Genomic DNA, 71,758 nt, shown 5'->3' on the forward strand with positions numbered 1-71,758 from the left:
ACATACTTAACAGGTTTTTTGAGTAATCATTTTTACTCAAAGAAGACAGGACCCAGATTAACCTATAGTAACCAAGTAATATTTTCAAGTTTTCTAGACCAAGGAAGCCATAAATCCAAATATCTCTTCAAATAGTTTGTCAGAATGTTTGGTAGTTGTGGGCTTCATTTATACATTTCCTTCCTGGTCCTTTTGCATCCTGGCATTACCATTCTTAACATAGATATTGTTCTCATGGGTTCAAGATCCTGAAGCTACCTTTTTAATCTACTATATCAAAAAGAAACAGATAGCCCTGGCTGGTGTAGCTCAGTGGATTGAGCACGGGCCTGCAAACCACACGATCGCGGTTCGATTCCCAGTCAGGGCACATGCCTGGGTTGCAGGCCAGTTCCCAGCAGGGGACTCACGAGAGGCAACCATACATTGATATTTCTCTCCTTCTCTCCTTCCCTTCCCCTCTAAAGATAAATAAAGAAAAATCTTTTAAAAAAAGAAAGAAACAGATAAAGCCACTTGGTTCAGAATGCTATGGAGAATCTGGTATTAAAGAACATTTGGAAAGCACTTGGGCCATTTTTAAATCATAAAACACAAGCTTGTTATATCTCAAAGTTTTGTTTTCTAAAATTCTAGGTATTTCTGACTTCAGGTCTGCTGGACAAAAGGTTTACATTTTAAATAATAGTTGTCACTTTCATTTATCTCAATTTAAAAATAATATATTTTTACAATTTTGTTCCATAAAACAGTAATAAATTTGATTGATTGGACCTAAATTCGGCAACAATGCCCAAGGACTGAGAGTCTGGAACATAAATTAGAGACCATAAGGAATCACATGCATGTGGTCCTGAGATAGCCTACGTTGGAGGTCACTGGCCCACAGCATCTCAGAGCTGACATTGGAAACCCAAAGAAGACAGGACCGAGGAGGAGGGAGGGCAAACGGTGCAGTTGGAAAGTGGTCTCTGGCACCATCCTCAGCACCAGTGCTGGCCTGGACTCTGGAAGTGGTGGGAGAACACAGTGGAGGCCCCAATCCAGAGACAGTAGTGGGAGTCCAGGGTTCCCTGGGGAAGTCACCCTGCCTCTCTGACCGTAAACCAGAAGGAACAGCAGCATCCAATAAAGAAACACTGACTTCCTCATTAAACTCGTGAGCTATGACTCTTGGCAGATAGCAAGTTTGTAAGATATGTTTAAATTACTTTTTCATTTACCAATGGTTACTAGTAAACAACTCAGAAGGGAGATCATAAATATTGAGATATCCCTTCAAACTTTATTCAGATGACACTTCATTCAAATCTTCTTGCTTCCTCCTGCAAGCACTGGATCTTATTCCAAAATATTAAGTGATATGATTTACCTTCTCTTTCTACACATGGTAAGTAGGAGGCACATCGTTATGAAAAACACTGGGACTGGTACCAAGGTATGATGGGAAGGGGGCAAATACCTGTGCCAGGGTACACTACAATGTCTGGGAAGTTCTGCCACACTTTGTATATGCCTTCCCATGATGGCATTTTTGCTTCAGTTATACCAACAGTCCCTTCAGTACAGGCATCCTGTTGTCTTTCTATAGCATTTTGAGTCTGTTGCATTAGGCATTCATCAAGTGTTTGTTCACTCATGATCTATGCAGACTTAAAAGAAAAAAATTAAAATATCCTATGATGCATCCATTTTCAAGATTGCAAATAGTATGACATGTTGTCACAAAGGCTTAGTAGCAAAGCTGTAGTGTACTTACGTGTTTGGCTAACCTGGGAGCTGTAAACAAGAAGAAAATTACAATGTAACAAAATGTTCTCAACATGTACTTGCTTAGAAGAAATTACCATTTGGAAGGTATCAATAGTGCCTGCTAAATCATCTGTTATTAAATGTACTGTCAAGAGAATAAATCCTTTTGTTGTATATTATAAGAATACAGCTTTATACAAGATTCCAATAGAAAATAAAAGGGAAAGAACATTTGGTAAAATATTCTTTGTCTAAGAAGCAGTTCCCATTTCCCCTTTATTTTTATAGCTGTTAGAGATGATGACAACAAAAACTAATAGTCTCTAAATATTTCAAATTATATACATATACTATACATAAAATTATACATTGTCTATACAATAATACAACAATAATCTAGCAATTATTTTTACAATAGCTATATGAGATAATTCTCAGAACTGTCTCAAAGGGATCTCTAAATGCTATAGTAAAAACTTAGAAAATAATTGAATTCCTTCACAGGAGTGTTTCCAATAAGTCAATTATGATGAACTAAGATATTAATGAGACTTAGTGTGGTCATTTCTTAATATACACAAATATCACATTATGTTGCATGCCTGAAATTAATATGTTATAAATCAATTATATCTCAATTTAAAGAGAGAAAGAAAACTCAATCAAGCTAATACAATGCAGGAGCAGAGAAAATTAGGTATCGAAAAGACTAGGTAAATGGAAAGCATACAATAAGATAGAAATAAATATATCAGTAACAAAAATAACTATAGTCCAGTCCTGGCTGGTATAGCTCAGTGGATTGAGTGCGAGCCTGTGAATCACACGATCGCGGTTCGATTCCCAGTCAGGGCACGACTGGGTTGCAGGCCAGGTCCCAGCAGGGGACTCACAAGAAGCAACCATACATTGATATTTCTCTCCTTCCCTTCCCCTCTAAAGATAAATAAATAAAATCTTTAAAAAAAAATAACTATAGTCCAAATGTACTAGTTAAAAGTCATAGATTGTCAGATTTGACTTAAAAAAACCAACCACCAATAAATCTAGCTGTACACTTTAATAAGAGACATATCTAAACCAAAAGGACAGATGCAGTTTGAAAATTAAAAATGGAAAAATATAAATCAGACAACTACTAATCAAAAATGGCAATATAGCTATAGTACTATAAAAGAATGATTAAGGATATAATCACTATGATATGATAAAAAGATTTAAAAAATTCACCAGCAGGATTTACTAAATCATTCATTTTCTTTAGTAACATAATATCAAAATATGGAATGAAAATTTGGTATAATTACATATTGATAAATCTATTATCAAAGGAGAAGACCTCAACATACCTCTCAGTAATTGATAGATTAAAAAGACAAAATTTTAGTAAGAACGTGGAAGATGTAAATAATATAATTAAGAAAATACCATTTTGGTTACATCTTCAACAGTCTAAAATCTTCCTCTGGCATCAAATCCTAAAAGTACTCCACATTTGGCACTGCCCTACCAGTCTAGCCAAGCTTATGTCATAACTCTCAATACAAATCACCTATCCTAAGCAAACCAAACCACTAATGGACCAGAGAGAGGAAGCTCTGTGGTATACCACTCATGTGCCTGTGTTGGTAGACTACAAAGGTTCAAATCCCTGTTCTACCACTTACTAACTTCACGACCCTAAGGTCATGAGTTACTTAACCCTCATGATCTTCAGTCTTCTCATTTACAAAATGAAGATTCTGGTAACATGGACTTGCTAGGCCTATTTTGAGGATTCACAAAAAAAATCAGTGCCTGATACATTGTATTTGTTCCATAAATACTGGCTACATGTCTTTATTCATATTGTTGCTATCCTGGAACACCTCTCTTCCTCCTCCCATCTACACAAACTCTATCCAAGCCCATTTTTCAGATGACATAATGATCTCTTGGGGAATTTCCCCTCGGGTAATCAGGCCAGAAATCACCAACACTCATTCTCAGAATGTTAATTACTAAACATACCAGAAACGTAACTATATTTCATCCTATTTTACCCTCTGTGTTTTGAAATTCTCTCATTAGTTTCCTCTGAAGGAACACCAAACTAGGGAAACACAAAACTTCCCCAATTTTATTATTTGAAGAAGTTAACTTTGAAGCTTTCTTTAATACTTTACTATAAATGTAATAATCGAAAAATCTCATCAGTTCTACATCTTGGGCCAAGAAAGACACAGATAAAGCCCATCCACAATTTTTCTTTCTCAGACCTAACCTTGTAAAATATAACTATTTTATAAATATTTCATAAATATCTTCTATCTTTTCCCCTGTAAAACATTTTTCCAGAACCACTAACAAATAGTAAAATGAACGATACCTTGCTCATTCTCTACCCTACCTTCCAATTCTCAAAGTGATTTAATGGTTCAGCAAAGAAAAAAGAAAAGCATCATGAACAACCCATAAAACACGATAATCAGCCTCCGTGTTTTGAAAACCGAATAGTACTGTGACTACACTGTGTACAGGGAGCTGTTTCACTATGCGGAGTCATACAGCCAGCCTCAGAAAGAGATAAATGACTCAGAAAGAGGGAGAGGTTTGTAAAATGAGATATAGCAGCCAAAAACTTTAATCAACAACCAGGAGTTCTGGCCAGGTAGTTAGCTCAGTTGGTTAGAAAGTCATCCCAATACACCAAGATTGTGGGTTTGATCCGCAGTCAGGGCACATACAAGAATAAACCAGTGAGTGTATCCATAAGTGGAACAACAAATCAATGTTTCTCTCTTTTCCCCTCTCTCTCAAATAAATAAATTTTTTTAAAAAACACAAAAGAAAGCACTTCACAAGAGAATAATATTGGAACACCTGAACAGCATAGATTTTTAACAAAAGGATCACAGGGACGAATCAAAAAGGCCACCTAGCTAAAACCTTTTATTTTCCAGATAATAAACTGAAGCCTGAGACCCAAACTATATCTCCTTTAAAATCCTCCTTTGAGTTCCCTTCTCTGGCTTTCCAGAGAAGGGAACTCAAGACCTACCGTAATTAAGTCAGCTTCCCCAACTGAAATTCAATACTATCTTAGATAATGAGGCAAGTGAAATAAATACTGGAAAATACCAGTATTTTAAAATACCAGCAACATTATTTATACATTCTAAATAGCAAGTTCTATTTAGGCCTTGCAGGAAAGTACACACTCCTCAAGCAACTGGATCTTGTTCATTACCAAGTGGCTCAGAGAGCTAGATGAGACTGTAGTGCACTCCTGGATGCTAACAAAGACACAATGACACACCTCCTTGCCACAAAGAGGCGCTTTTTTCTGCTGTCTTCCTTTGGCAAGTAAAATACCTAGAAAAAGAAAAGTGTTTCTGCTACAGAATTTACCAGATATGTAGTCATATTTTAGTATTTCTATTCATATTTTTCATAAATGTGTTCTAAACAATAATGGGTCAATAATGTTTAGACACAATTTTTGGTTAAGAGAGGCCAAGAATTAATGTTTATTTCGCATAGCAGTAACTTACTGTATATTATTAATATTGCTTATTTGAGAAATTTAGAAGAAAAACTTGATTAACATATATATTTATACATGGTCTATGATTGCAAAAACAAATTAGACAAATTAAAGGCTGTGTGACAGCAAAGTTGCTTTCCTGAGGGGAAAGGAATTTATTATGCTTCAGTTGCCTAATCTAGAGTAAATCAGTGAGTATTTGCCAAAATTGTTCATATTTTATTGACTAAGAATACACAAAATGATTTCTTATTCATTAGAGTTTTACTTTCAGAAACTAAAATATAATAGAAAAGGATAATTTTAAAAAGAGATCTACATTTTGTTACTGATTCTTTGAATGCAAATATCCCTTAAACTCTGAAACTTCAGTTTTCCTTTTTATATCAAGCCTTCATTCTCATATTGAATTCCTTATAGAAGTAAGATCTGAAGCCTAACATCAATCTCATTCCCTTAAGATCTGGTGATCAACTCTTATGAATGAAAACAATCAGCCAGAAGTGCTTACCACAAGTAGTGACAAAATTTTGGCACATAGAGAAAACTACCTTTGCCCTGGCCTCTGTGTCTCCGTAGGTTGAAGCCTTGTCCTGTAGACCAAAAGATTAGGGGTTTGATTCCCAGTCAGGGCATATGCCTGGGTTATAGGTTCAATCCCCAGTCGAGAGGCATACAAGAGGGCAACCAATCAATGTTTCTCTCTCACATAAATGTTTCTCTTTCTCTTCCCTCCTTCCCTCTGCCCCTTCCTCTTTTACTCTCTCCCTGAAAGCAATGGGGAAAAAAATGTCCTGAGGTAATGTTAAAAAAATAAAAACTAAAGAAAACTGCATTTGCCAGTTTTCAAAAAACAGAAATCATTGTGTATTTTACAGAGAGGAAAACAAATTAAGTATACTCCAAAATGTTACCATTATTTTTACTATGCTAAAATCTAAAGTACTTTGTAGGCAAATATAGGCTGTTTGGTAGGCTTTTTAAGTCTGCTTCTATACTAACTGCACAACAGAATTTTAATACTATAACCTTTTTGTTCTTTTTTATATTAAGGATGTTTTTGTACAGGTTTCTGACTAAAACTGAGACACATTAATACACAGATTTTGGTCTATAAGAAATGTTCCCTTCAAGTACTTCCAAATTAAAATTATAAATCAGCAAAAAATGAACTATGAGTAATGTAAGCATTTTAAGGACCTTTTCTACTATTTTATTAAATTACTGGCACATTGAATTTCCTACAAAAAAAAACCCCTTGAAATAACTATGTTCAAAGAATGGTTCAATGATCCTTAAAAATGTCCACTAACAAAAAGGAGCAGCTCAAAAAACGTTTAGACAGTAAATCTACATTAATACTGTATCAAAAGAGTGAAGACATTGCCTACAAAAATGTTTTACTGGCCAATGTAGCTATGTTTGAGGAAAGGTGAAAGGCATTACTTTTATGTCTTTAACCTTCTTGTCCCTGGTTGAAGGTAAGGGGGGGTAAAATCTCCCTATAGTTTACCTTAGTGAAAACCTTCTTAATAGTTGATACAAAAATGTAATTGTTGCTTCTTCTTTCCTGTATCTCATTACTTTTTGAGAACTGTTCTTAAGGTTGTAGAAAGATAGCTAAGATGACAGGGTCCAGAGGGGAGAGGGGAGAGAATCATAGGGGAAAAGGGGAAAGACTCACATGAACAAGTATAAAGGACACATAGACAATAACTAAGGGTGGGGGGTGGAAAGGGGAGGGAGGTGGGGAGCACTGGGGGAGCAGGGCTGGGAATATAAGACAGAAAACTGTACTTGAACAAGAATTAAATAAAAATAAAAAAAGAATGGGGAAGAAATATTTGGAAAATAATCATAAGGAGCACTATCATCCATCCATGTGAATAAAGAGTTGGTTGGGGCCTAATAATGAATTCTCAACACCAAAACAATCATATTTTATTGGGAAGAGAAAGGAAATTTTTAATACAGTGATTTCGCAAAATCTGTGGTACATGAATCTTCAGGACTGACCTGTACAGAGACCAGAGGCAGAAAACTGTAAGGATGCCTCTGGGATAGCTCTCTGGGTATCAGTCAAGGTCCTGGCAGGAAAGACATAATGGTCAAGCTGGATAATTCACAGAAAATTCACTAAGGGAATATTACAAAGATGTGGGCATAGTTTAAGGAAATTCAAAATAGAAGAGTCCTACAATGGCAAAAGCCATAACCATTCCCAAGGATACAGGGGCAGGGGGACAGTCACAGGAGCCAGGAGAGGGTGGCTGCATGGAGACAGATGCCTGATTGGAGCTATGGCCATTGAGAAGACCTGCCAAAACTTCTGGCCTAGATGATAGCATAGGTAAATGTGCTGCTTGCATCCTCCCACAACTACATCAAAATTACAACTAAACCACCATCATTCAGAACCATATGAAATCTGGCTGAATGGGAGCCCTACAATTATGCAACTAAAGAAGACACATTGAGATTAGTAGGAGGGGCAGAGATGTGGATAGTGCTGGTCCCATACCCACATGCGGTGGATAAAAATCCAGAGACATATATATCTCAATTGCAGAGGTCCAAGCCCCACACCAGGACCCCCAGCCCAGGGTTCCAGTGCCAGGAAGATAAGTCCACATAACTTCTGGCTGTAAAGACCAGCAGGGATTGAGGCTGCAGGGGATGAAATGTTTCTGGAATCCCAGGCAGCTCTTCTTAAAGTGCTGGCACAGGGACTTACTCAGACTTACTCCCTCTGAATTCCAGTGCAGAGACAGCAGCTTGAAAGGCACCAGAGGTATATGGGGAGGAAATGAATTGTCTGGCGGCAGGGTGAGGGCTGGGAGGTCAGCTTTCTCCCAGACAGAAGTACTGACAGGGGCCATTGCTCCTTTTCTGAGCCTTCCCCCCTCAGAACCTGCAGGCAGGTGCCATATCTGAGTCTCCATCAACCCGCCTCACACTGTTTGCCCCATGCTGTTGATTCCCTGAGGCCAACCCCACCCAAATTTGAGGCCCATGCAAGCTGTCTCCAGTGGCTTTTCTATACAAATGGCCTATTTTGGCTAATGTTTCAGACTCTCCTAAAATCTCTCAAACAAGCAGCATCTGGCTTCAGCAGGCCCCCCTCACCAAGTGGCCCCAGGCTGGGCATTAGTGGTAGCCAACTGTGATTCACAGCCTTGTCTCACCTGGGCACCTCTAAGCCCAGCACAAGTAGCAGCCATCTTCAGATTGCTTTGTAGCTCATGCTGGTGGTCTCACACAGGACACAGGTGGCAGCTGACCTAGGCCTGTACCTCCCCAGTGCACCCAGTGGACAGCTTCAGAATACATCTAGGCACTATCTCCACAAGCAGCACACTCAAGGGGTAGAATCAGCAGGCACCAGAACCCTGCCAAAGTAAGTCCTGATCTGTGGGGTTGGCCTCTGCACAGCTGATCTGCCACAGTGGTCAGAGGTCAGTGATTAGTGGTCACATCCAGTCCTTGCAGCTGATCCGCCTGGTGGTAAATCCCTCCCATGGATGTGCCAACAGCTATCAAGGCTCAACAAGAGGAGGGTATACACAGCCCACACAGGAGGCTCACCTCAAGCGCCCAGCTTGGGTGATTGGAGAGGCTGTGCCACTGGAACCTGCATACTAATGACTACATTAGGCCACTCATTCATGCCAGGGAGATGTAGCAGTTCTCCCTAATATACAGAAAAAAACACAGTGAGACTACCAAAATGAGAAGACAAAGAAACATGTACCAAATGAAAGAACAGACCAAAACTCCAGAAAAAGAATGAAACTTAACAGAGACAAGCAATCTGCTAGATGCAGAGCTCAAAACAATGGTTATAAGGATGCTCAATGAATGTAGGGAGAGAGTAGGTGAACTTAGTGAGAACTTCAACAAAGAGATATGAAATAAAAATGGAGATAGAAAATCATAAGTCAGAAGTGAAGAATACATTAATGGTAATGATGAATATATTATAAGGAATCAACAGTGCCATAGAGGAAGCTGAGGATCAAATCAGAGATTTGGAAGATAAGGAAGCGAAAACACCCAATCACAATGACAAAAAGAAAAAAAAATTTAAATGGGGATAGTGTTAGAAGCCTCAGGAACAACTTCAAGAATGCCAACATTTGCATCATGGGAGTATCAGGAGGAAGAGAGAGAGCAAGAAATTGAAAATCTATTTGCAAAAATAATGACATAAAACTCCCCTAACTTGGTGAAAGAAATACACATACAAGTCCAGGAAGCACAGAGAGCCCCAAACAAGATGAACCAAGACACATCATAATTAAAATGCCAAAGGTTAAAGACAACCTTAAAACAGCAAGAGAAAAGCAGTTAATTACCTACAAGGGAGCTCCCATAAGACTGTCAGCTGATATCTCAACAGAAACCTTGCAGGCCAGAAGGAGGGAGCAAGAAATATTCAAAGTAATGAAAAGCAAGGACCTACATCCAAGATTACTCTAGCCTGCAATGCTATGATTAAATATGGAAGGACAGATGAAGAGCTTCCCAGACAAGAAAAAGCTAAAGGAGTTCATCACCACCAAACCAGTATTACATGAAATGTTAAAGGGAAGAAGAAGGAGGAGGAGGAGGAGGAGGGAGATGAAAAGGGAAGGGGAGGGGAGGAGGTGGGGAGGAAGAGAAGAAGAACAAAAAGAAGAAGATCCCTGACTGGTGTGGTTAAGTGGGTTGGGCATGGTCCCACAAACTGAAAGGTCATTGGTTCAATTCCCAGTCAGGGCACATGCCTAGGGAGTGGCCATATCCTTGGTTGGGGCATGTGAGGAGCAACAGGTTGATGTTTCTCCAGCACATCAGTGTTTCTCTCCCTCTCTTCCTTCCTCCCTTCCCCTCCATCTAAAAATAAACAAATAAAATCTTTTTTTAAAAAAGATCAAAAATGGGTATAATAAAATGGCAATAAATACATTTCCATTAACAATTAAACCTAAAAAACAAATAAGCAAACAGAACAGAAACAGACTCATAGTTGCAGAGAACATTGATGTTTGCCAGATGGGAGGGGGTCTGAGAAGATGGTGAAGAAAGGTAAAGGGATTAAGAAGTACAAATTGGTTGTTACAGAATAGTCATGGGGATGTAAAGTATAGCATAGAGAATAAATAATACTTTAATAACTATGTATGGTATCACATGGGTATGAAGTTTATCAGTATGATCTCTTAGTAAGTAATGTAATGTCTAGTCTGGGGTGTACACCTGAGACTAATATAATAATGTATGTCAACTGTAATTGAAAAAAATTTTTTAATATTAAAAGTTTAAAAAAAAGAAGAGCCAGCCAACCCATAGCAATCTGCAGAGGACTAGAGGCACACATGCCTCCACCTTACTCCCTTCACACCCTCTGATCTTCTGTCACCACCACCTGCTGACTACACCCAGATGGATGCCAGGGACAGAGAGCAGAGTGGAGGCAGGATCTAGAGAAGCAAATAGAAGAGACCCTGTCTAGGAGAAAGGTCATGGCAGTGGGAATGGAAATGGTAAAACACAGACAAATTTAACAGGACTTTCTGCCTGAGTGCATTTAGAGATGGAAAGAGAAAAATCAAGGATGACATCATAGTTTCACGCCTAAGTTACCAGAAGAAAATGATAATAACATCAACCAAGCCTATTTTTACCAACCATTATATTCCCAATGCATAGTATTGTACCTTGGGCATAAAAAACCTTCTACAAACATTTGTTGGAGGAAAAAAAGTGGATGAATGGATAGATGATGGAAAAAGCAAATTTGAAAGAAAATTATGTGTTATGTAACCTTACACATACTAAGTTTAGAGTATGGTGAAAGAGCCCAGCAGGAGATTTGAGCCTAAAGCTCTGAAAAGGAAAGAAATAAAGATATACTCTAAGAACTATCTGCACAGTACATTAACACAATGAAATACTATGCAGCTGTAAAAAGAAAGGAACTCTTATCCTTTGTGACAGCATGGATAGACCTGGAGATAATTATGCTAAGAGAAATAAGCCAGTCAGAGAAACAGAAATACCATATGATCTCACTCATATGTGTAATCTAAAAACATAATAAAATGACAAACAAAATAAAACAAGAGGCATGGATACGTGGAACAGAATGACAGATCTCAGAGGGAAGGAGGTTGGGGGGACTGGAAGAGATTAGCCAAAGAATATATATGCATATATGCATAACCCATGGACACAGACAACAATGTGGTGAAGGCTGAAGGAGGGGATCTGGGTGGAAGTAGGCAAAGGTGAGGAAAATGGGGGATATCTATAATAGTTGTCAACAATTAAAAAAAGAACCATCTGCACAAATATCAGCTGACACCACGAGAGTGGATGAAATTCATAAAAAGCAGTTATAAAGAGAAAAGGAGGAAGGCCCAATGACTAAACTTGAGAGCTGTCTTATGAGACAGAGAGAGGAAGGGAAAACAACATAGAGAAAAGACAAAGGGAAAAACCAACAAAGGAAAAATATAATATATGCGATCATTTGTTGTACTGTTAAAATAATTTCACATACATCTGCACATCACTGGCAGGTTTTCTTTTTCTTGACACTGCAGCCTTGCCTAACATATGTCCAACACAAATGCAAGCTGGAGACCACCACTTACCTCCTTGCCTCAATCAGATGCTCTAATTCCCCATCTTCTCAGTTTTGCTCACTTAGAATCTAACTCAGCCAACATTAATCCTTTTATAATTAAGAAAAGTCTCAGGGCTTCCAGTAAAGATGGCAGCCTAGGTAAAAACAGCTTGCCTCCTCACAACAACATCAAATTACAACTAAAATACAGAATAACCATCACTCAGAACTGTCAGAAACCAAGTTGAATGGAAGTCTGACAACTACGGAATTAAAGAGATCACATCCATCCAGACTGGTAGGAGGGGCACAGACATGGAATGGTTTGGTCAATCATCCGTGTGTGGTGGATAAACATTTGGGAAGGACATCTCAGGAGCAAGGAGTCCCAGCCTCACACCAGGCACCCCAGCCCAGGGTTCCAGTGCCAGGAAGATAAGTCCCCAAAACTTCTGGCTGCAAAAACCAGTGGGGATTGAATTGGTGGAAGAAACTTCTGGAGTCTCAAGAAGTTCCTCTTAAAGAACCCATGACTCACTCCCTCTGAGTTCCAGCACTGGGTCTCTTCAAATCCATCTACACAGACTCTGGCTTGGGGTAGTAGCTTAAAAGGCACCAGGGGTGTACAGGGAGAAACTAAAGTGTCTGGCATTAAAGCAATTGCTGAGGGACAGAGGGGCAGGTAGAGGCCACTCTCCCTTTGCTGAGCCTTCCCCCTACAGAGCCACAGAGCTGGCAGGCTAGTGCTATACCTGAGTTTCCATCAACTTGGCTAACACTGTTTGCCCCACCCTGGAAATTCCCAAAGATCTCATCCTACCCACCTTATGGGCTTTTCCACATGAATGACTGCTCTTGTCTCATGCTTTACAACTTTGTAAATTCTCTCAAACAAGCAACTGCCAGCCTCAGTGAGCCCCTAGCCTCAATACCAAGCACTAGCAGCAACCAGCCTACATTCACAGCTTAGCTTCTCTTGGGAATGTCCAAGCCCACTACAAGTAGCAGCCATCTCAGAGTGCTTTATAGCTCAGGCAGAGTAGCCCTGGGGCAAAACACAGGTTGGGGCTGATCTTGGCCTGCACCACCTGGGAAACTCCAGAGTCTGTGTACCCAGTGGACAGCTACAGACCACATCAGTGCACCACCCTGCCCCTGCACAGGTGATCACCCACAACGGGCAGAGATTTGTGGTCAGTGGTCACAGCCAGTCCTTGTAGCTGACTGGCCTGGATAAATCCCTCCCATTAACCTGCCAACAGCAATCAAGTCTCAACTACAAGAGAAGAGTGTACTCAGCCTACATGAAGGGCACACCTCAACTACCAAGCTTGGGTGAGAGGGGAGGCTGTGCCACTGGACCCTACAGGACACCTACAGGACACCTACTACATTAGGCCACACTACCAAGCCAGAGAGATACAGCAGCTCTACCTAATACATAGAAAAAAAACCCACAGCAAGACTGTCAGAATGAGCACACAAAGAAACATGGCCCAAATGAAAGAACAAATCAAAATTCCTGAAAAAGGACTAAACAAAATGGAGACAAGCAATCTATCAGATGCAGAGTTCAAAACACTGGTTATAAGGATGCTCAAGGAACTTACTGAGGACCTCAACAGCATAAAAAAGATACAGACAGAAATAAAAAATACATTAATTAAAATAAAGAACAATTTATAAGGAAACAACAGTAGAGTGGATGAAGCTGATTTGAAACTTATATAAGGAAGCGAAAAGCAACCAATCAGAACAACAAAAAAGAAAAAAGAATCCAAAAAATTAGGATAGTGTAAACAGCCTCTGGGACAACTTCAAGAATTCCAACATTCTCATCATAGGGGTGCCAGAAGAAGAGAAAGAGCAATAAATTGGAAATCTATTTGAAAAAAATAACAAAATAAAACTTCTCTAATTTGATGAAGGAAATAGACATGTAAGTCCAGAAAACACAGAATTCCAAACAAGATGGATTTGAAGAGACCCATTCCAAGACATATCATAACTAAAATGCTAAATGTTAAAGATAATTGAGGGAATCTTAAAAGCAGCAAGAGAAAAGCAGTCAGTGACCTACAGGGGAATTCCCATAAGACTGTCAGCTGATTTCTCAAAACAAACTTTGCAGGATAGAAAAGCAGTCAGTGACCTACAGGGGAATTCCCATAAGACTGTCAGCTGATTTCTCAAAACAAACTTTGCAGGATAGAAGGGACTGGCAAGAAATATTCAAAGTCATGAAAAGCCAGAACCTACAGCCAAGATTGCTCTACCCAGCAAAGCTATCATTTAGAATCAAAGGGCAGATAAATAGCTTTTCAGACAAGAAAAAACTAATGGAGTTCATCATCACCAAATCATTATAATATGAAATGTTAAAGGGACTTATTTAAGAAAAAGAACATCAAAACTATGAACAATAAAATAGCATTAAATACATATCTATCAACAATTGAATCTAAAACATAAAGTAAGCAAACAGGAATAGAGACAACCATGGATATGAAGAGCATTTTAATGCTTGCCAGATGGGGGTGGGAAAAGGTGGTGAGGTAAGGGGATTAAGAAGTACAAATAGGTAGTTAGAAAATAGCCATGGGGATAGAAAGTACGGTATAGGAAATGGAGTAGCCAAAGAACTTATAACATGACCCATGGACATGAACAAAGGTGTAGGGATTCCCTGAGGGACTGGGGGGTGCTGGGTAGAGGGGCACCAAGGGGGAAAAACTGGGACAACTGTAATAGCATAATCAATAAAATATAATTAAAAAATAAAAACCTGTTTACTAGGCTTATTCTTTCAAACATCATGTATTTAATACCTATTTTGCATTCATCACTATGCTCAACAAAGTGGAAGTAAAAATAAGTCTCCAGTCATCATGGAAATTAAAATCCACCTGACCTAAAACACCATTGAGCACAAAATAACTAGAATTCAATTAAGAGTTGACTTGTATGATTCAAACCAAATACCATTTTCAACTAGTGAGAATGCATAATACTCAGCACCTGTTGACAACTGTTTCCCCACCCCACCCCAACTCAGGCTGATAGAGGAGATGAATCCTACATAGTTCTACTTCCTATTAAATGCCCAATCATGCCATATGGTAAATTTCTCTTTACCTTTCTTTCTTTGCTGTTCCATAAGGCCTCAATTATCTTTGCATCTATTGTCTAGCACACGGAAGGCATTCAAATGTTTGTTAAACGTATGTATGAATCAGAAGCTAAGCCAAGTCCGGAGCAGCTGCCAATGTCCTTAACTCTCTCCTACAGCAAATCCCCAAAGCTTTAAGGTTAAAAGCTATTACCAAATGTGGCCATTGACCAAGACTTGGTCCAGAGGATGACTGATTTTAAAGATCTGATGATGAGTGTTCAGGTGAGAAGGCACAGAAAAACCCTAGCAAATCCTAAAATGCTTTTAGAAAAGAGGTAGAAAGAAGATTCTAATACAATGCCTGAAGTATAAAATGTGTTCAGTAAATATTTTATGACTGAATGAACAAAAGATAGCTGAGGAAAGATAGTGAGCTCAGAAAGAGACCAAACTCAGGGGACGGGTGTGACAGATAGGGCTACATCTAAAGCTTTCTGTAGCAGAAACTTAACTGAGTCTATTTTCTAATGGCTATTATGTCCATTTCCATGTCAATTTTCCAGCGTAACCCTCTCTTATTACTCCCAAACTCCTTTTAAAGGAAAACAAAACTTCTTCACCCCACACGCAGCGGTGCATTCCCAACTTGACGGGACATACGCATCACCTAGAGATCTTGTTAAAACGAAGGTTCTGAATTATTACCTCTGGGGTGAGGCCAGAAATTTTGCATTTCTAACAAACTTCCAGCTGGGGCTATTGATTCTGGTCCAGAGGCCATACTTGTAAGGTATCAAGAACCTAGAAGACATTTTACAGAGAATACATAAGGAGTGGTAAAGCTGTAAGCTTCCTCCTGCTCCGGGATTTCCTAGTTCTGTAAAGTTCGACAAGTCACTTTACCTCTCTGAGCCTTCCTTTGGCATCAGAGTAATATGGTGAGTTACAACAGCTAAGACTTATTCAGCGCTTACCATGTACCATAAACCGTATCCTATTTATCACCTTATAAATAGGACTTACGTTAAACAAACTGTGCAGGGTAGGTACAGTACACCTGGATCTGTTTCTCACTCAAGAACCTGGTGTTTAATCATCGTTGAAGACTGCATCTTCAGCCTAGCTCCTGGAGCTTTTAACGAAGATTAACTAATACCTTGTATGTAACACAAGTTCCAGACTCTAGTCTAAACTCCCTTGGGGGCATTTTAGCTCATCTATCTTTATATCTTTAAACCTGGAAGGCTACAGGTTTTTAAACAGGCCCAAATAAGTTAAAGCTGAAGGTCAAACAGTGGCACAGTCAGGACTGGAATCCAGGCAGTCTAACTGCAGGACCCAGAGCTCTTTTGCAACAAGTCGAGAGAGGAGGCAGCCGGGACTTCGGGCTACGAGCGCTCGGCAAGCTGCGGTGGGCGCACGCCACTCAGGGCGGTTTGTAAGCCCTGCTGACGCCCAAAGCAAACCAAGTCTCTTAACACTTAGCTTCACCTTATCTGTGGAAAGAGTCTTTCTTGGCCCACACGCAGGAACCACCGCCACCGCCACCACGCACGGGTCAGTGTTCTGGTGAACTATAACTTGTCCAATCCCCAAAAGGGCTGACTGTCTAAACATCTTGCGAACACATTTTCACTTTGTGACAGAGTCTTTCCGGAACCCCGCAACACGTAGCCCCCAAAACTTGTGCCGCCCACCTGCGCCACCGCCTCCTGAGAGACGCAGTCCCATTCAGGCTCTGCAATTTGGACAAAGATCTCCCCGTGCTAGCTCTACCTCCAGCCCGGCTGGAGCCAAAGTGCCATTTCAAATACCATCTGCTCTCCAACACCGCCCTCTGCCGGCCTCTTTTCCAGTTGCCGGTTATGGGCCAGTTCCGGTTGCTCCGGAAGTGAAGCTTTCTTTTCCGGGGCGCGCCTGTGAACGTTCGCACGTGGTTGTGTTTCCACGGCTTGAATCGGTACTGGCGGAGAGGTAATTTAAACTGTCTTTCCGGAGCTAGTGAGCCGAGCCGGAGCCATGGAGGGCCAGAGCGTGGAGGAGCTGCTGGCAAAAGCGGAGCAGGACGAAGCCGAGAAGCTGCAGCGCATCACGGTCCACAAGGAGCTGGAACTGGAGTTCGACCTGGGTAACCTACTGGCTTCGGACCGGAACCCCCCCACGGGCCTGCGACGCGGTGGACCCCCTCCGGAGGCCGAGCTGAGGGCTTTGGCGCGGGACAACACGCAGCTGCTCATCAACCAGCTGTGGCAGCTGCCGACGGAGCGCGTGGAGGAGGCGGTGGTAGCGCAGCTGCCGGAACCCACCACTCGCCTGCCGCGCGAGAAGCCAGTTCCCCGGCCGCGGCCCCTGACCCGATGGCAGCAATTCGCGCGACTTAAGGGCATCCGTCCCAAGAAGAAAACCAATTTGGTATGGGACGAGGTGAGTGGCCAGTGGCGGCGCCGCTGGGGATACCAGCGCGCCCGCGACGACACCAAGGAGTGGTTGATCGAAGTGCCCGGCAATGCCGACCCCTTGGAAGACCAGTTCGCCAAGCGGATTCAGGCTAAAAAGGAACGGGTGGCCAAGAACGAGCTGAACCGGCTGCGCAACTTAGCCCGCGCGCACAAGATGCAGCTGCCCAGCTCGGCCGGTATGCACCCTACCGGACACCAGAGTAAGGAGGAGCTGGGCCGCGCCTTGCAAGTGGCCAAGGTCTCCACTGCTTCTGTGGGGCGCTTCCAGGAGCGCCTGCCGAAGGAGAAGGCACCCCGGGGCTCCGGCAAGAAAAGAAAGTTTCAGCCCCTTTTTGGGGACTTTGCAGCGGAGAAAAAGAGCCAGTTGGAGATGCTACGAGTCATGAACAGTAAAAAACCTCAGCTGGACGTGACAAGGGCCACCAATAAGCAGATGAGAGAGGAGGACCAGGAAGAGGCTGCCAAGAGGAGGAAAATGAGCCAAAAGGGCAAGAGAAAGGGGGGCCGGCAGGGGCCTGGAGGCAAGAGGAAAGGGGGTCCACCCAGCCAGAGGGGGAAGAGTAAAGGAGGCTTGGGAGGCAAGATGAATTCCGGGCCACCTGGCTTGGGTAGCAAGAGGAAAGGAGGGCAACGCCAAGGAGGAAAGAAAAGGAAGTAAAGTTCAAATTCACCCTCCGACCCCCCTGCCTGTAAACTGAGAACTATTCTAAATGTTGAGATCCAAGACCTGTGGGGGGATAAAGAAGGCCACTGACTTCATTGAACTTGAGGTTGTAGGGGTGGGAATGCTCTCCCCTCAAGAAATGTAAATGTTGGACTTTACAGTCCAACAACTAGGCCTTTGGCTGGAAATTTAAAGGATGTATTGGAGGACAGAAGAATTTGGTCGAAACAGCCTTTTTTTTTTACACTTTGGATGTGGTGTGAGGGAGAATTTTTAGGCGTTATTTTTATTACAAGCTTGTGTATTTATCAAAAGTGGGGCACAAAGATCACATTTTCAGAACTGGCCTTAAAAGTAATGGTGAAGTTATTTAATAAAAGTGTGTCTGTAGCTAATACGGCTTTTAACTCTTTGGCTATTGGTAGAAATTTTAAGTAAAGCCAGTGACCTGGATGTCTTGTATAGATAATTTTCTTTTACTCTGTAAAAAACACAAAGCAAATTGTGATTATTACAGTGATCCCACTGTAAAAAAATTATATCTCAGTATCAGATAAAATATAGAAGGTGTGGTATAACTGGTGTTTCTGAAAAAAAATTTCCTGCTTTTGAACACTGAAAACATTGATTTGTTACAAAGGATAAATTTGAGCCTAACTAAATAATGGTAATCGTCCTTAATCCAGAGAATACTCACATCTTTCAACATTTATGTTCTCAGTTTATTTAGTTCCAAGTAGGGTCTGTTTTGGGAAGACAGAAAACCTACAGATTTCTTAATGGGAAAATTTTCTTACTATCTTTTGATTATTTTGGTAAATTGACCTGAGCTGGTTTGTTTAGGTGGTAAAATGTTTATAGCTATTCTGGGTCTCTCTTTTAATTTGATCTCAGTAACTTATCCTTGTAAAACTAAGTATCTCCTTAAAAAGATTCATAGTGGATCTAGAATCCAGGGCAGGGTTTGCTGCTATTACAGAACTGAGAGTCACTCTACTGTGCATTTTGTTCTGACAATGATAGGAAATTAAAATGGGAAATTCATTTTTTTTTCACTGTCTCATTTTTGTAAGGTTACTTTTGGAAATTGCTATGAAAGAAAATACTAATTTCTTACACGATACTTAAGATACATGCTCAGTCATTTCATAGGTTACTTTCTAAGTGAAAGTTGAACTTTGCCAAGTTGATCACATGGATGGCACTTGGGGCGTGTGCCCTCTCAGAGAGTATAGCCTAATCATGGAAAGTGTTAAGTGCTCATGAAACCATTGAGTGGAATCCTGAACAACTTCATCAAAAACCAAGCCATTCACAGAGCGTTTAACATTTAACTTAAAATCTCAAGCTTGGCGGTGGCAGCTGCTGCAGTGGTCGCTAGGCAGCCGTGAGGAGTGGTCATGTTGCTGTGTTCTTTGAGCATGTTTGCGTTTACACTTGCATGATTTAGCAATTGAACACAACACAGATCCTGTAAAAAGTGACCCTCGGGCTTTTTGCAGGGTTCTTGTTTGCTGAAACTGTTTAAATAGTGTCTTGGTTTTTTTCGGAAAGTACTTTAAGAAGTCATAGCATTTTAAAGAAATTAGTGGGAAAAGAAGGATCATGCTTTTCTCGTTCCCTTCGTGTGAATTAGAGGGTTTCAGGTAGAGAGACTTAAGTATCCAAGACCGCACCGAGCAATTTCAAAGCTGGATGGGGAGACAGCCCCTGCGACAGTTGAGGTTTTGACTAGTGGGAAAGTGGTCCTGAGCCCCGGGGCTGACGCGGGGGGCTGAGCTAGGGAGGCTGGTGGGCAGTCCCGGGAAGAGGCAGGCGCTGTAGCAATTGGCCAGCCTGGGGGTTGGGGGTGGGGCCACGGGGAAGACAAACACGCAGTCATGGCCGCTGCCTCCCGCTCTCGGGTCGCGCACTTGCTGAGGCAACTGCAGCGTGCAGCGTGAGTGCGGGGCCCGGTGGGCGGGTGGGGGACCCGAGGGTGCCATCGTTTCCACGCAGCCCCTCTGGGCGTGATGCGCCTGGGCCCCGAGCACTGTCTTTTGGGTTACTTTGATTAACCTGGGGAAGGGACTACTGCATGCGCGGCCGCTTTGCCGCTTTGCGCTGGGCGAGACATCGTTGCCACAGTGCTGAGCAATCACGCAAAGCGCAGTGAGGCAGGTTTTTACCCCTTTCTATACACAGTTAAGGAAACAGGCCCAGAGAGGATAGTGCCTGGTCCCACGTCATGTCAGCTCATGGCTTGGCACAATGACCGAGACAAATTCGTGTATCCAATCAGTGCATTTATACTGGGTGCATGTTATGTGCCAAAAAACTATTCTAGGAGCTGGGGATACAACGATGAAGGGCACTGGAGCACTATAAAGTCTAGTAGGATATAGGGTTGAGAGGTTAGGGTTTGTAAAATGGGTCTGGGCGGAATGCATCGGACAGAGGGTGTAGAAGAGAAAGATGAAGCTGAGAAGTCACCAGAAGCTTCCCTCCCTCTCATGTGCAGCGCTGTTACAGCAGGACTTTTAAAATGTTATGACGTGTGTGACTTTCCTCTGTAAAGAAAAAATGCAAGGTACATAAGCAGCCGTCTGGTAAAATACGTTGGGTGGCTGGTGCAATATTGGGCCTGGAAAAAATTCAAACAAACAGGTGGAGAAAAATAAGGTGCTAGGGGGCACTAGAGAGAAATTTCAGGCCAAGGGAAGAGAAGCACCAGAGGCAAGAGAAGTAGAAAGTCTGCACCCTCTAGCCCCTTCATAGGAAAAGACAGATGGTGAAAGACCATGAAAAGAAAATAGAACTTACTGGGCACTTACCATGTGCCAGGCACTGTCCTACACACTTTACACATACTATTAATAGTAACTAATCCTTACAACAACCCACTGCAATACTGTATAATAGCCTCATATTATAGGTGAAGAAATAAAGGCATGGAGAAAAAGAATTTGGTGTCACACAGCTAAGCAAATGGCACAGCCATAATATGAACTCATATATTCTGGTTTTACAGTTCTTGTTCTCATCTAAGGAGTTTGAATTGTGCCGTGTGGCTAATGGAAAATTGTGGAAGCAATAATTCTTTTAAAAAAATTTTCTACTGATTATGCCACTACAGTTGTCCTATTCCCCCCTTCATTCCCCTCCACCCTGCACACCCCTCCCCCACCATTCCCCCCTTTCATTTTTGTCCATGTGTCACAAGTTCTTTAAATTCTCTATTTCCCATACTATTCTTGCCCTCCCCCTATTTTCTACCTACCGTCTATGCTACTTATTCTCTGTACCTTCTCCCTCGTTCTCCTCCTCCACTCCCCTGTTGCTAACCCTCCATGTGATCTCCATTTCTGTGGTTCTGCTCCTGATCTAGCTGTCCTCTTAGAAGCAATAATTCTTACTGTGAAAACACTAATATGTTGAAATGCCCCATGAAAAAAGAATTCAATGACCAAATAGGTTTGGGAAACTGCTCACTGCCGCATAGCTGTCTTGGACAGTCGGGATGTATGTGAGTGCATGAAGGGCTCTGGGAAGTCATGCAAGGGGAGCAAATGGTCAATTGTATTTAAACTCTTCATTCTGAACTTGTGTCATCAGAGACCTTTTCACCAAGCAACACCATTTCTAGCCCCCAGAAGTGTCGTGCAGATATGTTTTTAGAATTGTTGCATGAGAAAGGTGTGTGGCATAATTAGAATTAAGTTAGAGCTTCCTGGTGGCAGTGGAGAGTGGAAAAGAAATACTAGAGGTGGTTGCAGAGCGCTCCAGCTGAAAGGTGATGGCTTCGGACACCAAGGAGAGGCAGCCAGTACAAGAGGTAGATATGAGAAATATTGAGGAATTGGTTAGAATCAGCAAGATTTTGTATAGTTTTGTGAGATAAAGAGAAATTGAGGTTTCTGCCTGGGGCATCAGGTAAATACTGGGGACATTTACCGAAGTCAGTACTATGAGAGAGTTCACTTTAGGAGGAAGGTGATGACTTAGAAGCCCTGGGCATTTTGAGTTGGACATGACTCAGGCATATCCAGATGAAGACCCCCAGGTGGGAATGGAATATGTTATTCTGGAATGCAGGAGCAAGTTGAGAACGCACCGTAAGTGTGGCAGCAAAGGCCCTGGCAAACTGTAAGCGTAGAAGAAAAGGGCTGAGAATGCAGTCCCGGGGAGCAGCACTGTTATAGCCTAAGTAGTAAAGCGGTGCTTTGTTGGTCCTACACATTTTTTAAATAAGGTAAGCATTTAAAAGAGATTTTTCAAATAAAAATCTTGGCAAATTAGGAAATGGCATGATGGGACCCACATCTGGAGGAAGTCTGCAGGGGCCGAGGCAGCGGCCACCTCCTTTGGACAGGGGTGCACGCCAGCTTCCTGAGAGACCCAGCACAGCCCACCACTCACTCCACACAGCAGCTGCTCTGACGTGCTCTGGCCTCTTGTTTTCATTACCTGCTGGCCTCCTTAGGCATCTGGATTTGCAAACAATCTGCACTTCAAATGGAGAAAAAGAAGCCAGCATTAAAGGACTGGAGTCCTGGCCAAAGAGATGGGAGCAAACCCAGAAGGGAAAGACATCACAGTAACTGCAGATTTACAGAGTTCTCATCCCCTGGGGTACACCGGGAACAAAATAGCCCAACATCCCTGGCACTTAATTGTGTGCATGGAACAGGTGGAGCAGATGATAAACTAGTAAGTTTAGAGTAAATTAGATGTTGATGAACAAGATAAAGTAAAGGAAGATTGGATGTTGGAGGAGGAGATGCAAGTTTAGAAAAGATGGTCAGAGAAGACCTCATCATTTCTTATTACTGCTGTCACAGATTATTGTGAACACGGTGGGTGAAAACAACACACATTTATTCTCTTACAGTTCTGAAGTTTGGGAAGTCTAAAATCAGTTTTACTGGGCCAAAATGAAGGCCACACTCCCTTCAGAGACTCTAGGGGAGAACTCATCTGTCTTGCTCTATCCAGCTTCTAGAGTTGTGCTCCTTAAATTCCTCTGCTTGTGGCCCCTTTCTCCAGCGTCACCGCCTGCAATGTAGAATCCTGCTTCAGTAGTCACATTGCCTGCTGTGCCAAATCTCCCTCTGGCTCCCTTATGAGGATGCTTGTGATTACATTTAGGGCCCAGCCAGATAATCCAGGATAATCTCTCCTTCTCATAATCCTTAATTTAACCACACCAGCAGATGTGCTTTATAAAGTAATATTCACAGATTCCAGGGATTGGGACCCCAGATACCTTCAGGGACTCAGCTGATCACACTCACTGAGAATTAAATGTTGCAGAAAGACCAGTGGGGGGAGGGAGTGAACCAGGTGGCTCTTTGGGAAGGTGCCTAGAGGTGAAGCAATACCCAGTGTGGTTTCAGAACATGGTGCCTGGAGCAGAGTGCGTGAGGGGGAGACAAGGTCAGAGACATTGGGGGCCAGGTGGGTGGCCAAGGGTGACCCCAATATTTTTTACCTGACCCCAACAATTTTTTTACCTGGAAAGATGAAGTTGCCATTAAACTGGGGTGGGGAGGAGGCTTCGAGGGAAGCTGAGTCTTAAGCAGGGAAACTGAGATGCCTAACAGATATTCAAGTGCAGTTGAACCCGGAATTCAGGTGAGAGGTCTAAACTAGAAGATAAATGTGGAAGTCATCAGCATAGAAGGTATTCATGGCCATGAGACCAGGTAAGGTTACTCAGGGAGTGAGTGTGGAAAGAGCTGCATTCTAGGCTGCATTCTAGGACCCATGGGCTGCATTCTAGGACCCTCCAGCATTCAGACTCAAGAGCATGAAGAGCAATTGGTCAAGGAGCAAGCAGCCAGTGTGGGAGAGAGAAAACCAGAGAGTGGTGTCCTGGAAGCCAAGGGAAGAAAGTGTTTCCAGGGAGGAGGTAATGGACAAGAGGATGCTGTTGACAGGTCGGGTAAGGTAAGAACTGAACTTAGAAGGGAGTCAGGTATTAGCAAAGTGAGGGTTTTAGTGACCTTGTCAGTGGAATCATGGGCAAAGACCAATTGGAAGAGGTTCCAGAGCTGATAGGAGAAGAGAAATTGGAGAGAGCAGGTATAGTCAGCTAAAGGGAGGGAGAGAGGTGGGGGCAGCATCAGGAGAGGAAAGAGGAACAAGAGAAGGTTATCGTTTGCTTTGCAGGGTGGGTGGATAAAACCATTTTATGTAATGGTTTTAATACAATAAAACCATTAGGTTGTATTGCTATTGCTTTCTAATACAATATGGGAAAAGGTCTATTGGGAGGGAAATTTTGATAAGGAAGAGAAAGAAGGAGGAACAACTAGTAATGCCCTTAAGTGGGACTGAGACATAGTACACAGGTGAGGGGCAGGCGTTTGCTAAAAGCATGGCCAGTTTTATCAGTGATGCAAGGAAGGAAGCCAGAGGGTTAGGCCAGAGCCAGGAGGTGGGTGGGAGAGGTGTTTGCTCTAACGGGGGTTTCCTCTACTTCCCCTAGGAGCCAGGAAGCTCATCAGTGGCTTTGGGCCATTCTAAGAAGGTGGGGGAGACCAGTCCATTCTCCCTTCCCCAGGTCAGGTTCTGTGTCTTTGCACACCAGGAAAACAGAGAAGGTCAGGGAATTTAAAATGTCTTCATTCACTACTCATCTATTCAGTATAAAGGGCTTACTTTGTGCCCAGCACTATGCTAGCCACTACAGATAAAGTTGTGGAAAAGGTTAGCTCTTGCCTTATCACAAAATTTACATTCTCGAGGCAAATGGAAACAGGAAAGAGGCACAGTGTGGTAACAGTTTTAATGGGAAGGGAAGTGCAGGGATCATAGAGAGAGGGTGCCTTCCGTGGCCCCCAAGGCCTTAGGGGAAAATGCCCAGGGGAACTGACATCAGAACTGGCAACAGAAAAGAACACTAGTTATCCAGAAGAGTGGCGAAAGTAAGTTCCAGGCAGAGAAAATACAGACAAAGTTCTGGAGGCAAGAGCATGTGTGGTTGATTAAAAGAACCAAGTTTCTTTTTCAAGAGCTCAGCCCCGGAGATGGAAGGTGATGAGGAGCCAGGCTGGAGAGGTTAGCAGGGCCTCATCTGAACTTTATCTAAGAGCCATCAAAAGTACTTTGATGAACCATCAAAGTACTTTTAAACAAGGGAGTGACATCATTGTAAATATACCCCTAGCCACAGTGTGGCAAAGGGGGAGTGAAGAGAAGCATGTTAGGAACTTGATAGTAAACCAGACGAGAGAGAACACCGGAACAAGAGAGTGGCAGAGGACCCCAGAGTAGTGGGCAGATTTGGGTAGAGAAATACTGGGGGCCTTGATGCATGGTTGGTTACAAAGGGTGAGGGGTGAGCCCAAGACAGAAGCCAACACTTTAAGCAATGGGCAGAGTGGAAAAGAAGCCACAAGGAGAATAATTGCAGGTCAGCAGGGAGTCCTAGAAGCCAAGAGCGTTTCAGGCCCACAGTGTCCAGTGCTTTGAGAGCACGGTGTTGGGAGGAGGTCTGAAGGGTGAGGATACAGTAGGAGAGCTGGGACTTGTGAAGACAGCAGCCTATCTTAGGGGGCCAAAGAATGTAGGGGAGGCAAGGAAATAGGGCCAGCAGATGCAGGTCAGGAGTGCAGCACCACAGAAAGAGCAAGCCCGAAGGGAAATGAGGTTGAGAGTTCTAAGCATGAAAATCTTAAACATGATACAAGATCAAGTCAAGGGGAGAACTAGTAAATACAGGACAGACAGAGGTCCTGATAAGGCAAGAGGGGATGGGATGAAAGCTTTGCGTGTGATTTTTTCCTTCCCTTTGCACCTCTTTTCTTGTCCTTGGAGGGAAATAAGCCCGCCTGTGAAGGAGAGAACACCTTGGCCTTGCCTACTTTCATTTTTCCCGGGGGAGCCTGCCGCTGGATCAGACCGGCTGGGATGCTCCTGGGGAACCCGTAGCACCTGGCGTGCTCAACTTCGCCCACGAGATGGCAGCTGTGATTCACGGTGGCGCTCACGCTGGCTTCCCCTGTAGTTTTGACTTTCGGTTTTTGAGATCTTGACCACCACTGAATTCAACCTTTTTCTTTCTCCTTCCCATTCAGATGTTTTCATTACAAATCTGAATGGCGGAGGTTAGACACTCAGGTATCTATGATACCCACTCTGAAAAAGTGCTCTGGGCAATAAATACAAACAAAACCCTTTCTCAACAAACATAACGAGTAAGACAAAAGGAAGCTAGAGTAGGGGACTGTCCACGAAGGAGGATGCTACCAAGACAGGGAAGGGATAGGAAGGCAAGGGTAGAGGAGCAGGTGCGAGTGCAATTCAGGCGGAAGTGGACGAGCCGGGGAGTCTGGGAGGTGGTCGCTGGTCCCTGAATCTTGGCAGAGGAAGGGCGGAGGCTAGAGGTGGCCTCAGGAAGGCCAGCAGATGAGGCCCAGAACCTGTATGAAGAAAAATGAAACAGCTGACGACAGTGGGAAAACACAGGTGGGGAAGAGGAGGTGTGCGAGTAGTTAACATTGGGTCAGTTTCGTCGAAGCTTCTAACTGGTAAGAACTGAGACCAGGGACTCCATCTTAAACTTGCCTGTGTCCCCAGAATGCTCCCGGGCGTTTATTAAGTACTGTTTGAATAATTAATGAAAAAAAGAGCTTACAACACTGGAAGACTCAGGCCACATTTGTGTCCATGGTGATTTCTGATTTTTTTCTATGTTCAATCTTTGTCAATAGCTACTATTTTACTAGTAAGACTGCAGAGCAAGTTACTTTGTCTGCTCATCTTTGGATTTTCTAGTTTTGCTTCAGTTTTTCCTTTGTTTTGTTTTTCTCCTTCTCTCTAGATGCCAGTGCCCAACTCATTCTCATACTTACTCCCAAGGTAATAATACATTTTGTGTTTTTAAACTGGCCTCAATTTCCGTTTCCACAGTTGGCACTCCAATACACTTGGGCAAAGGGTAAAGCAAGCAAATCAAGGGATAGGAGAAGGAGGTTGATGAAAATGGTTGCCAAAATTGGTAATATGTGGTTCTAATTGCACACAGTTAGCTGAATATATGCTGCTGATTGTGTGTTTGGCTCTAATATATATTTAATTTGTTTTATAATGTTTTTCTGTTTTAAATAATTATTTGCAAAGCTAAAAATGATGCCATGGAGACACTCTTAGGATTGTCTGAGCCATCAAACAATTAATAAAGATGAAATCTTTTGAACGTTCTAATACATCTCAAAAAAGAAAGAAGCTAAAGAGCAAAGGCAGTTTCTAGAATTAAAAATTTGTGTATTAATTTTTAAAATAATATTTTATTAAAATAGCATTCTCTTTCTTGATAATTAAAAATAACGACAAGTTTTCATTTCCCACAAATGTCTTAATCCTTACCCACTCCATTGTGCACAGACCAGCAGGAAGCTCATTGTAGCTTCAGCAATGAATTACTGACACAAATGAATTACTGACACAAACACTGATTTCACCTCTTGGAAGAAAAGGTCAAATATAAACAGTGAGGTGAGGAGAGGGATGAAAAGTAAAGGGGCTGGCCAAAAGGACCCGAAGCAGAAACCCCCAGAGAGGCCCGTTGGGAGTGGAACAGAGACAGAAAAACTGAGTGCTTTGCAGCTGGTGGAGTGACTCACACTGCAGGACAAGCCAAGGGACCGCCCATCCGCTAACGGCCACCCACCAAACAGAAGGCTTTCCGGCCCTCGTGAGTGAGCCTGTGCAGAACTTTGTCTTCAGCTGATTTTCTCCAACTCTTACTGGATTTCAACAAAGAATGGGGAATTTCCTATTTGGGTGAATAAAATTAGTGGTTTAGAGAAAGTTAACTTCACAGTTTAATAGGATCCAATTTATGTCATTTCCTAAACCTGAGTCACAAGAGTAATAGATTAGATTAACCAGGGCTGATTTAAAAGTAAGTAGATAAAAACAAGTACATTTAGTGGGGCCCTCTTGTTGTTCCAATACTGCAGAAAATCATTTTGCTCTACCTACAGCTGTTGCAAAGAAGTATCAATTTATAAAAATTTTTAGTTACATTTCACACAGAAAGCGAAAATGTTTATATTTATAAACTTGAGAAATAGAAATACCTTAGTTTGATAAGTAATCTCCAAGGAAAAATTATTAATTAAAACAAATGATCGCAGGTACTGTAAGAAGTGTGAGCAAGATTCTAATTGATGAATCTGCTAACAATTGTTCTCTAATAATAACCCAACACTAGAGCCTAGAAGATATCTTTTTCTAAAAGATTTTTACACATTTTTATGTTTTTGAAAACATAAAAGATTATGTTTTCAAAACTATATGTTAATTTTAATGGGGAAAATATTTTAAGCAACTTTATTTTCACACAATCAGATCAAGTTAGCATTGCATTCTCTTAAAATATAGGTTTTAATTTTAATTTGATATGCAACAATGAAACCTGAAAAATATATTTCAGGCAAGGCTGCAAGAGAGATGCTTATATTCACTGCTAGAATACTAATTTACTATCAAATAATGATATTTTTCTGTTTTTGAGGCCTGCTCTGATACTAAGTTTTACATTTCTAGCTCCTGGGCTTCCACCTTCTGGAAAAACGACAGATTATGCCTTTGAGGTAAATTTATCATCCCTTCTTTCTTTCATGGATGATCTAAAAATACAACTAGAGTATGCATTATTATCTCATTTGAAGTCTGCTATTAATCGGTGTCCTTTAATCTCAATATTTGATCAGGCCCTATTTAGCAAAATACCTTGTTAGGATAATGGAATATAAGTCTTCTGATAACATGAGTAACCACTAGAATACCATCTTCTGTACGGCCATTAAAATAAGACAAATTCTCAGTTCTACAAACTTTCCAGTTTATATATGTTGTATGTTAAATCTTCTTTAGTTTTGTAAGTATAACACCCCCTAAAGATTGTATCAAGTAACCTTCTGACACAAAGATAAAGAAACAACTCATTCTGATGAATCTTTATCACACTGTAATTACATAATTATTTGTTTAAATCTGTGTCTTCTCCCAGTTCAGGACTTGTAAATTAAATGTCACCAGGGCAGACAGCCAGCCAGGCCAGGAACAGGCTGGATGAGGACGGTGCTGAGTGCACTGAATGTGCAGGCCGTCTGAAGACTGCGTCCTCCCCTCAGCCCCACTGGGTCACTGCCACATGGGAATGCAGGCCCATGCGCCCAGTTATTCCAGAGAGATCGCACAGTCACATTGGATATTTTTATGCCGATTTTTAAGGGTTACGAGCCAATTCAATAAAGAAATCTAAACATACTGTGGATCAAACAAAACACATCTTTAGGCTGATAGTGACTATTCATCCATCGGTATAAAAGCTGTTCTCTCAGCTGTAAACTTTATAAGACTGTTTCTCTTGTTCATAGTTGTACAGCCAGAGCCTAGCACAGAATCTGGAGCATAGTAGGCACTCGGTAGCATTGGGTGGGTGGAAAAACAGGTGGACAATTGGATGGATGGATGCATGCATGCAAGGATAGTTGGATAGAAGAATGGTTGGGTGATGAATGGTTGGATGAATGAATGAAGAGGTGAAAATATAAGAGGAAGTAACAACATTTAAATTGAAAAATAAGAAATTTGAGAGGTAACTTAGTTGTGGAGACAAGGAAAGGCAGGCATTTCAAGCTGAGGAAAGAATGGAGAGTTTATGATGTGTCTGGAAAAAGATAAGTAATTTCAGTGTGGCTAGAGCCAGGGTTTGCTTAAAGAAGTAGGGTGAGTCTGGGGCCAGATAGAGTGAACAGGAAGGCCATGGTACAGGACATATACTTTATTCTCTGGGCAATGAGGAAATATTTCAGGCTTTAGAAATGAAGTGGTTATTCTCTTATACAGCCATCACCCAAATCTTTTTTTTTTTCAGATGGCTGTTTCAAACATTAGATATGGAGCAGGAGTTACAAAGGAAGTGGGAATGGCAAGTATTTAACATTTCTGCAGTCTATTGGAGAGGTTACATATCTTTTAAAACAAATGCAAATGGACAAAAATTGAGTCCTTTGTTTAAAAAAAGTTTAATGTTAAGTTGGTCAGATGTGTCTATTACATTTCTAGTGTAATCAGACCTAACGTATAAATTATTGTTGTTATTGCAGGACCTACAAAACATGGGCGCTAAAAACGTTTGTATGATGACAGACAAGAACCTCTCCCGGCTCCCTCCTGCACAAATAGTTATGGATTCCCTGGTGAGGCACGGNCCAGAGAGATCGCACAGTCACATTGGATATTTTTATGCCGATTTTTAAGGGTTATGAGCCAATTCAATAAAGAAATCTAAACATACTGCGGATCAAACAAAACACATCTTTAGGCTGATAGTGACTATTCATCCATCGGTATAAAAGCTGTTCTCTCAGCTGTAAACTTTATGAGACTGTTTCTCTTGTTCATAGTTGTACAGCCAGAGCCTAGCACAGAATCTGGAGCATAGTAGGCACTCGGTAGCATTGGGTGGGTGGAAAAACAGGTGGACGATTGGATGGATGGATGCATGCATGCAAGGATAGTTGGGTAGAAAAATGGTTGGGTGATGAATGGTTGGATGAATGAATGAAGAGGTGAAAATATAAGAGGAAGTAACAACATTTAAATTGAAAAATAAGAAATTTGAGAGGTAACTTAGTTGTGGAGACAAGGAAAGGCAGGCATTTCAAGCTGAGGAAAGAATGGAGAGTTTATGATGTGTCTGGAAAAAGATAAGTAATTTCAGTGTGGCTAGAGCCAGGGTTTGCTTAAAGAAGTAGGGTGAGTCTGGGGCCAGATAGAGTGAACAGGAAGGCCATGGTACAGGACATATACTTTATTCTCTGGGCAATGAGGAAATATTTCAGGCTTTAGAAATGAAGTGGTTATTCTCTTATACAGCCATCACCCAAATCTTTTTTTTTTTCAGATGGCTGTTTCAAACATTAGATATGGAGCAGGAGTTACAAAGGAAGTGGGAATGGCAAGTATTTAACATTTCTGCAGTCTATTGGAGAGGTTACATATCTTTTAAAACAAATGCAAATGGACAAAAATTGAGTCCTTTGTTTAAAAAAAGTTTAATGTTAAGTTGGTCAGATGTGTCTATTACATTTCTAGTGTAATCAGACCTAACGTATAAATTATTGTTGTTATTGCAGGACCTACAAAACATGGGCGCTAAAAACGTTTGTATGATGACAGACAAGAACCTCTCCCGGCTCCCTCCTGCACAAATAGTTATGGATTCCCTGGTGAGGCACGGTGTACACTTTAAGGTTTATGATAATGTGAGGGTGGAACCAACTGATAGAAGGTAATTTTTTATTGTTGTTGTTGTTATTTACTTTCAATGGAAGCCCACACATATCACTGTTGCTTGAAACTTGCTGCAAAAGTTGCTTAGTGGCATGTAAGTTTATTTCTGAAAAGTGTTACATAATGGCTTTTCTTTTCCTTTCTCACAGCTTCATGGAAGCTATTGAGTTTGCCAAAAAGGGAGCTTTTGATGCCTATGTTGCTGTGGGTGGTGGCTCCACCATGGACACCTGTAAAGCCGCCAACCTGTATGCGTCCAACCCTCACGCTGATTTCCTAGACTACGTTAGTGCCCCCATTGGGAAGGGAAAGCCTGTTTCTGTGCCTCTTAAGCCTCTGATTGCAGGTAAAGATTGCTCATTTGCTTGTTTCTTCCTTTGTTTTGTTTTGCAATTGGCAAAAGGCCTTAGGAAAGATGCAAGCCAGGAATTCTAAGGTATGTGTTTCTAAAGCTTTCTGATTTCTTCATTTCAGTGTAGTACCTTGTTTAGAGATCAAAACAGAGCAAATTTATTTGTTTATAATGTTCATCTTCATTATTGCACAGATTGAAACAGTTTGGGCCAGTGGTAGGAAAGTTTGCAGATTTAAGCTATGAAGTCACTATGTGAAGGAGGGAAGGCCATCATTTACGTATCGTTAGCTCTCCCTGTAGGTAGGTTTGTCTTCTAAGCCCTTCTCGGTTTTGTCCCACTTTGCCAGCCACTATGGAGATTAAGTGGAACATTCACTATTATTTTTCTGGTGTCGACTCAACCCTTTCCTTTACATAATGGCTCTTCGGCTGACCTGAGGCTTTGTCTCTGCCCTGGGACATGTGGCCAGCCTGGCCACATAGCTCTGGGAGACATCTGCTCTGTGCCTGCAAGGGACACAGACATGCAAATGCAAATCAGAATAGCTTGTCTGTTTCACACAGACCTTAGCAGCTTTCTGTTTTTTTCGTCCCTCTCATTTTATACCTTTCAGCATATTCCTGTTTAAAGTTTTACGGCTAAAATGCCCTAACTGGCCACTGGAAAATACCAGTTTAAAGTCTCATCTTCTTTCTTCTGCCCCCATTGTTTAAAGGCCTGTGAGGGGATAGGAGTGAGGTGGGGGGCAGATGAGCTGCTTTGATGGGAATGAGCAATCAGCAGGGAGCGGCATAATTGACGTCTGGCAAATGGAACCCTCTGGTGAAACTGTGTCGGCATCACACAGAGGGGTGATTAGTAAAGTTTAGAAACTTGACAGAACTACAGAGCCGAGCCCAGCAAAGGCAGAGCATTACTGTGCTCGCTGCCAAGAGAGAATAAAGACATCTTTTAGAGAGGCAAATCCAAGTTTTCTTCCTGGGGTTGCCCAGCAGCCTGCATTTGAATATCCAACTGCAGCTGCGTCAGCTCTGGCGCTAGAGAAGCCTGAGGTTCCTAGAGTTCCTCACTGTTGATACAGAAAAAGACATCATACATACATGTCGAACCTGCATGTGGTTAATACAGACACGAACATCATCCATATGTGTTAACAGGCACAAGCATCATATACATACCAACATGCACATTACATGCATGCATGTTAATACAGATGCAAACGTTATGTATGTTAATGCTGGCCTAGGCACTGTACTGCTGTACATACGTGTTAATGCGGGCACACATGCATGCAAGTGAATAGAAATATAACATCAGACAAGCAACAGGGGCAGCAAAGCTTCCTTCTCTTTGTTTCTTACTTCCTAAGGCTGAATTAAATATCTCCACAGACCTTTATTTAGATGCTCTATTAATATCAATATTATTTTGTTCAAGTCCCAACTACTTCGGGAACTGGGAGTGAAACTACTGGAGTTGCCATTTTTGACTATGAGCCCTTGAAAGTAAAAACCGGTAAGAACTTTGCCCGGTAACTTTTTTAAAAATTCTCTCTTTTACCTTTCAAACCTAGCCCCTTTTATTTAATCCTAATATTTAGCAATCAAGGAGTTAAGGGAAGGGTATGTACATACACACATTTTTTTCTTTTTCTAAGTAGATGTAAAAATAGGGAAGAAGTCTAATAAACTTCTTTTTGAGAATTGCCTACAAAAGTGTATTGAAAAGACTTGAGTCTTTTTTAAATATAGTTTATTGATTATGCTATTATAGTTGTCCCATTTCCCCCTTCACTCCACTCCACCCTGCACACCCCCTCCCACCCACATTCCCCACCTTTAGTTCATGTCCATGTGTCATACTTACAAGTTCTTTAGCTTCTACATTCCCCATACTATTCTTGTCCTTTCCCTATTTTCTACTTACCATCTATACTACTTATTCTCTGTACCTTTCCCCCCCTTCCTCCTCCCACTCCCTTGTTGCTAACTCTCCATGTGATCTCCATTTCTGTGGTTCCACTCCTGATCTAGCTGTCCTCTTGGTTTGCTTTTGTTTTAGGTGTGGTTGTTAATAACTGTGAGTTTGCTGTCCTTTCACGGTTCATATTTTTCATCTTCTTTTTCTTAGATAAGTCCCTTTAACATTTCATATGATAAGGGCTTAGTGATGATGAACTCCTTGAACTTGACCTTATCTGAGAAGCACTTTATCTGCCCTTCCATTCTAAATGAAAGCTTTGCTGGATAGAGCAATCTTGGATGAAGTCCTTGCCTTTCATGACTTAGAAGGTCTTGAGTCTTGACTGGCCATTTTTCTGCCAAAGTTAGTGATGGTACGTCAGTAATAAAGGGTTATTCCTTTCCTTAGATATCTTTTTTTTACATTTTAAATCAATTTCATTGAGATATAATTTTTATATAATAAGATTCATGCATTTTAAGAGCCTGGTTTGATGGGCTTTGACAAATATAGATAGACACCCATTTAACTACCACTGCAATCAAGATGCAAAGCATCACCATCACTCCAGGGCAATCCCTCCCGTCCCATTCCCAGTAACCACCGTTCTGCTTTCCATCTTCTCTGTCATTTGTATTCTATCTTCTTCTCTGACTCTCAGCTAAGCGAGTGGAAATGTCCCTCTCTTTGAGTCTGGCTCAATATCCTTCTTTCAGGCCTTCGCAGCAGAATACATTGACATTCAACCACACATTTATAGTAACTTCTCTTTTTAAAATTAAATTACATTATCCTTTGACATCAAGGAATAATAATAATTACCAACACTTAAATTTTATCGTGATTTTTTAAAGAGTTTCCCATAATTTTGTCTCAAGTGATCCTTACAACAGCTCTGTGAGGGACAGGGGCCCTATGACCGTGTAGTCGAACCTCACAGAGAACTCAGGGAGGCTAAGCGACTTGCCCGAAGACTCGTGATCAGTTGCAGAGCAAAGACCCAAACTGGGGGTGAGCTAGTGAACCAGCTCTCTAACATTTACTAAGCAAATAAACCCTGATTTGTACAGCATTTGCCAATTCCTATGACATAAATACTCCCACCATAGCCAATGACATACTCAGCCTGCCTTTGGGAAGAGATGCACGTACTTGGCTCCTGCAAACTGAAAAGAGCTGCTCCACTGAAACACTCAGGTGTCTGACTCCAGACCTCTTTCCATGCTCCTTGCTGCCTCCCTATGTGAGAATAACTCATATCTCATATTTTTTATTTTTAGAATAATTGATTATCCTAAAGTTACTCAATGTTTGTAAATGAAGTCCATCGATACCTATAGCCTCTATTGAAAATCCCTGTCCTAGGCATTGGTTCCCGAGCCATCAAACCCACGCTGGGACTGATTGACCCTCTGCACACCCTGCATATGCCTGACCGGGTGGTCGCCAACAGTGGCTTCGATGTGCTTTGGTAGGTACCTGGAGGGGCATTTTCAGTACCTGGATCTAGGGACAGTATTTTCTTTCCTTTTTCTTTCTTTCTTTTTTCCCCCCCAAACAATGAAAACCTTTATTACATGAGCTGAGATAGGAGGGCAGAGGATTTATTTGCCTTTCCGGGCCTTGACTTACCTCAGATGGAACTCCAGCTCCTTGCCCTGGAGCACAAACCACCTGCTTGTCCACACTGGCCTGGCCTTGCGGCGGTGCGTGCAAGAAGCTTGCCCTGTTGGGACTGCTCCTCTAGAAAATGGCTGATTGTGGCATTCTTTTTCCTTTCTTCATCTTTCTCCTGAATTTTTTTCCTGATTGCTTTTTGTTTAAAATCTCTTCTTCCCTCAGGAGTAAGCTTGGCCCTTGTCTTGTGGCCCAGGGACAGTGCATGGTGGGACTCATACCACTGTCGATACTGTGTGCTGTCAGTGAGCATGATGCAGTTCTTAGCTAGGACCTTGGTACAGACCGGTTCATTGTTGAGCACATTGTTGACGACATCAATAATCCTTGTTTTGTGCTTACAACACTCTGAACCCCAGGAGAAGTTGCCCACGTCCAACCTCAAGGCTTGGTACTTCGTATTGCTTCCCTGCACGCAGACTGTTTGTGGGAGGCATGAGCCAATCAGTATTGGCAGCAGGGAGTCCCAGTTCATATCTTTACTTCTTGTGGCAAAGCTTTCTCTTGCCCTCAGTCTTGCAGCACTTGTGACAATTGTCCTGAGAGATGTCCATAGCTGGGCATCAGCTGGAAGAGCACAGTATTTTCTCAGTGAAAGTCCTTGCTAAACATTCACTGATTAGCTCTCCACAGCAACCTCAGCTTAGACTGTCATTATCCCCTTTCCTAAATGAAAAGAAGGATGCTGCTAGTGAGCAGAATAGTGAATAGGTGAGGCTCTGGGAGAGCCACAAACCTGCTGTTCAGGATGGACCACCCTAGCTGTAGCTGTGGCCACAGGGACAGGCAAAAGGAGCAGTTGAAGCTGGCCTGCCCCTGTGGCTACACTAACCAGAGAACGCCCAGAGCTGCCACAATGCGGAAGAGGGTAAGGGAGGGAGTTGACATTCCCTGAGCTGGGCCGTGCACACCATGTCAGCACTTCATACTCATTATCACTTCACCACAGCTCTGTGCCAGATGAAAAGAAGCACTGTCTTTGAGATGTTTAGTAACTTGCCCAGAGTTATACGGCGAGCTCCCTGGGCTTCAGCCGCTTTGCGCAATGGCTCCCTCGTCAGTGGCTTCTACCACAGACCTCACTGCTGAGCTCCAGGCCATTCATTCCAGTGGCTTCACAGAGGTCCCTTGGGCACTTCACACCAGCATGTGCCAAGCTACCCTATTTCATCCATTTGCACATGCACCTTTTTTCATATTTTAACATCTCAAATCAGAACATATCTTAAAATCTGTGGCATGGTATAGGGTTTTCTTCCCTAGTGGTGCAGTTTTTTAATGGTATGTTTTATAATGCACAATACCTTCATTTTGATGAAATCTGATAATTTTCTTAATTTCCACCTCCTTCCCCACCCCCTGCCCCAGCCAACATACCTCACAACTTCTCCTCTGAGTCCCTTACCTCAGTGAGCAACAGGACTCAGTAGGGACACCTCCTTTCTCTCATGCCCACACTAGCTATCGGATCCTATACTTTGTCATGCTGAATCTCTCTCAGATCTGCTCCCACCTCAGTGCTCCTGCCTTGGTTTAGGTCTACCCCAGCTCTTGCCTGGATGGTTGCAGTAGTCTCCTCATCAATCTGCTTGTTTCCATCCCATAGTCCTTCTGTCTGACCTCCAAACAGGCCTCACCAAACTTGCAGAATTCAAAATGACCATCAATACACACATACACATAGACAACTCTACCTTACAAGTCTTTCAGTGGCTTTCCATGCCTAATGTCCAAAGGTCAAATTTCTTTGGCCCTGGAATATTGACAATGCTCTACTCTTTATCTGCTTTTGTAACTGATTTTTCAGTTCCACTGGAGCATTCTTTCCTTGGTGGAGCCTTTACGGACCCTGCCCTCCCCTCTCCTCAAGTACAGCCGGCCATTCCATCCTTTGCACTTCCCTACTGGGGGGCCTGTACATTGCTTTTGAGACACCTCTCTTCACATGCCTGTCTCCTCAATGGACTGTGACCTTGGTGAGGATAAGACCGTCTTATTCACTTACCTATCCCTTCCCCTTGGCACATCATAGCTGTTGAATGAAGTTTGCACAAGCAGGTGGCAGCAGTTAGGATTCATTTCCAGGTCTATCCAAGTCTGTGACCTGCTTTTCTCCCTACATGATGCTGCCTGCCAAAAAATTGGACAGAATTGTTTTCGACTCTGTCCTGGCCAAAGTTGTCAATACTTTGAAGAGTTGTCCCCTAACAACTTGAAAATAAGGGAAATAAGATTATCCTCTCTAACTGGAGACTACCTAATAAATATATAATAGACCAAAGAAGTCACCTTTAAGTGAATGACTCCCAAGCCTGAAGACTTCACTGTCCATCAAAAAGGGGTGGGGATGGGCTCAGAAGAAAAAACTATGGTACTCACTCTTCCAAGTACTTTCTGAGGAAGAACCACTGGCCTGAAGTCTCTACCCCTGGTCCCCAGTGGCCAGTTCTGGAGATAGACACACCCATGTATTTAACCTTAGAGGCAATTCTCTTTGTTAGGACTTCAAGGTCCTTCTGATCTTGGACTAGCATCCATAGGACTTGCCAAGAGGGAGAAAAGATGCTCTCTAGAAGACTCAGGTGCCTACACCCCTCAGCAGTTATATTTCTCTTTATATATTTAATGGGACTTTCATATTTTATACATAGTTTCTATGAGCTCAGTTTGGTGAGACAGAGCTGCTCTTGGGCCCAGAATCAAGATGCACTCAGGGTACCTCAGTGAACCTTGCCACCCTGTCCCCTTCTCGTGGACACCTTATTCTTGCATAGCCCACGGAGTCCCTGTTTAGAACCACAAAGCCATAGCACCTGTTTACCAACTAATTTTTAAAAGTTCTAATGCTTTGTCCAAAAGATGTTATCTTCTTCTCAAGTACAGAAGAAAGGAAATTCTCCATTCTAAGACTGAAAACTGTAATTCATGCAAAAATCATTCATGTTATATTGTGTTCCCAATTCATCATTGATCTAGATAGTTATATTTATTACTGTCTTCAGCAGTGGATTAGCCAGAATTGATGGCCAACAAGCAGTTGGTGGAAATTCTGAAGCTTGGGTGTTGAAGTAGCCAACCCTACATTTAGGGCACTTCAGGAAGAAGAATTGGATTTTTTTTCAGGACAAGAATTAATAATAACGGTGAATAATAAATTTGACAATGTGCTGGTACCATGTGCTAAGAACTTTACATACGTCAACTCAACTCAACAGTAGCTCAGGAAAATGTTGCATTGTTTATCCATGTTGAAATCACAGGGAGGTGGTGACAACCCCCCAACCCCAGCCCACAGTGGGAGGATCCAGTGGGAGGATTTACACCCTGGCAGGGGCCCCCAGGGTCAGTGTTCTCACTCCCTCCGTGTACTCGTAATGGGAGGCTAGTGTAATTATGACCCTACTTGTGTAGTATAGCATTTGATTAATGCAAAGTATAAAATAGTAAATATGCTTTAGGAGGAAATAATTTTTTTAGATTCAGTGCTTTCCTTCATGACTTAAATGTTTAAAAATTCAACATGGTAAATATTTGTTTGCACTAGAAGGGATCGAAAAACTGCAGTGCTGTTAATGTAAGCTTCACTATATTAATTTCTATAACAAACAATGACTATTGTGGGCAAGAGTTGACCAGTGGAATGTATTGTGGTTATCAGTGCCACATAGCACACCCACAGGGGAGTGAATGCATTTGTAATCCTAATGTTGGGAAGGAGGAAGACCGCACTTTCAATCTGTGTATCTTAAATACTTCTTGTTAGCCATGCCCTGGAGTCCTACACGGCCCTTCCCTACCACATGCGGAGCCCCTGCCCTTCAAATCCCATCGTTCGGCCAGCCTACCAGGGCAGCAACCCAATCAGTGACATCTGGGCAGTCCACGCCTTGCGGATCGTCGCTAAGTATCTAAAGAGGTATGCCACCCAGAGGGATAAAAATAGAAGAGAAAAACCACATTCCACCCTTACATAAAAGTAGCATGCCCGATCCTGATGTGTCTAGAGTAAGTCTCTTCACCAAAAGGTCAGTCCGTGGATTTAGAGAAACATCAGCAAACTTCTGGGAGCGTGAAGGGGGACAGTGGGGGGACATGTGATGACAGGTGAAAACTAGGTCCTTCAGTTTAAAAAGGCAAAGACTAAAAGGGAGCAAAATAGAAGCCTCTAATTTATGAAAGAGGCAGACACAAGGTTTATTCCCTGAAACCCCCAAACCAAAGCTAGGATGAGGGGAGATGTCCTTTCAGATTTGCCTACCAAGAGAACCACAGAGGCAGATGTTGGCTATGCCCATCTGAACCCTGGGCAAAGGCATACTCAGATGAGGCGTATTTAAGAATTAGATGTGTGGAGTTGTCTGTCCCAGGAGATATAAAAGGCTTCCTAAAAGGTTATGCAAGATTTATGAATGACATAGCCATAATAGGCCCCGGGGTGAGCAAATATATACTTAGAGGTGAAAGCTGATCCCCGAGACATGAAGACATCCACAAAGTCGGACTCACTTCTGTATTTACTTATAAAGGAGGGAAAGAACGTGGCAAGTTAGGCCTTGATGTGAGCATGGTGCCTCCTCTGGCCCAGAGCTGGAAGCTACCCTGAAGAGGAGACTAGACTGCATTTGTGGCAGAGCCAGGGGAAGGGACACCAAACTATTTCAGGCTTGTGGGGACCACTGGGGAGCACGGAAGCATTTGATTTGGTAGAAGCGGATACAGATAACTGTCAGCCAGTGTGTTCTGGCAGGAGCAGAAGGTTTGGCAGAGTAGCAGTGGACAGAGGAAAGGCTGAAACTCCATCATCGACTCTTTCATCTTGTTATTTGGGGAACACAGAGCAAACTCCGGGGTTTGGAAAGGAGACTCAAACACTCAGCCATTTCAAATGAAAGGGGGAAAAGGCCAGGGCACTCTTATTTCATAGCAGGAACCCTTAACTCCAGGCAAATCTCAAGCAAGTGAGAAGTGGTGTGCTTGCCAGTCTCAGGCTTCCTCCCTAGGGCAGGGTTTCCACACAGTGTGTGCAGGAAGGCTGAGCCGCTTCTGAAAGGGGCCTTTGAGGATTTGCTTTTCCAAAGTGGCACTGGGGACAAATAGAGCAAGCAAAAGCTGGTCCTACAATAACATCCCACTTCCACAATAATAAAGATTAAAATAACATGTGCAGTTTCCACAGATAACATAAGAAACCTCCAGTGGGTCCGACTGGGGCAGTGTCACAGAAAGAAAGATGGCTGGGCGGGCTGCGTGTAGTCTGCAGGTAGCCGGAGGCGACAGGGAGTCATTCCAGTAAACCCGTCTGGGCCCTGTGCATTCTGAGTGTATGTTTACTCTAAGGCCATTCACAGCTGCAGTCAAGGTCATTGACAAATGAAGAAGAAGAATGAGTCTCAGGGCACTTTGCTAGAGCAGCTCTCACAATCCAAGGGTCAGTGCTCTGCTTCCCCTGGCACTTTTATCACATGAGCAGCCTGACAACGTATTTATTATGCCTCTGCTGGAACCATTGATGAGAAAATGTTTACCCTCAGTTTTCCTTTAGAAGACAAGATGTCGTTTGAATAAGTTGCCTAATTTTTCTTCCTACCAAATAGCCTTTCTTTTTTTCCAGATTTTTCCCTAAGGCGGCTCTTTATTCAGTAGGAAATGCCAATGTTGATGTGTTATTGTTAGATATTTATATCATCCACAGAGCTGTCAGAAATCCTGATGATTTAGAAGCAAGGTCCAATATGCACTTGGCAAGTGCTTTTGCTGGCATTGGCTTTGGAAATGCTGGTGTTCATCTGTGGTGAGCAAATTTAAGGTTTTATTTCTTCACCTAAGCTATGGCTTTTTAATTTTTTTAATGTTTGTAACTTATGACAGGTGTTAAGATTTCAGCATGTTATAGAAAGAAGATAATTTAACTTAGCATCCGGGCATATATTTTTTAATATATATTTTATTGATTATACCATTACAGTTTTTCTATTCCCCCCCTTCATTCCCCTCCACCCTGCACACCCCCTCCCCCACCATTCTCTCCCCCTTAGTTTATAACCACGTGTCTCAAGTTCTTTAGATTCTATATTTCCCCTACAATTCTTGCCCTCCCCCCTATCTATTTTCTACCTACCCTCTATGCTATTTTCTGTACCTTCTCCCCCCTTCTCCTCCTCCCACTCCCCTGTTGCTAACCCTCCATGTGTTCTTCATTTCTATGGTTCCACTCCTGATCTAGCTGTCCTCTTGGTTTGCTTTTGTTTTAGGTGTGGTTGTTAATAACTGTGAGTTTGCTGTCCTTTCACTGTTCATATTTTTCATCTTCTTTTTCTTATATAAGTCCCTTTAGCATTTCATATAATAAGGGCTTGGTGATGATGAACTCCTTGAACTTGACCTTATCTGAGAAGCACTTTATCTGTCCTTCCATTCTAAATGAAAGTTTTGCTGGATAAAGCAATCTTGGCTGTAGGTCTTTGGATTTCATGACTTGGAATACTTCTTTCCAGCCCCTTCTTGCCTGTAAGGTCTCTTTTGAGAAATCTGCTGACAGTCTGATGGGTACTCCTTTGTAGGTGACTGTCCCCTTATCTCTTGCTGCTTCTAGGATTCTCTCCTTCATTTTAATCTTGGCTAATGTAATTATGATGTGCCTTGGTGTGTTCCTTCTTGGGTCCAACTTCTTTGGGACTCTCTGAGCTTCCTGGATTTCCTGGAAGTCTATTTCCTTTGCCAGACTGGGGAAGTTCTCCTTTATTATTTGTTCAAATAAGTGTTCCACTCGTGGCTGTTTCTTTCCCCCTTCTGGTACCCCTATAATCCAGATGTTGGAACGTTTAAAGATGTCCTGGAGGTTCCTAAGCCTCTCCTCATTTTTTTGAATTCTCATTTCTTCATTCCTTTCTGGTTCGATGTTTTGTTCTTCCTTTTGGTCCATTCCATTGACTTGAGAACCACACATTGATATTTCTCTCCTCTCCTTCCCTTCCCCTCTAAAGATAAATAAATAAAATTTTTTTAAAAATCCACAAAATATAGATATTTTGTTCTAATCTCTCACAAAAAGAGAGATCAGAATCTTTGCCATTAGCCCAGAATTAACCTGCTTAATCAGAACTGTATTGATATATTGCCTTAAAATTGATACCAGTGAACACTGAGGATTGAGAATAGGCCTTTGCTAAGGAGGGAACAATAAAATAAATGGCCACCCCAAATCTTCTGCTTAGAAGCACACCGATTATCACTCTTCCCAAAAAGCAGGTAAACAAAATCTACCAAAGTCTGAAAAATGTATTTACCCTTCGTCCCACTAATATTACTTCTAGAAATGTATCCTAAAAAAATAATCATATGACCAAAGTGTTTTTTTAATAAGGATAATCACCTAAGTGTTATTTATAACTGAAAAATTTGGAAATACCCTAAATTTCCTACAGTTTGGGAATGGTTCACTAAAGAGCAGTACTTAAAGAATAAAATAAGGCTATTAAAAATAATGTTTTAGGCCACAGCTGGTGTGATTTGGTTAGGTATTGTCCTGCAACCCAAAAGGGCACTGGTTATTTCTGGTTGGGGCACATGCCTGGGGTGCAGGTTCAGTCCCATGTCAGGACACATACAGAAAGCAACTGATGGACGTTTCTCTGTCACATCGATGTTTCTCCCCCTCTCTCTAACCCTCCCTTCCCCTCTCTCTAAATCAAAATGATAATAAAATTTAAAAATAATGTTTTAGAAGAATATAAAATGATATGGGAAAATGTTTACAAAGAATATTAAGTAACAAAAGCATTGTTTAAAACTGAGTGCACAGTAGGATCATATATTAAAGATATGCAAAAGAAGAGGAGGAGGAAATAATTCTATAATAGTTATTTTGAGGAAAGAGGATTATGGATTATATTAATGTCTTTACAAAGAACATATATAACTATTAAAATAAGAGAAACAAACTAAAATATTGGCTGTCATTGGAAAGGTACCTTTGAAATCTGCATGAACTCTTTCATATCGTGAAAACACACTCAATGATAATTTTCTGAATACTCTTGAGCCTGGAAAAGTAAAACACACTGAAAAATATCCAACAAAGCAGGGGAACCAAAGCTTTCTGCCTCATGAAAGATGATAGGCAAAGGTAACCTTTTTTGAGGGGAATAGATAATTATATAGTTCACCAAAAATTTCATTTTCTGTGAAATGTAAATCTCTTGGTGAATAAGTGCAAAGCTATCCAATAACCCATATTAACTGACCTACAGACCATTTTACTATTATAAAACATTTTATTTTTAATATATTAATTGTAACTTTATTAACTTCTCACAATCTGTATTTTGAGTCATCTGTTAAACTATAATATTATCCTATTTATTCATTAAGAATTCAAGAGGCTATAAAAAGGTTTTCCAGTAAAGCAAACTTCACCCTCTCCCCAGACTCCCACAAATGAAAAGCCATTTCTTGAAAGTCTTTCAGGTTAGAATAGTCATTTATGATTCGACTCCATTAGTACGTGACGTTCAGAAGGCTGTATCAGTTATTGGTGGTACAGAGGGCTGGCAGGTGAAGCCTGCATGTCCAATGCAGCCCATCCTGCTTCATAAAACCCCCACCAGCACTGTCAGCTTGCACGGGAGCGCACCGCCCAAGTATTGCAGAGCACGATGGAAAACGCATGCCCCGAAACTTATTAAAGAAACTTCAAAGTGAATTCTCAAATTCTTCAAGATTATAAGATTAACCAATGTATTTGGAGGGAATCTTCTGCATCGATACATTTTAATGGCATACAGTTTTATGAGCATTTGAATTTAAACATTTCAGAGCTTTTGTTATGAATAACACCAAATATCAAGTGCATAATAATATATCCTTATAGCAAAGAAAACAGAATGTGTAACTTGTGAGGCTGTGAAGGGCTCTCCCATAAGAGATCTTTGCATTGACTTGAATTTCTGATACCTGCATGTCAACATAAAGACTTTCTTTCTTTTCTAGCCATGGAATGTCTTACCCAATTTCAGGCTTAGTGAAGACATATAAAGCAAAGGATTATAATGTGGATCACCCATTGGTGGTAAAATCATCATAATTTCTTTGATTAAACCTTACATTCCTTGTAATTGCTATAATTTTTTTTTGCCAATTCTTGATTGCTTGGAGCACAGGGCAAAGTAATTTAATATCTAACATGCAGGTGGAAGACCAGCTTGCCCAATCCGTCCCCTGTTCTCTTTCTCTGCAGCCCCATGGCCTGTCTGTGGTGCTGACCTCCCCAGCCGTGTTCACTTTCACAGCGCAGATGTTTCCTGAGCGGCACCTGGAGACTGCAGAAATACTGGGTATGAACCATTACTCATAATTCTCTGACCCACATAGGGGGAGCATTTCCTGGGGTTGCTTCTGAAAATAAACCATAAAAAGTAATACTAAAAAAATGTTGCTTTGAGATAGTTTAATAATAACTTGTCAGTGACCTGCTCCAGGTCCCAACTAGCATTAAAATTCTTTAAGTTTGCATATCTAAGAGCTTGTTACCAATGAAATGGAACCAAATATCACTTAAGTTTAGAATAACCATATTTCCACTTTTTATCTCCAAGGAAATGAAACTGTAAATACTGCAAAATGTTATAAATGGCTGTTAGTGTGTTTAATAGATAATGAAATGAATTTAATTCCCAATTGTAGAGAGTCTAAACAATTGGGAACCTTCTAAAAAGATCACCAGAGAAGAATATCTTGCTGCTCTGTAGAATAAGTAATGTCTATGATAAGATGCTAACGAGAAAAAATATACCCAGGAAAGCTTAGTTAAGTAAAATTTTGGTATTTTTCTAAAATGAGAACTCTTTTAAGTAGATGAGTATTTTTTCATAACTTTCCAGACATTTTATTCCTCTACTTGTATTTAGGGTAGGAAGGGAAAGGCTAAGAAGAAAACTTCATCATGCTCCCCTAGCACCAGCTGTTGGAGAGGGATTTCCAAGAAAGTGGGAATGACCACAGACATCCTTCCGCGGGGCCGCTTCACTCTAGCTTCTCTCTGACGTGCTGACCTTTGTGCTTTTTGCTGAGTTCCAGTGCTGGGCTGGGAATGTCACAAAAGAAGTTCGGGGGCAGAGGAACGATGCTGAGAGCCTGCTTTTCGAGCAAGTGCTGTCGGAAATGTGGGCCCACTTTACCAAGGATCATCTGTTCCTTTTCCCTTTGATACTAGGGACAGTGTTCACCCATTTGTTGGGACTCAGATGCCTTTGCTAATATGCAAACAGTGTATGTAAATAGGCAGGAGCCCACATAGTAGGCTAAATGGATGATAAATAGGAAAAGCTGAGAGAACTTGCAGCTAACATTCTAGACAACCAACAGAATTACTGAAAAAAGCAATTTCTCTGTTAGACAAAAACAAGGCAGGAAGAACCCACCAATTCTTCTTGTATCAGAAATTTTGTTTAATATTAATTCTACACTTAGCCATTAATATTGCGATTCCCTAAGTAATCTTAGATTTTCATAGCTTTGTACCAATGTATTCTCTTTCTTTACCCTACCCTTTTCTCTAAAACACTTCATAGGAAACCCCAGACGTTTGATGGTGTGTTATGGCAGCAATCCAAGAAAATAGAAATCTCGTAACTCATATCGCATGTTGCGTCTCTACCTACTCCATGTTTTAGCTGCGCTACATAACTTAGACTGGTCTTGTCAGGCAAGGTTTATGCTCCCTCCAGCTGCTCCACCAGCTAGCCCTGTATCTGGTTCTATCTATCCTTTCCTGGATTACTAAAACAGTTCCCACTGTCCTAGAAGACCAAGAGGTTAAAACTGATTTAATAATGTGCTTCAGTGTGGAGGTGAACTGCATTCTAGTCTCCTTTTGAACAATACAGAAAAAGTGGACTTGGATGGCAGCAGAGGAAGTGGGGTAGTAACTAACGCTACATTCCACCTGTAAATTGCTCCACTTTCGGGCAGTGAATGCATTCAACTAGAATAGATGGGGTGAGGGGTGCCAAGGCTTTGGGATCTGTTCCCTTCATCTGGGAACTTTTGCTGCCACCTTTCCTGAGGGTGGAACCCCTTGGCTCTTCCAGGTTGATGTCTCTATAATTTTGTGTATTAATCATTAATCATGTCTAAAATTCTGTCCTTCAAATCTCCAACCCTTAGCAACCTTCTCTCCTTTCACCAATGTCATCATCTACATATTAAACACTGTTTTCTGAGAGTCTCCACGTTCTTGGTTCTGCCTGACTAGTTCTGTAGTATTTATTTAGAGAAACCTGCTTTGCCCCTTGGTAACAAAGTCCAAAATAAAAACTTTTATAGGGAGGAAATGCTTCCTTGCCTACTTATACATAATCCATTTGTGTCATTTTCTTCCTTTTTTGGCAGTTAGTGTTGGAGTTTTTGTGCTTATATATATCCTTGTCTCACAAAGTGTTTTTGCAAAGGGTTTGTCTTTTCCTTAGATGTTGCTTATGAGAAAAGACATTGAACGTGTAAAACCTCTAGATGTCAGCAAATTGCAAGCCTTGAAAGTTACATAAGCTGTGTTTTCTTCCACAAATGCTCCTTCTTCCTCATCCAAACACCAGCGTTCTTTCTTGGTCTCCTTCCGGTGCCTCTTTTCTTGGCTCTGTTCCTTGTCCTCCCACCCCACAAAGGGTGAGCAGCCCTTTGGAAAGGTGAGAGCCAGGTTAGCCGCCCCAGCAACTTCTCTGTGCTGGCCGGGCCCATCTGTCTTCCGTGGCACTGCCCGCTGGGCCAACCTCCAGGTGGAGACACATTGGTGCCCTTGTGCTCCGTGTGAGGGAGCCAGCAGTAGGTTATATATCAGCTATCGTGGGACTGAATTACACCTAGGGCCAGCTTCCTCCTCGGTCTACAGTCAGCGCTTTGTGTCTCCTAGGAGCTGACACCCGCACTGCCAGGATCGCAGATGCTGGGCTTGTTTTAGCCGACACACTCCGGAAACTCTTATTCGATCTGAATGTGGATGATGGCCTAGCTGCCATTGGTTACTCCAAGGTTGATATCCCTGCGTTAGTGAAAGGAACGCTGCCCCAGGTAAGAGACGCAGTGCATCCTCACTTCCTTCTAGAAGCTGCAGGAAAGATGTTGTCCACTCGGCGCTTGATGCGGGAACTGCAAACCGAGGGTCCTCCCGTGGCTCTCAGGTCTCCTCCCCACCAGCGGGCAGATCCCCCCCTTCCCCAGGGGGATGGGGCCTCGGCTCCCTCACCTTTATATTCCTCCATAAAACTGTGGCATGTGTGAAACTTTTATGATATAACTCAAAGGAGCCTTTATAAAAATTCAAGGCAAAACCAACCATAGTTATATTGAGGTATGGCGAAATTTCCCTTTTCTCCATTTCTCCTCTTTTTGGAGTTCCCTATAAAACTATATGAAGCTGCTACAAAAGAGCCACTAAAACTGTTTTCCCTCATAAAGAATTACAGATTCCTACAGTTTTGTGAAGAATAGACATGGTGTTTATGACTACCACAAAATCACTTTTTAACATATTTGGGAGATTATATATTTTATACATATACACATGAAAAATATAGCATACGTATCTGTGTCACTTTGGGTCTTATTTCACTTATTTAAATGTTGCTAAAGAATTCATTTTTTATTTTTTTAAATATTTGTTTACTTTTAGAGAAAGGGGAGAGGAGGGAGGAAAAGAGGGAGAGAAATATCACTGTATGGTATCCTCTTGCACACCCTCCAAATAGATATCTGGCCTGCAACCCAAGCATGTCCCCTGACTGGGAACTGAACTGGTGACCCTTTGGTCCGCATGCTGGCACTCAGTCCACTGAGCCATACCAGCCAGGGCTACATGTTGCTAAAGAACTTAAACTGAGCTGCCACCCTGTATTTGGTAGAGGAACCATAATAGATGCCGAGTTTCCCCTCTGGAGGTTCTCAGGAAGAGAGTTTGTTCTTCATCGGACGTCTCTTCCGTGTAGGATCAGGTACCCTGGTGCTATAGCATCAGATCCTAACAGGTCAAAACCTTAAAATAGAGAGCCAGAGCCATGAGTACTCAGTGTGTGGAACACACTAGGCTCACCATGCTGAGTGCTCACTTAGTCCTCCTGTCCAGAATGGGAAAGGCAAGAGCACTTAAACATTATGAGGACATGAAGATAAGGCATGTCTGCCCAAAGATATTCACACATCTACCCCTGAATTTTGAACAGAGTTAACAGCTGGAATATCCACTCACACAGCGTCCTGCTCAATTAAGCAAGGGCTTGACACTAGCTTCATCCTCACTTAACAAATACTTAGAGTGTTGAAGACCTCAGCTCAGATAAGATATTTGTTTGGGTTTACTCCTGTCCACAGGAGCCAAGACGGTAACAGCAATGAACAAAGTAATTTAAGGCAGTAGTGAGTGGTGGGGACTTTGGTGAACTGGAAAGCACATGGCTCATTTCATTGGGTAAGCCTCTTTTCAGCTAAAATTTATTATCTTCAAGTAGAAATTCAGATCCTAGTGTTGGTAGAACTTTCAGTTTTCAAGCAAAATCCACACTCTGAGTATTTGTGTTGATTTCCCTGGTATCCCAATGTACAAACCAAACATGGCCCATGGGTCATAAGTTTCCCTGATTTAGACTGAAGATCAGTCTAAGTGGACTCTATTGCATCTAAAAATATAAATGAATGTGAAAAAGAGGAGTCTGAAAGTGTAGCAAAGCTCCTAGGCTAACTTACAAACTCTAGGTCCTAACCCACAAGTCCCAGGGACTAAATGACCAAAAAATATGACCATCCCAGTTTTTCCATCCAAATCTACTAGACTGTAAATTTGGCTGTAATAAGGCTGAAACCTGTCTCTTCTGGTCATCCATCCTCTATTGTATCTAGCATGGGCTAGTAAACATGTTAAATGAACACATACCTGCAGCCCTCCCCTCCTAAACCTGCTGTCTAGGTGAGCTTAATGGGTGAATGGTGGTAACTTTTTGAGAAGTTTTCTTAGATTTAATAGGATCAACCCATGACAAGGAGTGATAAAAGCCTGTCCAGGGACACCAGAGACCAAACGGCATCACAATTTTGATGTAGCTCTGGCTCTTATAGTATGCTCCTAATTATAATGTCATTCTGCAAAGGGTCCTCCAAAAAGTTCTGCTTCTATAGCCCAGGAAAGTGTTCAGGAATATGTGTTCGTCAACCTCTATGAATGGTATCCATGATTTTCAGGTGAAACTGTATGATTTTTTTTGCCATATAATTGCTGGTGGCAATGCATCTTCCAGCCATCAGGACACATTGACAAGTGTTTACTGTTTTAATTCTGCTGTACCCAGACTTCCGCTTTCAGAAGCTATTCCAGATTAACATTTGAGACCATCCACTAAAATAGCAAGTTGAATAGGTTTCATTCTGAATACCACAGCATACATGTCATACTGGGAAATACAGATAGCAAAACCTTAATTAGACAAAACTAATTTCTTTGTTTCACAAAAGATGCAAGATAGATTGAATCTTTAGAATACTGGTCCTGTTTATAGAATAGAACTCCCTCAGGCTGTCCCAACAGGTATGCTGCCTATTTTCTCTTGATTATGTTAGAAACACAGTTAATTTGAATTAACTGTCACATTTGGAGTCAATGTCATATATGTGATATATACAGAGAGAGAGAGATATATAAATAGACATACAGATATATAGATATACATGTAGAAAAAAGAGAGAGGTATATTCATAGGACTTTAGAAGGAATCTTAGAAATAAGCTTGTCTTGCCAATGAAGGACTATGGGTTTTTTGTTGGGCAGCAGTAAACATTTCCCAGGAGTGCTCTAGCAACTTTAGAACTTACGTATGCAGCGCACTAATCTTCACTTATTAGTATCTGCAGGATTTAAGGTAGTGAAGGGGATCTACTTACTCCTGCAAAAAAGGTTGTTTCATATAGTCAACATCTGATAAAGCTTCTTTTATGTTCAGAGAGGAGGGATTGGTTTTCTCTGGAGGGAACAACCAGGCCAGTATTCTTGACCAAACACCCGGCTCATGCTGTCAGTGGCAAATAGCAGTCCTGTGTGCAGAGGCCTCCAACGGCCGTAGCCAGGCTGCGAGGGGAGTGGGCGAGAATAAATTAATCTTCCCGGCTGGATTTCTGAAACCTCTGGAAAGAAACATTTACATTTCAAATCAAAACATTTCATTACTGAGGAGAGCTGTCTACCAAAATGAGTGCTTCCAATCCCTGGCAGGCAGACCAGCTGAGATGTTATTTTATGAATGTGCTAAAAGTAGTAGTCTGGGTTTATTTCAGTGCCCGTGTTAATCAGTTGTCTTTTGGTCTTACACATTTATAAATAACAGCACACTACAGAGCACATCTTAATTTTAAGAGTGTAGCTTTTATTGGCATCGATGACATGCATGAGGATATATCACAAACTTTACGTCCTTGCCCCTGTTGAACCAGTCATTGGGGGTTAGAAATCTAAAAGAGAAACTCAGTTCAGCCTGGCCTGAAGTACTTCTGAGGGTCTTGAACTACTTCACCAAAGATGAACTGTATCATTTTAAGGGCCCTTTGCTCATCCAGTAAGAGTCCTTTATCAACAGTATAATGGAGCCCTGGCTGGTGTAGCTCAGTGGATTGAGCGTGGGCCTGCGAACCACACAATCGCGGTTCGATTCCCAGTCAGGGCACATGCCTGGGTTGCAGGCCAGTTCCCAGCAGGGGACTCACAAAAGGCAACCATACATTGATACTTCTCTCCTTCTCTCCTTCCCTTCCCCTCTAAAGATAAAAACAAACAAACAGAATAATGGGACAGAAATCTTTGGCCATAGCAAATCCTGAACTTCAGTTCTTGACCCTGCCACAAAGGTGTGCATAGGGTGTGCATAGGTCACCGTGAACAAGTGTCTGTCTTGCTATGGCTTTTCAACATTCCTTAGTCTCTAAGAGATCAGCTGGGATGTATGATTGTACATTGGTTCTACTCATACTTGTCAACATTGTTCCCTTTCCTTCTGCCATCTGTCCATCCATTCTTCTTTTCTTAAAACTTATTTTCTTTATTTTTTGAAAGATTTTATTTATTTATTTTTAGAGAGAGGGAAAGGGAGGGAGAAAGTGAGGGAGAGAAACATCAATGATGTACAAGAGAAACATGGATTGGTTGCCTCTTGCACATCCCCAACTGGGGCCCCAGCCTGTGACCCAGGCATGTGCCCTGACCAGGAATCGAACCTGCAAACTGAGCCACACCAGCCAGTGCAAGGTTTATGTTTTCAATTGTGGTAAAATATACCTAAAAAAATCAACTGTTTTAACCAAAATTAATGGCATTTAACTAATTTAATGCCATTAAGTATATTTATAATTTTATGGAACCATCACCACTGTCCATTTCCAGAACTGTTTAATCAGCCCAAATTGAAGCTCCGTTCTATTGTTTAATGGCAAGTAACATTACCATTGTCCCCTTTCTCCCCTTTCCCCAGCCTCTATTTTACTTTCCTGGTAACCTCTATTTTACTTTCTGTCTTTATGAATTTGCCTGTGTTGGGTACTTCATGTAAGTGGACTTATACAATATCTGTCTTATTGTTTTTGCCCTACTTCACTTAGTATAATGTCTTCAGTATTTTAGAATTCCATTCCTTTTTATGGCTGACTAATATTCCTTTTGTAGCTATACCATATTTTGCCTATTTATTTATTTGCAGATAGCCTCTTGGGTTGATTCCACCTATTGGCTATTGCATATAATGCTGCTAAGAACATTGGTTTAAAAGAACCATTGGTTTAAAAGCACCTGTTTTACTCCCTAATTGCAATTTATTTTGGTCTGCTAGGAATAGAATTGTTGGACCACATGGTAATTCTATGTTAGCTTTTGAGGAACTGCCAAACTATTTTCCACAGAAGCTGTACCATTTTACTTTCCCACCAACAGTGCACTAGGGCTCCGGTTTTCCACATCTAACACTTGTTAAACACTTTTTCTTTGAAGTATATTTTATTGATTATGCTATTACCGTTGTCCCCTTCTACCCGGAATTCCTCCAGCATTCCCTGCCACTTAGTTCATGTCCATGGGTTGTACATATAAGTTCTTTGGCTTCTCCATTTCCCATACTATTCTTAACGTCTCCTGTCTATTTTGTACCTACCATTTATGCTTCTTGTTCTCTGTACCTTTTTCTCCATTCTGCCCCCATCCCCTCCCCACTGATAACCTTCCATGTGATCTCCATTTCTGTGATTCTGTTCCTGTTCTAGTTGTTTGCTTCATTTGTTTTTAGATTCAGTTGTCGATAGTTATGAATTTAAGAGTCCTTTCAAGGAGAACAAAGGGCTGAAGGGGACTTAGATTTGGATTCTGGTGGAATGGGAAGTGGAAGCAGTCAGATCTGGGATTCATTTTTGTGGTTGGTCTGACAGACTTCGATGGATTTGACATGTAGGGAAAGATAAAGAGGAATCAGAGGTGACTGCTAGGTATTTGCCTTAGTGATTGGGTGTCATTTCTGAGATAATGAAAATGTGTGAATTTTGACATGCCAATATCCCCCCTCCCACCATCTTCATTAATTCAACAAATAACTGTTGTGGACCCATTTGTGTGCTGAGAACTCTGGGAGGTGCTGAGCATGGAATGAACGTAGCCCTGCCCTCATGGACCTTCCCTATTCCACAAGTTGTGCTCCCAAACAAGCGCTAATCACAAGAAAACAGACTGAGAGACCCATGAAAATGGAACCCCCCAAACTGCTACATTTCTTAATTTAATTTAGGCCCAGAAATTTGGACATAGTCATTATAGTATCTTTTAATCCCTTGTCCCAGACAGGGATTATACAGGAGTTGAAATAGCAAAAGCATGCGCTGGCTAGCTTTGCTATCTTGATTTAGCAATCATTGGAAAATTAAGCAAGGCACCGAATGTGTTTGGGAAGGCAAAGATAAAACCTTAGTTAATATTTTAAAAGGAGCCACTTGTTGCCTGTAGCCTGAAAGTTATGTCTCAATGAAATTCTTTTGAATCTACCTGAAGTCCAAGTTGCAAAATATACAGTCTTTGAAGTCAGGGACAGCTGGTTCTATGTCCTTTGGCTGCACATGCTGTGCCTGGGACAGGGCTCTCTGCACACACAAAACTGGCTGAGGTTGCTGACCAATGCTGTTTGGTCATTATAGGAGCTGTTTTTCCTAAGGTTGCTTTGGTTCTGTACATTTGGGAAGAAGGCTATTGCCAGGGCATAAGGCAAGGACAAGAAGGCAAGGCATAGGCTTTTGAAAGTTGTACAGCATAGGGAATTTAGTCAATAATAGTGTTATAACTGTGTATGGTGTCAGGTGAATACTTGAAATATTGGGAGGACCACTTTGTAAAGTACATGCTTGTCTAACCACTATGCTGTACACTTGAAACTAATACAAAATACTATTGAATGTAAACTACAACTTAAAAATGAAATTTAAAAAAAGAAAGCTTTTTGTGAAAGAGGCATCACTTTGATAAACTTCTGAGTTGCAAATCAGCTAGTATGAAGCAAACAAGAAATATGATTTTTAAAGATACAACTATTATCAAGTCATTGTTTCTTATGCCCAAGTTCATTTGTATAACGTAGTACCTTTTACAAACTGCCCTTTCAAAGCCCTGAGTAACTCCTTTTTTTAATGTTTCAGGAAAGGGTTACCAAGCTTGCACCACGCCCTCAGTCAGAAGAGGATCTGTCTGCCCTGTTTGAAGCTTCCATGAAACTGTATTAATTTTTATTTTCACCTAAAGAATTAGCATCAGCTCTCATAGTTCTGAGCTGAGAAGTTGGTCTAGCCAGAGCTTTGTCTTCTCATCTCCATACATAACCTATCTGTTACCAGTTTGAACATGATAATGAATTTATCCTGCAGAAGACTCCAAGATGCACAAGGTTGAGCTACTTCCATAATAAAATACAGGCTAGAAAAATGCCCCCAGTGTTGGGCCCTGGTTTGTGTTCCTGCCCTGAACTCTGCAGACTGGCCCTGCTTCATATATCAAGTGGGTGAAAACTCAGTGTGTATCAAAAGTGTGAATGCACATTTTTGCCCAGTAATCCATGTCTAAAAATTTATACTATAAAAGTTCTCACATGAAGGTGTGAAGAAATACAGCAAGGATGTTTCTGGCAGCACTTTTTCTAATAAAATTTGAAAGAACCTAAATATTCATTAATAATGTATTGATAAATAAATTATAGTATATTAAATAATAGAATGCCATCATGCTATTAATAAGAATGAGTGAAACTACTGGAAATATGTTTGTGATATACCGCTAAGTTGGAAAAAAGTAAGTTGCAGAAAAATTATTAGTATGGTCTGATTTTTGTGTTTTTAATTGTAAATAAATATATGTCTATATATACATAGAAAAGAAGGATACAACCAAAATATTAAAAGTTATCACTGCAGAAATAGAATTTAGGACAGAGAGAATTAAAATATTCAGTTTATATTTTATACTTTCACTTTTTATTTTAAGAACATTTATGTTGTTTGGATTTGTTACAACAGCATAGATCTTCTCATCTGAAAGTGGGGAGAAAATAAAAATATCACTTTACAGTTTTAGGTCAGATTTATCATATTTTATAAAAATACTAGTAACATATCTAAAAGTTAAAAACAAATAGGAAGGGGTTTAATATTAGAGCCCTATCCTCTGGCAAATAAATTGTTCTTCTGCAAAAAACACTAACTTTTTCTTTGAATTGGGGTAACATTGGTTAGCATATAAATTCCAGGTGTACAACCTTACAACTAGATATTTGTGTACAGCGTGGCATGCTCAGCACCTGAGGTCTAGTCTCTGTCCCGTACATTTGACCTCCTTTAAGTATTTTGCCCTTTGCCCATCCCTTTCCCCCTCTGGTAACCACCAATCTATAGTCTGTATCTCTGAGTTTTGTTTTGTTTGCTCATTTGTTTCATTTTGTTTGTTCATTTGTTTCTTTTTTGTTTTGCATTCCACATATGAGTGAAATCATATGGTTTTTGTCCTTTTCCATCGGACTTGTTTCACTTACTTTAGCATAATACCTTCAAGATCCATCCGTGTTGTCTCCAATGGCAATATTTCATCTTTTCTTATGACTCAGTATTCCATCATACTCATATATCATTATTTATACAATATATATAGATGCGAACAAAATTACTGAGAGGACATATACCAAATTTTTAACAGTGGCTCTCTTTTGGGTGGTACAATATGAACAAATATTTTCTTTTGTGTTTATCTTTGCATTACCAGTTTTTGGTACTGAACATATTTTATGTTTGCAATTAGAGAAAACCCCCAAAATACATTATTTAAATGTTATTTTCAGAATTTCAAGGAAATAAAGATCTTCATAAGGGTGAAATGGGCCTGAGAAGCTTGAATGGCACAGCAATGCCCTACTCATCCGTTTTTTAAAATCCTGATGTAATTAAATATATATTACTTATTTGATTAAAACTTTAATTCAACTTAAAACATAAATAATTCCACAAGCACACTAAGATCTAGCCTCCAAAGCCTGAGCAGACAGACCTCACTGTAGAAACCTTTGTGAGGAAAATGAGCCGTAGAAGTGTCTGCAGGTCGGGACTAACAAGGAGGCAGACCATCGTGCGCCTTGGTTTCACTGGCAAGGCTGAGTAGCATAAACTACAAAACTGCTTGCTTTTGAATTAATTTATTCTGAGCACCAGAAACATTTTTCCAAAGAGGGAATTCTCATGTAAAATGTTAGTGTTTTCTAATTTAAAGAGATCTGTGCACCCCTATGTTCATTACAGGATTATTTACAATAGTCAAGATGTGAAAACTCCTCAGTGTTCATTGATAGGTGAATGGATAAAGATGTGGTACATACGCATATATTTTTACTTAGAAATGGTATAGTTATAATTCCTACTGTACATACAAATTTATTATACCAAGTGCCCTAAAGGAAAGTCTAAAATAGCACCAACGGAATTCCAGCTGTACCTTGCGGACCTAAATATCTAGTTAAAGTTCCCTCCGGTTTTTTTATTGTGGATTCCGAGGGCAGACGCTTCATGAAGGACACAGAGAACAATTAAATTCTCTGTCATTCTGAGATCCTTCAGAGGACTTTAGTAAAAATTGTTAATGAATGTCTCAAAATATATTTGGCGTAGGAGAAACATAAAGGTGTTGCCCCCCCCAAAAAAAAATCCAGGGAAGCATCATAACTTTTGTAATATATGCTGCAGGGTGACTGCACCCTGAGAACAACATTGGATGAGGAGCCAAGGGCCCTCAGTTCTCCTCTAGTCCCTTGGTCTGTCTGAGTCACTGTATTCAACCCAGGCCTCTTCCAGCTTGACAATGCTGTGACTAGCTGTTTACATATTACCTCGTCCTTAATGCAAGATTTTGAGTATGGGAACTTTGATGTAAAATAATTTGAGCTATAAAAATGCGTTCTCTATCTCTCTTAAATGTTTGGTGCCTTTATATCAGGAGCCAGATGTCTAAATGTGACTCGCCAGGAGCAGTGTTTGCTGTTTATACCGATGATGACGCTGGAGGAAGGATTTAAAGGTCATCATGGAGAAACAGATTTAGGAAGCCTTCAAATTTTTAATCTTAATACCCATCATTTTTGGTCCTCAGAATTTAAGTATATAGAAAAATGTTTCTTGATGTACCAGCTATTAAAAGAGTGTGAAATAGGAGATTAGGCCCATTTCCATAAACCAAACACTTTGATGTTTCTGAGACAATTGAGTGCATTTTTCTAAATCAAATCTTTTTTTTTGTATTTATTTAAAAATCAAAAAGGCCTTAGGACTCACAGCTCCATTTATATGGATTAATTTACTTGCTAAGTAAGGCGAGGAACATTAAAGAACAGTATTCAAAAGTTTGTGAAATGCTACTTTCTTAAAACTATCCTCTTTGGTGACATTTTCACTTAAAATATGCACACCCCTAGTTTATTCCATGATACAATAAATACATAATATTAATTTATTTCAAGTAAGTCATGCTTGCACAGTTATTGTCAAGTGCTACAGTAAATAGTTAATGTAAATGGTTCTGCACTCCTGCCCCTTCTCCGTTAATGCGGACTGCTATGTTGGGCTCGTCATTGTCTGTGTATCTGTGGACACAGCTGTGGGGTGTTTGCCCCATTGACAGTGGTTAATGAGGTAAGTCTGCTCTTGTAAAATACGGACAAGTACAGTATCTAAATATATATAGAAAGAGAAAGAGAGTAAAAATTGCTTTTCTGGCCTTTTAACCTGGAGAAAGATTAATGGTTGTTTGGATTAGAAACTGTATGCTAGTGAGGGGCTGTTGCCTCCGGGGAGTGGGTAAGAGAAAGGGGACTGGTCACCCTGGGTCAACACCACACAGGCTGCTGTGTCTCTGATGACCAGCGACCCCAAGCCGAGCTGGCTGAGGGCTCCTCCGTTAAAAGCCTGATCCCCCGGGGAGCTGTGAGGCAGCCAGGCCACATCCCAGCCATCACCATCACAATGGCCTGTGGGAGGCAGTCACCAGGAAAGGCCACACTCTGGGCAGAAATTGGTTCTTGAAGCCCTAGGTTGAATAACTGGCAGCTGGGGGAGGGAGGAACAGTTTCTCAGGCTATTATTCCACTGTCTTTCCAACCACCCCAACAACTCCGAATAAATGCATAGGCCCCACAAATTGCAGTAACTGTGATTTTGTCTCATGTGAAATCCCTCCTGAAGCTATGAGGACAGCTAGCTTTAAAATAACCTCATCTTACTGTTTCTGGCCTTAAATACTATTAGATTTTTCATCTGGTTGCTTTTACTTGGTTTTCCAATTTATAAAATTGGAAACTAATTAAAATAATCATGAGCAAAAATGAGAAAAAAAAGTACCATCATGCCATTACCCAAACACAGCTGTTAACATTGGATGTATTTCCTTTCCATCTTTTTCATTTGGGTGATGTAATCTTTAGCTCTTAAGGCATGATATTTTAAGTATTTTCTATGTTGCCACATAATCTTAATAACTATTCATTTAAAAGGTACACAATAGTTTATTGAACAGGAATTTAATCATTTATTCTTATAGGGCATCAAGATTGCTTCCAAATTTTATCCCTACTAATGTCACAGCAATGAATATTGTACATATGGATTTTTCATGCTCTAAATTAATTTCTTAGGTTGATTAACCCCTGACTAAATTTTTACATTAGAATATAGACATTTGTAAGGCTCCCAGTTCATATTGTCCAATTTTATATACCTCGCTATCTTTTAAACACTGCTTACCCTCCAATCTTCTCTTCAAAATCAGTAGTAGTGTACAGAAAGGGAGATATATCAATAATATTATAATAACTCTGAATGGTACCAGGTGGGTATGAAACTAATACAAAATAATATTGATTATAAACTGATTAAGCAATAAAATTTTACTGAAATATGGAACAGGCTGACAGGGACCAGAGGGAAGAGGGGAGAGAATCACAGGGGAAAAGGGGAAGGACTCACATGAACAAGTATAAAGGACACATGGACAATAACTAAGGTGGGGGGCAGAAATGGGAGGGAGGTGGGGAGCACTGGGGGGGCAGGGCTGGGAATATAAGACAGAAAACTGTACTTGAACAAGAACTAAATTTTAAAAAATAAAATAAAGCCCTGGCTGGTGTAGCTCAGTAGACTGAGTGCGGGCCTGAGAACCAGAGGATTGCGGTTCGATTCCCAGTCAGGGCACATGCCTGGGTTGCAGGCCAGTTCCCTGCAGGCCAACTCCCAGCAGGAGACGCACGAAAGGCAACCATACATTGATGTTTCTCTCCCTCTCTCCTTCCCCTCTAAAGATAAATAAATAAATAAAATCTTTTTTAAAATAAATAAAATTTTAAATGAAAACAATTGTTAGTAGTGCAGAACAACAATGAACAAGAACGACAATGAAATAAAATTGACGCCATTGGACCAGCCAGACTGTATGTGCAGATCTGTAACATTCAGCGGTGGTTTTTCTTTTATGTCAGTGTATCTTAACAGTTCACATGAACAGATTAAAATTTCCAAATAAAACTATGAAGTTTACTTTAGTATTATATTACTGCCTCGTAAGTGAAACTGTAGATGACCAAGTCTGTTTTTCTTGGTCATTTACTTTCCTTTTCCTTCTAGGACCCTCTATTGGCCCCTAAGTCTCTGGGCCTGTGTTTTTACATTCATGGTCCTCACTTATGCTGATAAAGAACAAGGACCCAAGGTAGCAACAAGAAAACACAAATATTTTTTTCTCTAAGAAGAATCTAGAATCATTTGTGCCTGTGAGTGAAAGCATTGCTACACTGGGGGGAAGGTGAGCATCATCAAACAACCACCCCACCAAGCTCCCTTCTGAGGGGCTGAGTTGCTCCTCTAATCCTAAACCTCTCCAAGCTTTGCAGGTGTGCTCACTGGTCCCACGATGGCAACATTACTGCAGCCCAATATGGACTTTATGCCAAGCGTTGTGTGTGAGAACTGAATGTTTGTAAGGCAGCATTCAAAGAAGAAATGTCCAAATGGTAACAATAGGCTGGAGTGACAACCTGAGTTAGGACAGGCTAGTTTTCTTTCATGTTTTATATCTCATGTAACAGCTACTATAAATGCAGTACATAATTCAATACCTTGGAGAGTAGTTTCCCAAGGAAGGAAGGGGACCACTGATTTGGAAGGAGGAAGGGAATCGGGGGTCTGCAGGCAGGAGTGTTTTGGAGAGGGCTAGGGAATAGTTATAGGAACAGGACATTTAGTGGTATTTTTAACCAAACTGTTGACATTTTAAAATATCAACTCTTGTGAAACACAGTGGCCTATTTAGTAGGACACCTATTATAGCTGGTAATAATAATAAATTAGGCAATAATACTATGGGCATTGCACTTGACTGCACCTCAGGTTTGTAAACTGAAGGTTGGTGGCACCCCTGTGTGAACCGAATCTATCAGCACCATATTCCAAACCAGCGATTTCTCACTCTGTGTCTCCCTGTCACATTTTGGTAATTCTCTCTATATTTCAAATGTTTTCATTATTATATTTGTTTCAATCTGGGATCCATGATCTTTGATGTCATTGCTATCATTGGGGTGCCATGAGCCATTCCCATATAAGATGGAGAACTTAATTGATAAATGCTATGTTTGTTCTGGCTTCTCCACTGACTGGTCATTCTCCCTGTCTTTCCCCACTTCCCTCAGGCCTCCCTGTTCCCTGAGACACAACTATATTGAAATTAGGCCAATTAAAGCCTACAGTGGCCTCTCAGTGTTCAAGTGAAAAGAGGAGTTGTATGTCTCTCACTTTAAATCAAAATCTAGAAAAGACTGAGCCTACTGAGGAAAGCATGAGATAGGCCAAAAGCTAGGTAGGATTCTTGCACCAAACATTTAGCCAAGTTGTGAATACAAAGGAAAAGTTCGTGGAGGTTATTAAAAGTGCTACTCCAGTGAACATAGGAATAATAAGAAAGTGAAACAGCCTTATTGTCGAAATGGAGAAAGTTATAGTGGTCTAGAGAGAAGATCAAACCAGCCACAACATTCATTTAAGCTAAAGCCTAATTTAGAGAAAGCCCCCCTGTTCAGTTCTGTGAAGCCTAAAAGAGGTGAGGAAGTTGCAGAAGAAAAGTGTGAAACTAGCAAAAGGTGATTCATGAGCTTTAAGGAAAGAAACTGTCTCCATAACATAAAAGTGCCATGTGAAGTAGCAAGTGCTGATGTAGAAGCTGTAGCAAGTTATCCAGAAGGTCTAGCTAAGACAATGAAGGTGGCTACACTAAACAACAGGTTTTCAACGCAGATGAAAGGTTTATATTAGAAGAAGATGCTATTTAGGATTTTCATAAATAAACAGGAGAAGTCAGTACCTGCTTTCAAAGCTTCAAAGGACAGGCCAACTCTCTGGTTAGGGGCAAATGTACCGGGTGACTTTAAGTTGAAGCCAATGTTCCTCATTCCAAAAATCCTATGTCCCTTTAAAATTATGGTGAATCTGCTCTGTCTATGCTCAATAAGTGGACAACAAAGTCTCAATGGCAGCCCATTTATTTACAACATGGTTTACTGAATATTTTAAGCCCACTGTTGAGACCTGTTCAGGAAAAGAAAAGATTCCTTTCAAAATATCAGTGCTAGGTTTTGTTTCTCTCTAGTGCTTGTGCTTGGAAAATTTACTACAGTTAGGTTATTTTTTGTAAGCAAAGTATGTAACAACCTTTCCCCATGTGAGTCTCCACTGCAAGGTTCCACTGCAGTCTCACCCCTCTCCCTAGGGAGTCAAGCAACCCTCATTTGAGGGTCCTCTGAATTCTCATAACACCTCTTGCATGCATCTGTTTTTACTCTGTGTTGTAAATACATCTTATTCTGTCGGCAATCATTTATTTTCTTGTCTGTCTACCCCTGTAATCAGCAGAGGGTAGAAGTTTGCCTTAATCATTTCCAAATCCTCATCACCTAGCAAATAGCTGGCATTTACAGCAATAAATTATTGGTAAGTATGGGCAGAATAGAATGGAAAAGAGAGAATGAAACAGCCACTCTGATTTTTTTTCCTACTCAGACAGTCTGAGTTTTCATTGGCCAAAGTCTCAAACTTTACAAGTGAATAAATGCAGAGCCTACATGCCCCAGATCCTCAGGTATAACGAATGAGTGACAGAACTAACATCCCTTGCCTGTTATATTCTGATATAAAAACAGTCTGGCAAAAAGTAAAAGGTATTCTAGGATCCACTTTTTAAAGTTCTGGACCATTGAGAATGTTGGGAGAGCAGCCTGGTGGGTCCACAGAACTTAGGAGCTTCCTCTTACCGATTCGTGAAGACAGAACGCCCTAGCTGAGCCAATGAGGGACAACTTTATAAAAAGAAGAGAACTGTTTATCTACACAAAAGAAAAATCTTTCTGCCAGTATAACACCATTAACATCTAACCAGCTCTTCTATTATGAATCTGACATTTCCTTCTTCAAAGCCCAGTTTCAGCAATTTTCACTTTTAAAATGAAATAATAAAGCCATCAACACACAATAAAAGCTATGCAACATTTATAATCATAGGTCTTGAGAGTGTATTTTATGTATAAAAATTGAGTTAGTAGGCCTTTCTTTTTAAATCCCATAAAGCCTTCAGCTTTAGAATGAGAGACTCAAACTCTTCTCTCGGGTTTTAATTTTTATGTGGCTTCTTATTTCTTTTTTTAATCTCCTCTAAAACTTAAAACCCCTCAACACAGTTTCCACTGCTTCCACTGAATTGGCAGCAGGTTGGTCTTTTTATTGGTGGATAATGGATTTAGTTTGATTGCTGACACAGGAACAATGCGAGGATAAACAATTCCTTTTGTTGCCCTGAAATTCCCCATCTGCTGAGCGCGGTCACAACTGAAGAGCACTGGGCAGAGACAGATGAATGAGCCCGCCACGCCTGATGTTAAGGACATCCGTCACACAAGCTGAACATGTGGCTTCATGAATCAGGAACTAATAGCAACTCTGGTTGCCCATGTCATTAATGTACCAGCCATTGAAATGTCTAAAAATTTACCATAATGTTGAGGGTAGGGACCCAATTTACAATTCTGATCTTACCAAGAAATGAGAGGTAGCAAGGGAAACCAAAAATCTTCTAAGCTTAAAAAAAATGCTTTTTCAGATGCATGCTCAAATATTTACAGATGAAATATATGCTGTCTGCAGTTGTTTTCAAAATAAGACGGAATGAGGAAGTCAAGTTATAAATGAAAAAAATTTGGCCATGAGTTTCTCATTATTTAAAATGAATGATGGGAAGCTAGGTGTTCATTATACTCTACTCTTTACTTTTGTGTATATTTAGAATTATTTGTAAAGTTTTAAAAAATTAAATAAGATGGAAAATGATGGCTTGCATTTGTAGTAACAGCATTTTTGCCTAATTCCATAGTTTCTTTAACAAGAAAAAGAAAAAGTACTCACACAGCTTCAATGTAGAACAACAGTTCAAGCATTTCACAAGGCAAATAAGTCCTCATCACTAATCAGGAAGGCAACCCATTTCGGAGGAAGAAGATCAGGTAACACCTACTGTGGTTGCTCAGAAACCCCCCTCACTCCACTAGGGAGAACTGCCATGCCCAAGATCAAACCCATTCCCAAGGTGGTTGATATCCAGCGACTCAAGAAGGAGGTCAATTAGGAGGCCTGACTTAGCCTAAAATACAGATACCCAATTAGATTTGGATTTCAGTAAACAACAAATAATTTTAGTATAAGTACGCCCCATGTGATAGTTGAGAAAAACGTATACAAGGAAAACTTTGTTATTCTCCTTAAATTAAAAGGTAACTAGGTAACTTGCAGTTTACCTGACTATCTATGCTCCCAGTACCTGCCCTCTGATAAGGAGAGTCCTCTTCACCCACAAAGAACATCACTTTGCATGAGTTAAAGATTGAAACCATCTTTCTCTCTCTCAGAGGAACTGAAAGTTGAATGTTAGTCCTGCTCAAATTACAAGTGTATCTCCAATTTCACAGAATGAGATACTGAACACTAAATATGGATGCTTCTCAGAGGCCCAGAGCCTGGTGCCCCCAAGTCTTCAGGCTGGCATTGTGGCTTGCTGGGGAGACCGGATTTTGGAGTCATGACTGACCTGGGTTAAGGACTCCCTTCCGTAAAACAGTAGTAGACCCACCTTGCAGGGTTATTGTGGGGCTAGTGTATAAAGTGCCCGGTACACAATAGGTATCCTGTTGAGGGGTACTCAACAGGGGCTACTGCCTCTCTGCTCAGCCACTAAATCCACATCCCCCAGGCGGTTTTAAAGCCATGTACAAGTATATACTCCTGAGAACCACTCCAGATCTTCAGAATCAGAAAGAATGAGTTTAGGACCCAGGCACTCCAGCTTTTATCAAGCTCCTTCAGTGACCTGATTTGCAGCCAGGGTTCTTGAAGGAGGACTTACTTTGTCAAGAACCCTCTTCTGTTCATCAGTGGTTCTCAATCTCTAGCAAAGATCAGAAGCTCTGGAGAGCTTGTTCAAACACAGATTGCTAGGCACTCTACCCCAGAGTTTCTGAAGGGCGGGGTGCGGCAGGGAGAACCTGAGAATTTGCATGTCTCACAAGTTCCCGGATGCTGCTGACCTGCGGTCTGGGGACAGTTTCAAAACCATTCTGCTCATCCAAACCCTACCTGCATATTGTAACCACAGAGGTTGTTTTTCAATACCTAGGCTTGGGCCCTAGGGGATCATATTTAAATAGTCTGGTGGGGGACCTGAGCACCTCATAATTCTAATGCACCCAGGTCAGGAATATCTGCTCTCCTCACAAGAACTCTCTGCTCTCACTCCTGTGTGCCAGGGGACCAGCAAGGAGGGCTTCACAGGGCCTCTTTAGAAACTCATACCCCACCCCAGAACTGTGAAATCAAAACCTGCACTTTAACAAGACCCTCAGTGATTCCCATGCACGTTAATGTCTGAGAAGTATTGCTTAAGTTTCAGCCTAAATGCAACTCCCTCGGAGAGTCTCCAGAGGGTGTGTCTCCGGGACTCCCAGGTTGGAGAAAGAGTTAGCAATCACTCAGCTCTTCCCACTAGCCAAACTGGTAACCAAACATTTTGCAAAACTTGCAGTAAAGTAATAAAGGCTTCTGTTGACATGAACTGACTGCCTTTGGAGTAAGTGTAGAAGCAATTTTTTAACATTTTTATAAGAGATTTTTTTTAGCCAAACTGATGACATATGCCAGGGAGTGAGATTTCAAAGGCCCCAGAAAATAAATTTTGCAGCTTCTTCTATGCATTTGCAATTAAGGAGGGGACTAAAGAAGATTACTTGGAGGTGAGAAAAAGGCAGAGATTGGATTACAGGTTAGTTAACAAGATTATGTGCTTTCTTGAGGGTGGTTATTTCAAGGGTGTGTTCATTTAGATGCGCAGAAATAATGGGCAGGGCTTGCTCAAGGTAAAGATGAACCTTTTACTAAAAATTTATATTCCTGGAGCATGACTTGCTCAGGAATTTACTGTTCCTTACATAGAATCCTCCCACCACCCTTTTTTCTTTCTTTCTTCTTCTTCTTCTTCTTCTTTTTTTTTTTTTTGGTAAATAGGTCCACAGTCCCTCCTTTTGGTAATAATCAATCTGAAGGATGCATTGATAACCAACCTTTTGTTTGGACAGTGTGCTCTCCCAGCACTAGGAAGGCTCATTCCTAGGAAGTCCCAGTACCGATGTCATCTTGTTGATCACTGGGGATGGGCCAAATGGTAACCATGGGATCTGAGTTGAGGTAGAATTTTCCCCAAACAGGAAAGGCAGGTAAGTGAATGTCAGTCAAGTCTTACGGCCATAGAAACAAAATCTTTAAATGGTCATAAGTGGACATTCATGTGCCAACAGTGTAGAACCCTCTGCAGTGACTTTCCAGGACACTGGAGAAGAAGACCCCAGCCAGGACAGGCCTCTCTTCCTTACCCTTCATCTGGTCCTGGACAGAGGTTGTCACCGGTACCCATAGGTGCAGTGTATACTGACTATTGCGTATGGATTATAGAATTTGTATTCCCAAATGGGGACCCAGCCATTTGCCCCTCCAGACATTGTAAAGTGCCTGAGCTAACAGAGCCCTAATTATACAATGTGATCAAGATTTTGGGCTCAGTGAACAGCAGTCAAACAGGTTCATGTTGGCAAAATTTTAAAGATTGGCGATATCAAGTATTGCCAAGGGTGAAAGTGTCAACTGATGCCATATTTTTGGAAAACAATTTGGGAAATTCCCTCAAAATTTTAAATACGCTTCTGCTGTGACCCGCACTCCCACAACTAGAAATGCATCCTATAAAAATATTAGAAGACATACATAAAGACATATATGTAAGAATGTACTTGGCAGCATTATTTCTACTTTTAAGAAATGGAAGTAAGTTATAGGTCTATTGAGAAAAAATGGATAAATTCTTATAGTGCAGGGTTTTCTGCTCATCTTTGTAAACGATGAAAACTCTGTATGTTCACACATGATGAGGGTGTAAATATGCTGTATGTGTGTGTGTGGTGTGACTCCATTTCTATTTTTTAAATTGCATATATACATATATATACATGAAAATATCTGAAAATATATGCACTAATCTGTAAACAATATTGCTTTTAGGAAGTGAGACTAGAATTGGGGAAGTGTATTTTACTTTTTCTCTATACCCATGTATAATTTTTGAATTTGTTATAATAAGCATGTATAATTTTTTTCTGTGTCATTCCAATTTTAGTATACGTGCTGCTAAAGCAAGCACAAGCATGTATAATTTCTACTATTTAAAATATATTTCAAACAGGTAAAAATGGTTTCTTAAGAACTGTTTTTCTCTGGGTGTGTTTCTTCTCATTAGCCCATTTAGTTGTGTGTTTCAGGCTTACTCATAGACACAGTACAATACACTGTGATTAAATTAGGGCCTTCTTAGAAAAAGCCTAATCCAGCCTGGACTCTTTGAGATTGATCCAAGTAACCCTGATTGACTTCTGGGAGCCCCAAAGGGGTCTTAATGTCAATTTGGTACCACATCAAACCGTATTTTTGTTTTTTAGCCCCTGCCATTTAATACTGCCTCTTATGAAATATGATGAAATATGTGGTTAACCAAACCCCAAATTCTTTTTAAAAAATTGCTGCTAAACCAGGTCACCTTAATTCTGTTCTTAAATTTTTTTAAATGTGCCCTGGCTGGTGTAGCTCAGTGGGTTGAGCGTGGGCCTGTGAAGCAAAGGGTCGCCGGTTCAATTCCCAGTCAGGGCACATGCCTGGGTTGCAGGCCAGGTCCCCAGTAGGGGACATGTGAGAGGCAACCACACAGTGATGTTTCTCTCCCACTCTTTCTCCTTCCTTTCCTCTCTCTAAATAAATAAATAAAATATTTAAAACCTACAAGATGAAATTTAACAGCACTAAACAAAAACATCTACTTGTTTCTCTCCAGAGAGCCCCAGAGAGAAACATCAAACATTGCATGTCCCCACCTGGGAACCTGGCCCACAACCCAGGCATGTGCCCTGACTGGGAATCAAATCAGCAATCTTTCGGTTGATAGGCCAACACTCAATCCACACAGGGCTCATCTTGTAGGTTTTATTACCTACAGTATGTTAAGGTAATTACTGACTATTCACATAAATTTGGATTTTGCTTTCTAGTGCACTGGATATTCCTCTAAATTTTACATTATCTTAAATTGCATATTTAATCACTGTAGAGGCTATAAAGTATATAGACATGTCTCTTGGACAGTACTCTTTTTAGCTGACAATGGCCAAAATCTACTCAAACTTAAGCAAAAATGAAATTTATCTATGGAGATTGAGGTATCTCATTGACCACAAGACAGGAATGACTCTAGGCCTGAGAGAGACAGGAAGGAAATGGGAAACTATTAAGCCAGGACAATACTCTATTCCCTCCCTTTTCTCTACATGTTTATGTTCTTTCTCAGTCCCCTCTACCCAACCCTCCCTGTCCCAACACTATCTTCATCCCCAAGCCCCCATCCCTCCCGCTGCCCACTGGCCTTCATTGTGTGTGCGCACAACCACAGACACACCAAGTGTGGGCCCAGGTGAGAATACCTGCTCCCCTCCCCAGCCAGAATGTTTTACTCTGGATCTGCATGCAGGCCTCAGGCCCCTTTCAGACCAACAGTTCATTTATTTCTACTGGTTTGCCCTCGCTGTCACCCGCATTGGCCCTGACAGCCACCCCAGCTTATTCAGAGTTAATGCCTTCCCTGTGGCCCCAGACCAAGGCCCAATGTCTGTTTTCAGGTGGCAGCTGTTTGTGTTGGGTGTCCACCATGGTTCAATCAAATGTGGCCAAAGGGACAAATTCAAGTAGAACAAACATGGCTTCCCAAAGCCAGACTCTGTGGCTGGGTGCAGTTCTCAGAGGTGTGGGTACAATACTGACAACTACCTCCTGAGTAAATGCCCCAAGTTTACCTACTATAGAAATGTCAATGAACACCAAGTCCGAGTCTAGGAGTTTATGGCTCAAGTTCTCCCAGGTTCAAAGTAGGGAGGATGGCTATGGAGATAAAGAATGGAGTATAATAGTGGTTAAGCATATTGGCTTTGGAACCAAGTTAGGGATTAAATACTATTTCTGCCATGAACTAGATATTTTAATCTTGGACAAGTTACTCAATCTTTTCACATGTTAGTTTTCTTACCTATACGATGGTAAAAAAAAAAAGTCTTATTGAGTAATTATAGACATTAAATGAGATTAACACATCAGGCTTCCTAGCTTTTAGCAAGCATTTCACAAATGCCAACTCTCATTATTAATATTATATTGTCATCATTATCAATATGAAGTAAATGTGTGATGGTATAATGGAAAGCAATGCATTTGACATAATATATCCATGTTTCAATTGTACCTTATTTTTCTGTCTAATAGACACAATATACAGGGTGAAATACAACCATCCTGTGACTGTGCACCTTGGGTGTCGGGCACTGCTCGTTCCCACACCCTGCAGGCACCTGAAGGGCTGTGCAAAGAGACGCTAAGCACACGTCTCTCTAGAAATGTCAGCCTTGTCATGCAGTGGCATAAGGCAAAAACGCTGTGGAGAAACAGTCTTTTTGTTTAAAATAGAAATTGTGAAGGAAGCCAAATTAATACATGACAAGTTATTGAATATCCGGTTCTTCTAGAGGGGGAAAAAGAAATGAAAGGGGGAATTGCTGGTACCAAAAATCATGTTTCCTTTTCGGTGAAATTCTCTATCCAAGCTTGGCGCTAACTGAGTAGGCGATTTCACTTCATCACTTCACAAAAGACTTCCAAATTCACTGCGGCAGACATGGCAAAATAAAAATGTTAAATACATCCTGGCTGGGAGGGGACTGAAGCCTCCACGCTCAATCAAAGGTTTGCAATAATAGGATTCATAAAAAAAAAAAAGACAGATGGGATTAGAAAATGTTGCAGTGAAGGCTCTGGAATGAGATGAGCTCACAGCACCAGCCAGCCTGTCTTTTGTGGACCTGCACAATGATCCCCGAGCCAGACTGGATCAGGAAACCTCGCGACTAGGGGTTCAGAGAGAGGCCTCTGGTTCCCGGGCACTTCAGGAGAGAGAAGGCTGAAACGATGCATCAGATTTACAGCTGCAGCGATGAAAATATAGAAGTTTTCACCACCGTGATTCCTTCCAAGGGTGAGTAAATAGTCCTTGACTGTTCCTTTAACGTGGCACCTTATGCTGGAGGGTAAGGACAGTCACGTGGTGTTTTACTATGGTTTTCCCTCAGGTCTCTGAGCTCTGACCGCTTCTCTGTTTTGATATTTGTTGTGGTTTCTGAAAAGGAGGCACATTGATAAACATTAGTCATTGAGAAGCAATCCACCAAGGGGGAAATAAGGGCAACTAAATATTCCTATTCCATTTAGTTCAATACTGCAACCCAAATGCTGAATGAAAGTGACAGCAAGCCATTGTTGGAGGAAATAGATGAAAACAAAATTCCCCAGCAACTAGATGAAAGCATCCCTTCCAGTGAGCAAGCAGGTTCTGAAATGAGAACCAGCTGTCTCGAAACTCTGATTTCTAACTGTGCAGTGAAATACAAGGAGAAATACTCCCCACTGCGACCCAAAGTCCAATAAAGTGGTCAAGTAATGCTCTAGCCCAGGCTGGCCTCTACCCAGGCCCCAGGGGCACACTCCCAAACTTAACTTGGAACTAATAAGACCAAAAAGTGTGGACTTTGCCCATCCTTGTGTACAAAGCAAATGGTGTCAAGTCTAGGGAAGGGCTTCAGGTGAGAGCTCAGAGGACAGCAGGTCTCTGGCGACTGGACAGTTTCCTTGTCTCCTCCAGAGCTCAGCCTTCTGTCCTACAGCCTCTGTTCTTTCTGTCACTCCACCCCCTGTTGTGCTGGGAGAGTCCAGGACTCTGACTCAACCGGATCTCATTGTCAGACTGGAATGAAGCAGGCTGGGTGTCTGCTAGTGTCGTGAGCCTCTATTCAAACAATTCCTCTCTTCTACCCAGGCCAGCCTCCAAAAGGGTCATTGCTGGAGGGGGTGGGAGTGTGGGGGAGAGACACCCTGGTCACAGTGAGAGGGCCAGCAGAACATCAACTAAGCTTTAGACATCTATGCCTGATAGCCAGAGAGAAAAAAGAGCAAGGAATCTGCCTAGCCCCTACGTGCAATAGTGGGAACTCTGACTGGAGACTCTGAAATGTACCTAGAAAGTCAAGGCAGTCCTGACCCTCTGCCCCAGCTGCTCTGCTTCTTTCTTAGACACAGATGCTCAACAGTGGCATTGAAACTATGACAGTGAAAGTGAAAAGAACCTGTGTCCTTGTGGGTGGCGGGGGGCGGGGGGGCTGCGTAACAAACATGTGGTGTCACCATACTGTGGAATACTCCACTGTAGTCGCCAGCAATGGACTAGATCCGCATGTGTGGACATAGATCTCCAAATATAACACTGAGTGAGAAAAAAAGAAGGCTGAAAAATTACATATGCATGATAACAATGCTTAATTTTGGAAATAGAAAACAATGCTACATATTGTTTATGGATGCATATTTTGAGAAAAGTATGAAAAGATTGGCTGGAAAGATGCAGACATAATTGGTGATCTTAGTAGTCCTGGGGAGGGAAGGAAATAGAATTAGGGAAGACAAAGAGAGGACCTAAACTTGCCCTCCAATTTTTTATTACTTTTATATGAGTAGGAAACAAATTGGAAGCAAATATGAAAATGTTAAAATATGTCTATTTTCAGCCCTGGCTGGTGTAGCTCAGTGGATTGAGCATGGGCCTTTGAAGCAAAGGGTTGCTGGTTCAATTCCCAGTCAGGGCACATGCCTGGGTTGCAGGCCTGGTCCCCAGTAGGGGACATGTGAGAGGAAATCACACAGTGATGTTTCTCTCCCACTCTTTCTCCTTCCCTTCCCCTCTCTCTAAAAATAAATAAGTAAATAAATATTTAAAATATGTCTATTTTCTATCATTTTTCCCATTTAAAAAATTTAAGGGAGAAAGAAATCAAAGTCAAATGGCTTTTTTTAAAAAAATGCAATTCAGCAGCAGTGTCACACTTCACCTGAATAAAATAATTCCAGAGAGGGCTTTTGACTCCATGTGCTTAGCATGGTGGTCAAGAGACTGCTGCTGCTTCCGCACTGAGTGACCTTGGACAGGCTACTTACCCTCCCTGGGCCTGAGATTTCATTTTTGTAAAAGGGAAAACTAGAACTTACCTCCCAGGGTA

At 41.3% G+C, this 71,758-nt stretch overlaps 4 protein-coding genes across 7 annotated transcripts in view; 3 read left to right on the forward strand and 1 right to left on the reverse strand.

Annotated features, from left to right (window-relative positions):
* The first annotated feature begins 16,904 nt into the window (after nucleotides 1–16,904).
* Nucleotides 16,905–18,528, forward strand: RRS1 (regulator of ribosome synthesis 1). The gene has a single exon (XM_037058647.1). The coding sequence runs from the start codon at nucleotides 17,020–17,022 to the stop codon at nucleotides 18,115–18,117; it is 1,098 nt and encodes a 365-aa protein (XP_036914542.1). The 5' UTR covers nucleotides 16,905–17,019; the 3' UTR covers nucleotides 18,118–18,528.
* Nucleotides 18,529–19,984: 1,456 nt separating this feature from the next.
* ADHFE1 (alcohol dehydrogenase iron containing 1) lies at nucleotides 19,985–54,620 on the forward strand. 4 transcript variants are annotated; one of them, XM_037058649.1, is made up of 15 exons: nucleotides 19,985–20,062; nucleotides 26,930–26,967; nucleotides 28,660–28,706; nucleotides 29,996–30,049; nucleotides 30,228–30,325; nucleotides 31,358–31,414; nucleotides 31,566–31,762; nucleotides 33,210–33,287; nucleotides 35,100–35,205; nucleotides 39,175–39,327; nucleotides 41,104–41,202; nucleotides 44,400–44,478; nucleotides 44,647–44,743; nucleotides 47,317–47,474; nucleotides 54,102–54,620. In XM_037058649.1, the coding sequence occupies exons 1-15, from the start codon at nucleotides 20,004–20,006 to the stop codon at nucleotides 54,183–54,185; spliced, it is 1,404 nt and encodes a 467-aa protein (XP_036914544.1). In that variant the 5' UTR covers nucleotides 19,985–20,003; the 3' UTR covers nucleotides 54,186–54,620. The 4 variants fall into 4 exon arrangements, with proteins under 4 accessions (XP_036914544.1, XP_036914547.1, XP_036914545.1 ...); XM_037058650.1 differs by lacking the exon at nucleotides 19,985–20,062 and adding an exon at nucleotides 25,224–26,574; XM_037058652.1 differs by lacking the exon at nucleotides 30,228–30,325 and having other exon boundaries at nucleotides 31,260–31,414.
* Nucleotides 35,368–35,886, reverse strand: LOC118995521 (40S ribosomal protein S8-like). The gene has a single exon (XM_037058653.1). The coding sequence runs from the start codon at nucleotides 35,884–35,886 to the stop codon at nucleotides 35,368–35,370; it is 519 nt and encodes a 172-aa protein (XP_036914548.1).
* Nucleotides 54,621–69,521: 14,901 nt separating the features above from the next.
* Nucleotides 69,522–71,758, forward strand: part of VXN (vexin) — a 23,488-nt gene continuing 21,251 nt past the window's right edge. The window contains exon 1 of the mRNA XM_037058654.1: nucleotides 69,522–69,687. Within this exon, the coding sequence (XP_036914549.1) occupies nucleotides 69,621–69,687 (67 nt within the window). The 5' untranslated portion in view covers nucleotides 69,522–69,620. The remainder of the gene's footprint in view (nucleotides 69,688–71,758) is intronic.

The sequence above is a fragment of the Sturnira hondurensis genome, unplaced genomic scaffold (genome assembly GCF_014824575.4).
Source record: "Sturnira hondurensis isolate 20B ecotype Veracruz unplaced genomic scaffold, ASM1482457v3 Scaffold0010128, whole genome shotgun sequence".
NCBI classification, from domain to species: domain Eukaryota; kingdom Metazoa; phylum Chordata; class Mammalia; order Chiroptera; family Phyllostomidae; genus Sturnira; species Sturnira hondurensis.

What these genes read in the sequence shown, in the direction of transcription:
- ADHFE1 (XM_037058649.1), top strand. Translation starts at nt 20,004, where the DNA reads ATGGCCGCTGCCTCCCGCTCTCGGGTCGCGCACTTGCTGAGGCAACTG. An exon ending in GTGGAACCAACTGATAGAAG is followed by an intron (nt 31,415 to 31,565) that starts GTAATTTTTTAT and finishes CCTTTCTCACAG; the next exon opens with CTTCATGGAAGCTATTGAGT. An exon ending in AGTGGCTTCGATGTGCTTTG is followed by an intron (nt 35,206 to 39,174) that starts GTAGGTACCTGG and finishes ACTTCTTGTTAG; the next exon opens with CCATGCCCTGGAGTCCTACA.
- LOC118995521 (XM_037058653.1), bottom strand. Translation starts at nt 35,886, where the DNA reads ATGAACTGGGACTCCCTGCTGCCAATACTGATTGGCTCATGCCTCCCA.
- RRS1 (XM_037058647.1), top strand. Translation starts at nt 17,020, where the DNA reads ATGGAGGGCCAGAGCGTGGAGGAGCTGCTGGCAAAAGCGGAGCAGGAC.